The sequence below is a fragment of the Vicia villosa genome, unplaced genomic scaffold (genome assembly GCF_029867415.1).
Source record: "Vicia villosa cultivar HV-30 ecotype Madison, WI unplaced genomic scaffold, Vvil1.0 ctg.002052F_1_1, whole genome shotgun sequence".
Classification (NCBI taxonomy): domain Eukaryota; kingdom Viridiplantae; phylum Streptophyta; class Magnoliopsida; order Fabales; family Fabaceae; genus Vicia; species Vicia villosa.
Window position 1 is genome coordinate 76,342 of NW_026705822.1, and position 72,089 is coordinate 148,430.

At 33.9% G+C, this 72,089-nt stretch overlaps 1 protein-coding gene and 2 long non-coding RNA genes across 3 annotated transcripts; 1 reads left to right on the forward strand and 2 right to left on the reverse strand.

The window, feature by feature from the left end:
- Positions 1-14,334: 14,334 nt before the first annotated feature.
- LOC131637593 (uncharacterized) lies at positions 14,335-25,357 on the forward strand. The gene is made up of 4 exons (XM_058908192.1): positions 14,335-14,947; positions 15,242-15,760; positions 23,957-24,826; positions 24,999-25,357. Exons 1-4 carry the CDS (start codon positions 14,335-14,337, stop codon positions 25,355-25,357), a joined length of 2,361 nt encoding a protein of 786 aa, XP_058764175.1.
- Positions 25,358-29,712: 4,355 nt separating this feature from the next.
- On the reverse strand, positions 29,713-30,342 carry LOC131637590 (uncharacterized). Its single transcript, XR_009294364.1, has 3 exons — positions 30,206-30,342; positions 29,974-30,105; positions 29,713-29,876 (listed from the first exon to the last, which is right to left on the reverse strand). It is a non-coding gene; the product is annotated as an uncharacterized LOC131637590 (long non-coding RNA).
- An 11,971-nt stretch (positions 30,343-42,313) lies between these two features.
- Positions 42,314-43,635, reverse strand: LOC131637589 (uncharacterized). Its single transcript, XR_009294363.1, has 4 exons — positions 43,531-43,635; positions 42,854-43,000; positions 42,622-42,753; positions 42,314-42,528 (listed from the first exon to the last, which is right to left on the reverse strand). It is a non-coding gene; the product is annotated as an uncharacterized LOC131637589 (long non-coding RNA).
- Between the last annotated feature and the right edge of the window lie 28,454 nt (positions 43,636-72,089).

Here is a 72,089-nt window from a genome sequence, read left to right on the forward strand (position 1 = left end):
CAAATGATAATTGAAGAAGAAAGTTCTTGGATACTACGATGTTAGTGTCGTGATTGATAATTGGTTTTGCATTCTTCTCATCAATGTTAAACATACATTGTTTTTTAGCATATCATGTCGCAAGAGGTTACATGTAAGAGGGTCAAGAGGTTACATGGCATCGGAATGGGTTTTCAATTTGCAGTTCACTTCTAAGGTTGATGTTTATAGCTATGGAGTTATGGTGTTGAAAATGATCACTGAAAAGAGTCCAACAACTAGTATACATATCAAAGAAGAGTTGTATCATGAGAAATTGGTAACATGGGTTAGGGAAAAAAAGGAGAAATGTATTAGAAGTTTATTGTTGGGTAGAACAAATTGTTGATCCTAAATTGGGATTAAACTATGATGTTAAGAAAATGGATACTTTAGAAAATGTTGCTTTGGATTGTGTAGAAGATGATAAAGATGTTAGACCCACCATGAGTCAAGTTGTTAAGACATTTCTAAGTCATACGCATAATTATTTATAGTATGTATGCACAATAAATAGTCATATCTTAGTATAGAACATTACTCCACTATTCTACTTCTTATGTTTCTATTGTTCTATATATTTAACTTGATTCAAAAACATATGAATAAGGTTTTTTGAGGCTATGTTTGGGAGTTTGGAGGGAAAGGGAGGGGAGGACTTTGAAAAAAGAGAAGGATTGAGTGGCAAAAATAGAAAGATTTTGATTGGGAGGGTTTTTGAGGATTTGCTTTTATACATAACACTAAAAACCCCCCAAATTGGAGGAATTCAAATTTTGTATTGAATGAGGGTTTTGGAGGGTTTTGCGGGGCTTAGATAAATTTTCCAAATATCTTTTTATGATGTTATAGTATTCTAAAAAGTAAAAATATTTTAATAATAAATACTTTTATTTTATTCTATCTAAAATCATTTTTTCAAAAAAGGTCAAATATTATTCTAGATTTTTTAAAAAATTCATTTTCGGAAGCCCTCCCCTCGAAACTCCCAAACATAGCCTTAAAGAATTAAATTGGCAACAGATAGGAAATAGGAACGAGGAGATGTGTCATCCCAACTTTGGAGGTAAAATTTTAATATTTTAGTGTTTAGAATGTGATCATACTTCACTAAAATTTTTTAGCACAAGTAGCCGGTGCGTATTATATGGAAGTGTTGTAAATTCTGAGATTGTGAGTTCGATTACCATACTCATAATATGTGTAAGTGTGGTAAATTATGAGATAATTAGTAATAGAAGCATAATCATAATTTTTACATTTTTAATTTATACATGTCTAATTTAAACTCAATCAAATGAAATAAATAGTTGCAGCGAAATTCTGAGTAAACAATATAACATCCCTACTTCTCTGAGCATGAGAGTAAAATATAGTGAGACCTAATGACAATTAAGTGTCAAGATGTCATTTAGAATATTTATATATATTAAGAGTTGTTAAGGAGAATTAGTGGGTTAGTTGTAATAAAAAGGAATTGGTTAGAATTGAACTAAATGGCACTTTGGTAAATGTGGCTTAGTTAAAGGGCATTTTAGGTCTAAAGGAGAAACTATATCATAAAAGAGAGTTGTTTGGCATATGAAATCAGAAATTGAAGAGTGAAGGGCTTAGGAGCAAGATATAAAGAAGAAGAAAATTTGATTAAAACCCATTTTTGCAACTAGGGTAAAGCCTTCACTAAACAAGTAATATCTTTTTACTTGTAACTCCAATTGAAGCGGTTCTAGACTTTATGGAAAGCTTATTCCCTTCTTTTTGATATATGATTTCGTGTCCATAGATTCTGTAATGTAGGAGAAAAATGCATTTGAAGTTTGGGAATTGATGCTGAGAATGGTGTGGTGTCGTTTTTTTTACCTCCCCGTTTCACTTGGGAGGACGGCACGCTAAACCCTTCACGCGAAATTTGGAAGGAGAGAAGCGCCCTTGTGGGATGAATTTTGTTTCAGTTCTTCCTACGATAGCACACGGACTTTTTAATTATCCTACGAGGAGGAAGGGGAAAAAGATCTCAAATAAACCCTAGGAGTTTGCTAAGTGTGGGGATTCACCTAGACTAGAAATTCTGGAGTCCGGGAGGTCGGTTATACATAGGGAAGGTTTTAAGCACCCTACATATCCGTAGTACTCTACGGGAACCTTCTTTGTGTCTATGTGTTTGTGTTTGCTATTTAATTGGGAAAGTTTCTCCTTTGTGTTAGGAGAGAGAATTGAATTGAATTGAATGAAAGACAGATGAACTGACTGTTTTTGGTTTTTAATTAGCTCGCTGAGATTCCTTGTGAATCTCATGCCTACATATCCCTAATGGAAGTCAGAGCTTTTTGTAGTTCGGGGAACTAATTAGGGAAATTAATTGTTTCTGGGTTCCTTGCTTGAAGCTCAAGGTTGAAGCTTGAATTAAATCTCTGTTTACAGTAAAGAGACATGAAGTCATCTTTATAGAGAGGTATTTCTACTATTCCACCACAAACATTTAAAGTGACAGAAAAGCTGAGTTAATTTCATTAAGAGAGGGACCTTACTTGGTTGTGTGACAGTATGCCAGTCGCGTGTGTCATACCCCAAAATTTGCCCATCTCATTTCACCTTTTAAAACTCATACCAAAGTTCAAAACTCAAAGGCACACTCTCCTAGACAAGGACCTCCTGAACTAGGATTTTGAATTCTCTAAAGAAAATCAATGAATCAAAGTCTCTAATGGATTTCATATGGCTTATGATGTTTCAAACTATCTCTATGGCAAAGTACAAGCTTCAATTCCAAGGATTGCCCAGTCAATTGCTCAAAAAGTCAACAGTCGACTAGTTTGACCTAAAAGTCAACTATGGTCAAAGTACATTTAAAATTCCTAATTTTTTGTCAATAACCTTATTTTGAAGTATCATTCATCATTTGATCAAGGATTGATCATGATTCATCAAGGAAAGTTCAGAAATCAACAAAAGCTAAAGTTTTTAAATTAGGGTTTTTTGACCTAAAGCCAACTAAACTTTGACCAGCCATAACTTTCACATGGAACATCAGAAATTTCCCATCCAAAGCTCATTTTGTAGGAAATTGAATTCCCTACAACTTTGTCTCTCACAAGCCAAGTCTAAAAATGCTTCAATTGAGAGATATGGAGCAAAAGATTATAGGTCCTTTTTGAAAGTCAACCAAAGGCAGTTTTTTTGTCAAAGCCCATATCATCAAGATAAATTCTTCAAATGGAAAAAAGCTTCCAAAGTGGCTTGTAGAGGATATCTTAAGGTTTCCAAAAAGTCCAAGAACTCCTCCATATCTTAAAAATTGAGGGAGATATGCCTTGTCAAAGTTGAACAATTTTGAGAAGGAAAAATGTGAAACAAAAGGCCTCAAATGGATTTTCTTAGAAAGAGGCCCAACTTTTTAAAGTCCAAACTTGTTTCCCAAGTATCCAAGAGTCCAAAATCCATTTGCCACGAAAATGATTTGATTTAATTAATTTTATGTGAATTTTTATTCATTTAAAAGTCAATAAAATTAAAAAATCAAAGATTTATGAAGGGTATTGTTTTGAACCTAATCCTAATCAAATCCAATCAAATATTATACCTCAATATCAATCAAATTTCGTGCACTTATTAATTGGGAAGAGATTGGATCATTCAAGGCCAAAATTAGAAGCTTTTATAACTAATTTTCAATCAAATTTTCTCAAATTCCAAATCAAGGATTCAATTGGATTTGGTTCAAATTAGTTGACCTAATTCACTCTATTATATATACATGACAAGATCAGACTATAAGAGAGGTTTTTTGGCAGCATCCAAGAACCCTAGCCCGAGCTCCAAAATGCAAGAAAATCTCAAACTCGAATTCTGAATTACAGGCTGATTCAAGGTGTTTTATTGATTCCAATACGTTCATTGAAGATCACTGAAGTTGTTCCAATCTTCATACGCAAGCCAAGCATTCAGAATCGACCCAAATTACCTCACGGTTTTCATTTTTTGAACACCCTTCGATCTCAATGATTCATGCATTCTCATTGAATTTTTATTGCATATTTGTGATTAGTAAGATGTTGTGATTGATTCTGGAGACTTAATCTTGTTTCTATGCCGTTATAAGCAAACCACCATTACTAGGGTTCGAAGATCCAAATTAGGGTTTTGTGTTTGAGGCAAAATTAGGGGAAATCAATGGTATTTTTGAACTCAGGGCACTTGGACGATCACAATAGGGTGTTCGCAAAGAATTTTTGTTTTGTTTTGTATGCTCTTTAATTTCGCAGGTGTGGAAAGTTTATTCTTTTTATAGCGCTTCTGTAAAAGCGCTGTAAAAGCGCGTTCTGCAAAATTCCAAGGAAGAAGACGAGGACGTGTCGTTATCCTATTGGCCCATTCAAAGAATTATTGGCGCGCATTCCTGGTGTGTGGTGTCCACGCGTATAATGATGTACCCCCATCATCATGACCGTCCAATCATGAAGCCAGCAGATCCAACGTCCTGGGAGATGCAGACGCACCATACTTCTTCACTAATGCATCACACTGGATCCAAAACGCTAAGTTTCCTAATTTTTTTTATTTTTATTTATTCAATAACTATTTTCTATTTAATTGTTTTCTTTTTTTTCTTACTTAATAAAACTTCTTATAATTTTTCTTTTTTATAAAACCATAATAATTTGTTTTTGATAATATTTATTTAATCTAAATAATTAAATAATTAATTTAATTTAGTTGTTTAATTATTTAATTAGGTTAATATTTTATTAATTGATTAAATTAATTATTAGGGTTAGATAATTTAATCGAAAACATATTTTTGCCGATTTAATTAATTAGGTTGAAAACCAATAATTAATTAACTTAGGGTTTTTTTATTATATTAACCATTGTTAACTTGTGCCCTAATCAGGGTTGCGAGGTTTGTCATTAGATCACTCATACGCTAATATTTCTCTTCTTCGTGCCAAATTTCCAGGGTTAACCAAGATCCTTCAGCCACGCGCCACACCAGATCAAAAAGCTAAGCTTCTAATTTTTTGGTTTAATCTCATTTTATTTTGCCTTTTGGATTAAAATAGGGTTTGCATCAATAGTCAATGAATCTGTAATACACTAACCCTTATTATTTTTCCTTCGTTAATTTTCAGGGTTAACCAACCGATTAAAGCTCAAACCTTGTGGTAACCCTAAACTTATTCTCATTTAATTATGGTTCTTTCTAACCCAATATTATTACTTGTGGCTAACCCATTTTTCTTTATCACTGTGATTTCCCCCTCCCCATGGTTAATATATTTTTGTAATTGCTTCTGGTTTGTATTGTCTGGCCTTGAAGGCACTTAAACTGTTACGCTTTACATTATAACTGCGTGGTTAGTAATTTAGGGCGTGAAAACCTCGAATTGAATTCAGAAAAATTAATTACAAGATAATTATATGAATTGAATCACGTGATTGTGCACCCACACACCTTTAAAGGTAACCCCGCTTATTGCCTGTTGTCTTGTTATTTGCTGCCTTGTTTATTACAGAATAGTCAAGTCCCTCGGATACGAGGATGCCTCAACAAATGTTGCCCTCAGTTCATTCTCATCACTAAAGTTCATAAGTCCCTTCGATGCTGCCTTCGGTTATATGATCTCGTCCCTCGAGGTTGCCTACGATATGATGTGATAGTCCCTTTCGATTGTTGAGGCGTCCTCTTTGGTTGCCTAAAATGACTGTTCTATCCTTCCCTTAGACTACCTGCCCTCTTTATGGCAGGGACAGTCTTATGGCAAACGATAACTTCGATGACCCTTCAACCTCCAATAAAAGGGCTTCCTACCATCTTATGGTATGGATAGCCCTGAAAGGCTAAAAGAACCTTTTTAATAGGGGTAATTACCTCCTAATTGCTTGCTCTGGTTTAAAATTTTTTCTTAACCTTTTTCAAAAACCTTCAAAAAGGCTACGCTTATTTACAAGCTAAAGTCCTTATTCAAATCTTTTTCTTTATTCACTGCAAACATTTTTCAAACATTTCAAAGTGAGCTAAGCAATTAAGAGCCCATAGAAAACCATGGATGCAAAGGGTGCCTTAAACTTTCCCTTTGTATAAATTACCCCCCGAACTCAAAATTTATTTTAAAGGTTTTTTCTGTTCTTTTAGCCTTTCTGTTAAATTGGATAAAATAAAAGTCGGTGGCGAGTCTTGCTTACCGCGGCATTTTCTTTAAAAGTCAGTTCACCGTATTACAGCGTGTCTCTTGAATGAAAGAAAGATTCTCGACCAAATTAGGGAAAGCTGTACAAGTCTGGGTGTGTGTTCCTCAGAGCATGCCTTTCAAAGTCCTAAATGGGAGAATGTTTGAAATTGAAATTGAAATGTTTGTTTGTTTGCCTTTCATGTCTATTTACTGTTTGAAAAATTTAATTTTTGGCTGGCTTGTATGAGGCCCAAGCTTGAGGCTTTTTGATTTGACTCTTGGAGATGACTCCACTGGAAATTGACTTTGACTAAGGAAATTTGTGTTCTGTACAAAGCCCAGAATTGTGGCTGATTCTAATTGAAGAGTGTTTTATTTATTTGATGGATTGATAGGTTTATTTTAGTGTTTTGTACAAAGCCCAGAATTGTGGCTGACTCTACCTAGGGAGACTCTATTCTGTGCCTTGTATGAAGCCCAAGGTTGTGGCTGACTGTTGAGGAAACTGAGTATGGATGACTCTATTTTGTGTGCCTTGTACAAAGCCCAAGGTTGTGGCTGACTCTCTAGGGAAATATCCTAAAGGTTAGAAATCTTTTGATACATGGAAATGATATTTATCTGCCTTGTACAAAGCCCAAGGTTGTGGCTACTTAGTGGGGAAGGACTCACTGTGGAGACTCTATTATCTGCCTTGTACAAAGCCCAAGGTTGTGGCTGACTCTGGATAGGGCAATACCTATGAGTAGGGTTTTTGACTCTAAAGGGAGTAGCTGCCTTGTACAAAGCCCAAGGTTGTGGCTGACTCTTAAATGGGGAAAGATCTACCAGTGTGGGATCTTTTGACTCAGAGGGGACTTTTGACTCTACTGAGGATTACTCTGTTGTTTTAGAGATTAAAGGTTGACCTTTCTAGGGATTGTGCTTTTGTTGAGCAGGGATTGATGAATGAAAGACCCATGTTTGAAGATTGACTCTATTGGGGAATTTGTTTGAGTAATTTACCTAGACTCTATTGGAGAGTTTTGAAGGTTTGAAAGATAATTTTGGAAGCTAACCCTTTCCAGGGAATTTTGTTAAAAATGAAAGATTGATGTGGAAGCTAACCCTTTCCAGGGAATTTGAATTTGAAGGATTGTTTTTGGAGGCTGGCCCTTTCCAGGGGTTTACTCAGCTGGAGAGTTTATCTTTTGAAAGTTGAATTTTTGGAGGCTGACCCTTTCCAGGGGTTTTGACTTTAAAGGACTGATTTTGGAGGCTGACCCTTTCCAGGGAATTTTTCTAAATGTTTTAGACTTCTTGTTTAAAGCCCAAGATTAAGGCTGACTCTGATTGAGGAAAGACAGATGTGGAACCTAGACTCTACTAAGGAGGAAAATTATTGGAGATTGAGAATAAAGGTGACAGAGACTGCCCATGTCTCTCATTCCAAAAGGTGAACTCAATACTGAGATTGAGGCATTCTTAGCTTGTTGAAGTCTGGTTTGAAGATAGAGGAAACTCACCAGGGTAGGCTAAAAGGTAACTAAAGACCTGTTCCTATGTTTATTAGAAACCTGATGGGTCCTTGTATACAAGCTCAAGAGAAAGCTGGGAATATGATTTTAAGAAGCCTGTGGGTCCTTGAATTGTAAGCCCAAGAGGAGGCTAATCGAGGGTCATTGAGGGTCCTTGTTATAGCACAAGAGAAAACTATGTGGTTTTGAACTTATTTTGGCTCTAAGCAAATGGGTAAGAGGTTTCACCGGGAATAATTCCTCTTGGGTGGATGTGCCCTATTTTTGTTCTAAGCCTTTTTTAAGATGTTTCACCGGGAATAATTCATCTTGAGGTTTGAACTAAAGATCTCTAATTAGGAAAGAGCCTTCACTGGGAAGACATTCTCAATCCTAGGCCATAGTCCTATAATATATATATATATATATATATATATATATATATATAGTTTATTTGTCCTAAGGTTGTACTTAGACGGAGTTCTAAACAGTGTATATACAGTTTATATTTGACAGGAATTTAAATGAAAACTATAAATTGAAAGCTTGTAAAGCCTAACCTGGATGGAGTGGAGGCCTTTGAAAGATGTATGTACAAAGCCTTACCATTAGCTTGGTCATTTATTGATAACAGTTGAATGTTTATTTGTGAACAGTTTTGAAATGTTTTTATTTTGAAAACAGAAGAAGTGAAGATGGACACTAGGCCACATAGGTATCTGAATAGTTTCACCGGGAATAATGCCCTTCAAATACCAGAAGAATGTTTTGAAAACAGATGAGGAGATTTTGTAAAGAAATACAGTTTTTGAAAACAAACTATGAAAAGAAAAAGGTGTTGGGTCTTACACTCTATTAGAGGCCCATAAGATTTTGATTTACTGTTTATGAAAAAAAGTTGAAGAGATTTGAAATGATACAAGGTTTTGTTGTCTGAAAACCTTGATCGTCGGTTTAATCGAAGTTTGAAAACAGTTTGAAAATTGACAAAAGTCAACTTAATCAGGGTAAAGACAAAGTCTATACCTAATTAAGACCTAAATGATTAGGGTTTTATCACAAAATATTTACAAAGTGATTAAGTTATGAAAATCAAGTGAAAAACTATACTTAAAGTATTTTAAAAATACAAAAAAACATACATTACTTTCAGCCTAGTAAAAGTGTATCAAATAATTAATATTTTTGTGATTTTTTGATTATTCATAAAAATGGATATATTAAATGAGAAGTGTGTGAAAAATCGAGTGAAAATGATTTAATTTGATAGGTGAATCAATTGGTTAAAGTTGTGAAGAGATTGAAGAAGAAAAGTGATAAAAAAAATGGTTTTGTCTCAACCAAGGCTTGAACTCACGCCCTCATGACCAACACACAAAACCTAGCCAACTGAGCTGTGTGCTCAGCTTGTATAACATACGCGCGCGTTTGAATATATGTGAATCAAGTGTGAATAAATGGAAAAAAATGACAAAAGGTCTGAGGGGGGAATCGAACCCCAGACCTTATGGCAAGAGAAGCAAGGAGCGCATGTGACCAAGTGAACTAAACGATGTATTCGTTTAGAATATACCTTGCAATAAATATATTTTAAACTTGCCCCTGAATATTTGAAAATGGCGCCACCACCATCTTCATCTTCAACCTCAAGCTCTCAATTTTTGAATTTTATGAACTTGCTCATTTCTCAACCAAACAGGATGATGTAAACATGAATTTCACTCTAAATTTCCTCACGAATCCAGATATGTAACTAACTTAAATTTTTATTAACTACATCTACTGAATTAACTGAAATACGTGAAGAACCCTAGAATTTAAAAACAAAATTAAATGATGATGCTGAAGAATAAATGAATGATGATAGAGGGTTTTTAATCCTCTGATGATGCTGAGTGAACTGGTATTGAGATATATTGCAAAGAGTACTTAAATAAGAGTGTTAGAGTTTGAAAAAATACCTTTGAAAATGGAGGTCGATGGCTATGGTAGAGAGCTTCTGGCTATGTATGAATGCTCACAAAAGCTTCCTGGTGACTCAGTGATGCTAACTGAATGCTTATTGCAACTTGAATGCTTCAGAATTGCCCTACTCGACACCTTCTATTTGAGCTTCAAGTGAACATGGAGGTTGTGATTCTGTGGTTACAGATGTGCTGCAGGCATCTGAATAGCTTCACTACACCCCTAGGAACAGGTTGGTGGTTTGTTTGACACCCTCTGAATTGTTCTACAGACCTCCAACTGCTTGAGCTCCAAAATGAAAGTGAAGATGGTGTTCTTGCACTTCCATAAATGTTCCAGGTGCTTGGATCACTTCTAATGAACCTCCTTGAGATGTTAGAAGGCTTACTTTCAAAAGAAAAGCTCTGGTTTGAAGAATTCGATTCTTCTTGCCAAAGAACTCTTGCAAACTATAAGCATGAGGGAGAGAAAGAGAAAGAAAGAATTAGAGTTGCTTTGGTGTCTTGAATACTGAGGAAGGCACTTGTATTTATAGGCAAAGATCTATGTACAAATTGAAGAGAGTGAGCGTGCTTAGTGAGGTAGTTTTGGTTTCTTGGCCATGAAGAAATTCAAAACTATCCAAAATGCAATGATGGCATTTTCGAGCAATCTCCCTAGCCATTGATCTTTTCTGATCTTAGGGAACATTTCTGATGCAGAGGAGAGTTCTAATTGGGTGGGAAGAGATTCATTTGGTGTTTCACCGCTTGGCCATAAATTTCCCAAATGTAATCATTACATAATCACATGTTCTTGTTTTGGGAATATTCTTCAATCCTTATGCAATGATGAAAATGAATGCATGGTATCTCTACTGATGTGTTATGGGTCATGTAGCATCAATTGGTAGAGACATTTGCACAAATTTGTAAAGTTCAAAAATTGAGCATGACCTATAATTTCTCTTCATGAGCCCAACTTTGAACGAGCATAACTCTTAGCTCAAAATGAATTTGGAAAGCCCTTAACATGTACTTCAATTCACTAGTTTGGAGTTTCTTCAAAATCATTTGGGAAAATTGTGTAAAATGGGCCTAAAGTTTGAAGAAAACTAGGTTAAAAAACACTTAGAAATTTTCTAAGTGTTTATGACCTATAACTTTTAAAGCTCATATCTCTTAAATGATTGATCTCTTGAAAAAAGTTCCAATGTGAGAAGTTGTTTTATTTTGCAAGATCTACAACTTTCATGTTGGAAGTTTTTTAAGTTGTGTTTGTGAAATTTAGAGATCCATGAACTAGGTCAAAATGCACTAGTTTGACTTTTTGTTGACTTTTTGATCCTTGATGGATTTTCTTGATTTTCTTTGGTCAAATGACTTCAATAATCACATATTGATGATATTGATCCTTAAAAGTCATGGTTTGATCCAAAACCCTAAAAGTCAAAGGTGATCTTATACAGTTGACTTTTTCCAGATGAAGTGAAATCTTGGACTTTTGTGATGAATCAAATTCTTCTCCTAAAATGGATGATATGAATGGAACATATTGAGGTAATAGAAGTTCTTGAACCATGTTTTGAATTGTGGAGCCATGTCCTGATTAAAAGTCAACTATCCAGGTGAATTAGGTCAAAAACCCTAATTTGTAGGCTAGATGAAATTGATGACTGTGGATCTTGAATTGAAGTACAATGCCCAATAGATATTGTCATATGGATCATTTGAAGATGATTGAACTCTTAGAGTGATGCCCCTGGAGCTTTTTATGGTTTCCCAAATGTGGGCCCTGATTTTAGTCCTTGATAGGCTCCAAACCCTAGTCTGGTGACCTGAGAAATCCTGAGTCCTGATGACTGATGTCTGATCATCATAGGTGGATAAATGAATCATTTGAGTCCTATGATTGTATTATATATCACTTTCTTTATTGATTGATCCTTTTCCTGAGCTTCGTTATTCTTGAACACCCTCATCTGAGTACTAGGTAAACAAATGACTGCTCTGGGTATTTGTCTTAAGTTGATGAAATATCTGGAGGTGTGACATCTCAGGGGGGTTAAAAATTAGGGTATGACAAATGGTTTAAAGAGGAGTTACGGGATTAATGAACTTAGAGGTGGAATTTTTGTTATGATTGAAGGTGGAGAAAAACACAAGAAAAGGGGGGATTGAATTGTGTTCTTTATCAATTAAAATTCCCTTTCTTTTTATTTAACGTCTTTTCTTTCATTCATTTGATCATCTATTGAATTATGCTTTTGATGTTGCGGAAGCATGAGGAAGTAGAACTGCATAAACAATTAGAGAATCATTTTAACTTCTAAAAGATATTAGAACTTCTGACTTGCTTAGTACAGTTCTGCAGATTAAATCTTAGAAGTTCTAAGTTAAAATGACATGTGCAGAAAGTAAAAGACACGATCATTTTTATCCTGGTTCACCTTCTAATTAAGGTTACCTCCAGTCCACCTTCTTCAGGTGATTTGCCTCTCAACAGAGGTCTTAATCCACTATAACCAAATCATGATTACAACTTCCACGAACCTCCGCCATGACTTGAAGATGTTTTAAGTTGGTAGTATTTTGTGGTAAAACATTCCTGGTGTATGTATGTGGAAATATGCAGGATTATATGTTTGAGCAGTACAACTTTTCAATGGATGTCATGCTTGGTGTCTTGACATTGGTATCTGACAGAAGTAGCTATCACCTTTTAGTTGTGAGGTTTCCTTTTTTATCTCAGGTCTCTTTTAGGAAACTATATAGTGTGCGATGTTTGTTTTGTGCTAAAATATCCCGAATCACAACGTATGTGATCATCCTGATGATGTGGAAATTAGGTTAACATGGGTAACCCTAATTTATGTATGGAAGACCCATGGCCCAAGTCCTTCTGCCAGCTGACTATATATCGACTGCAAATCCTACTTTCAGAGGCAGAGTTTTCAGCATGAAAGATTATTAAACTCTCTGTGTTTCCACCGTGTGTGTTTCTTGTGATCCAAACAATTATCATGTTGATAATTGTTGTGGAGTAGTTTATCTTTGACTGTGTATTGTGAAGAACTGTTGTTCTGTAGCTGTTACTTGTGATCCAAGCAATTTTCCTTGATGATTGCGTTGGAATAGTTTGTGTTTGTGTAATGTCACTCTAAGCTTTTAAGCACGAGTGTGTGGCTCTTGATTGAAGCTTTTAAGCAGATCAAGGTGTGTTTTTGAAGAGTGTCTTCTATCTGTAATTGTTATATTGTTTATGTGTAATCACTGCTGTGATTGAGGGGGAGTGGAATGGAGATATTCCATATCTAGGGAGAACCTAGGTAGAAGGGTCATTGGGTAGTGATTAAGTGAGAAGTTGTAAACGGGGGAGTTTAGCTTTGAATTGATACTACTGATAGTGGACTTCATCCCTGGCTTGGTAGGCCTCAGAGTAGGTTGTTTGAACCGAACTGGGTAAACAATTCCGTGTGTTCTTTATTGTTTTTATGTTGTTATGTTATTATTGTCTGTGTTGCGTAATTGTGGATGTCATAACATCCAGTTTGACATCGAGCGTGTGTTACTAGAATTTTCAATTGGCATCTGAGCAGGCACCCTGCCTATTTACATCTGGGTGAGATCTAGGGACAGCAAAATTCTGGTACTATGAACAAGAATAAAGAAGATACTGCACAATATGTCACATCACTAACGAGTGCTTGTGAATCTGATTATGATTCTAGTGAAGATGAACTGACCTTTGATGAGCTTGCAACCTCCTACAAAGAGCTATATGCCAAAAGCACTGAAGTATGTAAGCAAGTGGAGAAGCAAAATAGGCTCATAAAGGAGTTGGAAACTGAAAAGAAAGAACATCTTGCAACCATAGAGTCACTCAATGATGAGATCAGCATGCTAAACTCCAAGATGGATCAAATGTCAAAATCTGTCAGAATGTTGAATTCTGGAACTGACTCCCTGGAAGAGATACTGCAAATTGGACAGAGATCAGGAGACATGTCTGGAATAGGATTTGTGGGAAGATCAGAATCCATCTTAGGACCCAAAAGTCCAAAACCTGAAGTCCACATGCCAGGTCGGATGTCTAGACCAATGACACAACATCATAAGAACAGAAGGATAAATCATGCTAGGAGGAAATTTAATCAATGGAGATGTCATCACTGTGGAAGATTTGGTCACATAAAACCTTTTTGTTTTAGACTGTATGGTTATCCAAATCAATTACTTCAAAAAAAAACTAAGCAGAACGCCTCAATCAAAAAACAACAATGGGTGCCTAAAGGCATTGCCTTAATGGCTCACACTCCCCTGCGAGAGTCATTAAAAGAAGACTGGTACTTTGATAGCGGCTGCTCAAAACACATGACAGGTACAAGGAATCTGTTAATAGATGTCAATCCTCATTCCTCTAACTATGTCACGTTTGGTGATGGAGAAAAAGGAGAAATCCAAGGGATTGGAACACTAGAATATCCTAAAGGTCCAAATCTGAACAATGTTCTTCTGGTAAAAGGACTAATTGTGAATCTAATTAGCATCAGTCAATTGTGTGACCAAGGCTTCAATGTCAGATTCACCAAGAAGGGATGCATCGTCACAAATGAAGAACATAAGGAAGTCATGAAGGGCTCTAGGTCTAAAGAAAACTACTACTTATGGGAACCTAGTATTTAAAATTGTTCCTCTAAAGATTCCATGACCAAGGAGGAGATCGAGGAAAATCATCAAGAAAGGAGCAAATATTTCCCATATAAGAGATGCTACAAATGTAGCAGGACATATCACTTGAAGTCCACATGTCCTGAAGCTCATGCTCTTACCAGAAGGATGATATATCAACAGAGAAATTCCTTAAAAGCTGAGCCATATCTCCTCGAGCTAAGTGATGAAACTGAGCATCCAAGTTTAAATACAAAGATTTCAGGAAGAAAAATAAATAGTGTAAAAAGGAGAAGACCGTATCAAACTTCTAGAACTTGGTGTGAAAGAAAAGCTGGAAATGGATACGAAGAAGAAGAGATATTCAAAACCTTCTTTGTAAAAATTGAAGGTGAAAAACTAATGATGTTTGAATACAATGTCACTCAGAATGTCATGACATTGCATTATGAGAGGGGTACTGATGTGTCAAAGAAGACCACCCAACTCATCGGAACCAAGCACATGGATACTACATGTTATTCCCCAAGGAACCTTGCAGTTAACAAAGTTTTTACCATGAAGAATGGAACTTCTAAGCTACCAAGTGGAGACATCCTTCCTGAGAATCTAAGCACTCTCCATGTTGAAATCTTGAAGAACAAACTAGGTATTTACTCCTGTGAGGTGTTATAGCAATTACAGTTTCTAGGGAACTACTTTTTGAACAAAGAAAATAACTCAGATTTAATGATTGGTCAAAATTTAAATTCCCCCCTCCAAGTACAACCTTTTCCTCTATTCCTCCATCCCCACTCCGTTGGTCTCTTAAACTTCTTTCATCTCTCATCCGACAAAGAAAACAACCAGACACCTATATCGTCTCCAACATATTCCTCAATGTCTCAACAATCTATCCCTCAATCTTCATAAAAAATATCCACTTTCGTTGCTCGTGAACAAGACGCTCCTAATGCCCCCATTAACCCTACTGAGATTCTTGAGGTCACCCCTTTGCAGATGGTAACTCCTTTCGATCTCGTGGAAAAACGACCCAAAACAATGCATGCACGAAAAACCAATGAGATTGCAAGAAGACCTAGAAATCCCAACTCTGATCAGATTTCTCAATCGTATTTCCCTCCCTCTAGGGAAGAACCAACCAAAGAAGACTCAAGGTCTAATCACATCTCCATTGTCAAAATTGTTACCCAAATCCTAAATGAGAACAATGTTACATCCAGGATCCCTGATCCTGGGAATCCTGTGTTTCCTGAGTCAAATGTCATTGGGCATGTTAGTGACACTGCTGGCACCTATGTCCCAGCAAATAATGATAAGAATGCAAATACTAATGAAGGCATTGATGAAATGAATGAGAATGTGCATGTGAGTGACAATAAAAGAAATGATGGAGTAAAAGTCACTCTTGGTCAGGATGATGTTAGCATTGATCACATTGAAATTCCTGATGGTGCTGAGTGTAACACCCCGTATTTTACATTTATTAATTTAATGGGAGTTTAAATTAATTTCTTGGATTATTGGTATTTTTAATTGGAATTAAGTTGGAAATTGTGTAAAATAAGCTATTGGGCCAAGTTGTGGTTAGTAATGGAGGGGGTGTAATTGATAGGCCCTATTACTAAAGTTATTTTGCTTTATTTTTCATAAAATAAGAAAAAGAAGGAAATTGGAAAATAGAGAAGAAAAACCTAAGAGGAAGAAGGAGAGAGCTCATGGAGAAAAGAGATTTTCGTATTCATGGTGCAGCCCTCACAAAATGGGTCATAACTCTCTGCTCGTAACTCCAAATCAGGTAATTCTCGAAGATTCGGATTCTACACGAAATTTCCTTCGATTTGATATATTAATTCGTGTCAGGGAGGTTCTCGATGAGGGATATAAGCGAGTTTGAAGATGGGAGATTCTTGCTGAATTTGAGGGAAAAGGGCTTACGGGTTTGATGAAGAAGAATGGGAAAAGTCCAGATTCTTGGCTAAGGTAAGGGGGGACTCTTCCGATTAACATCTATTATCGGGTTATGGATAATAGGACTGATATAGATATATTATTTCATGTCAATTGAGTCGTATGATAGAGTTGGGATTTTGGGGATGTTTGTTGATAATTATCTATTTTGATGAATTCCATGAATTTGGTGTTGTATGATGTTCGATGATGCATAATATATGTTATATGTGTGTATGATATATGTTGTGTGGCTGTTTTGTGGCGTTTGATCAACTTGAATCGATTTGGTCGAGGTTGAAGGATTTGGGATTCATGTTCGTATGCTGTCAATTGCGATTGAGATCCCTGATTTTTGTCAGTTCGCGCCGCGAAGGTGGGTGCGCGCCGCGAAGGCGTAACTTTTCTCGTTCCGCGCCGCGAACCTGTGTTTGCGCCGCGAAGGCGTGTTTTCTATTCGTTACGCGCCGCGAACTGTGTGTGGCGCCGCGTGCTGTAGCGATAATTATTTTCTTTGAAAAATGTAAAAATGTGTAACTTTCAAACCGTAAGTCCGTTTTAGACGCCGTTTTGGACGTTGTTCCTTAAAGTGAATGTTCTACCATATGAAATGAATAAAACAATGACAACTTGATTTTATTTTAAAAAGTATCATTTTCTTCAAATGTGGTTTATTCTGGTTTTGCATAGCTGATGAGGTGCAATGGTTGTTGTGTGCATAGTTGAATATGTGCAATGATGTATGTTGTGATAGTGTGGTTACTCCTGTTAATTGTGCAAATGGGTGTTGTTCATGGTAAATATGGCTATCATGTGTTTTGATGAATGATGAGGTAAATACTCTGTCGTTGACGAGTTGCTTTGTTGTACTTGGTACACGATTGTAAGGGATGTTATTGTTGTTGCACTGTATGATGAATGATTTACCTGTTATGATGTTGTGGTTGTAATTGGTATTTGTTATACATATATGGTTGATGTAAAATATGTATCTTATTATGGTTGAGAAATAGCATAACTGTGTATGGCTATTGATTATTGTGGTGGTTGATGATTATGACATTTGGTTGATTTATGTGGGTGATGAGCATGTTATGGTTGATACATGCATTCATAATCATTATGTGGCTGATCCTTGACGATGGTGGATCAGTGGTAGCTAATTCCCATTGTGTGGAATTAGTGAGTGGGTGTTGCCGTATCCTTGACGATGGTGGATCGGTGAGTTGGGTTATCCCAGATTTTGGTACCACATGCATATAGTTGCATTTGCATTAGGTTACTTGTGTTATTATAACATGAATGGAAGATTGTCCAATGTTATAATATGTGATGATTGTGTAATGGTTATGATTTGTTTGGATGAATTATGGTGTTGCCCTTCGTAATGTATTCTATTTGTGTTGTGTGTTGATGAGTACTTCCTGACAATCTGAATATAACGAAATTGGATGAATAATGTGACTATGATGTGTTATTGTTTATGATTCGATAACATTTGTTAATTGTGAATGAGACTCACCCTTACTTTGATGATTTCAGATTGGCGAGTAGCGGCTTTCGGCTCGGTGAGGATTAGCTCATGAGTCAGTTTATTTGGTATAGCGTCGGTGTCATGCTCTGATATTGTAACACTGGGGGAACGTTAGTTTAGAGTTTATGATGATACTCTATTTTGTTGTTATTGGAGTAATTTTGTGAGATATGGCATAGGTGATGTTATGCCTATCTGTTGATTAATGTTCCGCTGTATAGAAACATGATTTTGTTAAATGGATGATTTTCCCCTAAGTGAAGCATGACAATTGATTTATGATAATTTGTTTTAAATTGAATTGTGGCACCCTTGTTTTCATGTTTTACTCTGAATTATTTTATTAATTTCCGCGGGGTTTAGAAGGGTGTTACAATAGTGGTATCAGAGCAGGTCGGTCCGTCCGGCCAATTGTCGAGTCAGTTGAGTTGCACGACGGTTGAATACTGTCGGCATATTATCCCTTGGTACGCGACATGTGAGTGAATCACTGTCGGTACTTTGTTGTTTGTTGTGTAAGTTGGTTTGAAACAAGTGGGGGAGAAGTTTCACTTCTCAGTTATGTTTCAGTTGTAAGATGATTGATTCAGTCGGCTGTTGTTGGCAACAATGCAAGCATTGTTGGAGTTGTTGTTTTCCGAATCGAAGGTGACTTGGAATTAAGACTTGGCTGGTAATTAAGTTGGAGCATCTTGAAGGAGGATGAGTATATGCAATTGATGATTATTTGTAGGAGAGGAAAATTAGAAAGTTGCAATGTATCAGCTCTGCTGGTGTGCTGCGAAGCTGTCAGTTGAGTAGCCTTACGACTCAGAAGAGGTTCAGCTGCAAGTTTGCGAAGAGGATTGATGTAGTAATGTTCCAGAAATTGCGCTTCGGCGATGGGAAGTGTTGCTCAAGTTATAATGATGTTTGGAAGTAAAGAGACATGATAAGGGGCTGTTTGGAATGTGATAGAGTTGAAGAGAATGAGTTTTGGAGAGAGAATTTCGTAAGCAAAACGCAGGAAAATTGCTGAATAGCTGCGGAACTTCGAAAATTCATAACTGAAGTTCTGGACATCCGAATTGAGTTCCGTTTGAAGCGTCGGAAAGCTAACGAGATGAACTTTGTTATAAAAATAGTTGCAGCAGCTGTAAAATATTTAATTGTGACAGGATGACGTTGGAAAGAGGTAGAGTTACGGTTACTCTTGTTCTTATAACTAGACTTGTTTATTGGTACTGCACGGGATGTCAGTGTCAGTGTCAGTGTTGAATGGATCGAAGGAATACTTGGAAGTTTTTTTGAGAAGTAATTTTAAGAATTGAATTTACCAATTGAGGAGTTTTGGATATATTGTATAGAGTGTCGCTGCATGATGTCAGTGTTGCATTTTCGGGCAATGATTGGAAAATTCATATCTTGGGTTCCGAGTGTCGGATTAATGTACCGTTGAGCCTACGAAGAGGTGAAATTATGTTCTAACTTATGGGAGAGTTATAAATACAGTAGATTGATCCTATAAGGAGATATTGTGGAGTCGGTTAAGGAAGCGTGAAACTGGTTGGATAGGAATGCCTACTACCGTGATTGTTTGAAACAAAAATTGAGTGGAACGTGATGTTGATGAATAAGTTGATGAGCTGTTCGGTAATAAATATGGTTTGAGGGCCGATGGATTTTAGGGAGAAGTGAATTAGTAGTAAAGATGGGATAAACTTTAGAACTCTTGGAATCGTATTTGTGATGGCAAAGTAACGATAAGTATAAAAGAAGAATTTTAGAGGATTTCTAACATCTGTTGATGTGAGGAAGACTTTGTTGAAATTCCGAGTGGAATGATATTTGGACGTGAAGGATGCCATGGAATTTGGATTAAAACCACGAGTATGAATGTTGTGCTATTGTGTTGCGTAGGAAGTCTTTAAAATGTCGGTGCTAATGACGAAGGAGTTGGGTCTAATTGGACAATTTAGAGACTTGAGTTAGTATGTGAAGGCACTCCTTATAGTGTTAGATTGAGTATGCTAGAAGATGACTAGTGGTATTCTTAACGAGATTAGAGAAGGTCAGAAAGATGATGTTGAGTTGATCGATATGTTAACTTTGAATTACCAAGGTAAAAGCGGTGAATTCAGAATCGACGGGAATAATGTAATGAGGTTGGATGATTGAATTTGTGTTTCTGATGTTTTGAGCTTCGGAAGAATATTCTAGAAGAAGGACACCGTAGTGGATTATTGAACTACGACGATGTTAATGAGTTTGGATGCAAACTCGGAAAGGACACTGTTATGTAGTAACGACAGTTTATGCTTAAATATGGATGACGACTATCTATTGACAAATTGAGGACTTGATCACCCTTAATCTCTTGTTGATAGTAGACGGAATCTTATAAATGAGATGAACTTGTTTTGTTACCTTAATGGTATAAGATGTAATGAATGCGAAGCCGTGGGAATAATCACTCACTATGTTGTGTGAATTTATGAAGAGGTGGATATGAAAGAGTGCAACATGATGGACAAATGACTTAAGACGGGTAAATCAGAGTCGCACAGCAAAAGTGTGATGTGGAGTAGTGTTATGAGTACTACTCGTGGGAGGTGAGGAATTAATATGTCAGGAGCTTACATAGAGAATATGTGTTGATCTATATGTTGGATTTAGAACCCAGTGGAGGTAAGGATGTCGTGTCGAAGAATTATAACTCTTTTGAATAATTGCCGAGATGATGAATATGTTATTACGGTTGCACGTAGTTAACGAGTATGTATTCGGCGAAATTAAAACGAAGAGTTGATGCTATATGATGTTGTAATAATTTTGCGCTGTTATTGAGGTGGTGTTGTAGATTCCAGATATAATAAGGAATTATACTCTAAGAAGGACGAGGTTGATTTAATTCTTAAAGAAGAGTGGGAATTCAGTTTGAGCTATTATGTAAGCAGTGGTATATCGAGGCTGATGAGTGTGATTATAACTACTTGTGCGTACTCGTTCCGGTGGTGAGAATGTTTTAATAGATGAAGTAAATCAGGAATTTGTTTTTGAGTGCGAGTAAGTATTACTGAGTGGTGAATTGGTACCATGGATGATGAAGAATGATTCTTGGACAAATGAGTAAAGAGAGTCGGAATCGGGAGAAACTCAGAAATCTAATTGGTATAGATGATTGTGAAGAGTAATCAGAGTAGTGCGGAAAAGGCGGAATGTAACATGTTGGATAATTGATGGTGTGACTTAAGAGGAGACAGATAATTGGGATTCAATAGTACGGGAATATGAGTATTGAGTTTCTTGAAGGAAGCGGTTGGTGAAAAGTGTAAGTATTATTTTATCGCTCAGGTGAAAGAGTGTGTCTAAGGTTGGTATATTTGGTAGATGGAATGCATTACTGCATTGTGGATCAAGTGTGATCATACTATGGATTGTGTAATTGTATTACTCAGTTGTTGAGCGTATTGTATAGGTTGTACCTCAATGTTCTATTGTTGTTAACCTTTTGGAGATATAGCGAGTGGTATCCTTTTGGATGGTCAAATGCGACGTAAGAACTGGGATTTGAATGTATGAAACATGTTTCCTGTTGGTTATGTCAGATGGATTTTGAGGATCGACTGATGGAAATGTTACATGGGAACTGGAGAGTCAGATGAAAGGCCCTATCCGGAACTTTTCACTGGAAGTATGTTTTCGAGGACGAAAACTCTTTTAGTAGGGGAGAGTTGTAACACCCCGTATTTTACATTTATTAATTTAATGGGAGTTTAAATTAATTTCTTGGATTATTGGTATTTTTAATTGGAATTAAGTTGGAAATTGTGTAAAATAAGCTATTGGGCCAAGTTGTGGTTAGTAATGGAGGGGGTGTAATTGATAGGCCCTATTACTAAAGTTATTTTGCTTTATTTTTCATAAAATAAGAAAAAGAAGGAAATTGGAAAATAGAGAAGAAAAACCTAAGAGGAAGAAGGAGAGAGCTCATGGAGAAAAGAGATTTTCGTATTCATGGTGCAGCCCTCACAAAATGGGTCATAACTCTCTGCTCGTAACTCCAAATCAGGTAATTCTCGAAGATTCGGATTCTACACGAAATTTCCTTCGATTTGATATATTAATTCGTGTCAGGGAGGTTCTCGATGAGGGATATAAGCGAGTTTGAAGATGGGAGATTCTTGCTGAATTTGAGGGAAAAGGGCTTACGGGTTTGATGAAGAAGAAAGGGAAAAGTCCATATTCTTGGCTAAGGTAAGGGGGGACTCTTCCGATTAACATCTATTATCGGGTTATGGATAATAGGACTGATATAGATATATTATTTCATGTCAATTGAGTCGTATGATAGAGTTGGGATTTTGGGGATGTTTGTTGATAATTATCTATTTTGATGAATTCCATGAATTTGGTGTTGTATGATGTTCGATGATGCATAATATATGTTATATGTGTGTATGATATATGTTGTGTGGCTGTTTTGTGGCGTTTGATCAACTTGAATCGATTTGGTCGAGGTTGAAGGATTTGGGATTCATGTTCGTATGCTGTCAATTGCGATTGAGATCCCTGATTTTTGTCAGTTCGCGCCGCGAAGGTGGGTGCGCGCCGCGAAGGCGTAACTTTTCTCGTTCCGCGCCGCGAACCTGTGTTTGCGCCGCGAAGGCGTGTTTTCTATTCGTTACGCGCCGCGAACTGTGTGTGGCGCCGCGTGCTGTAGCGATAATTATTTTATTTGAAAAATGTAAAAATGTGTAACTTTCAAACCGTAAGTCCGTTTTAGACGCCGTTTTGGACGTTGTTCCTTAAAGTGAATGTTCTACCATATGAAATGAATAAAACAATGACAACTTGATTTTATTTTAAAAAGTATCATTTTCTTCAAATGTGGTTTATTCTGGTTTTGCATAGCTGATGAGGTGCAATGGTTGTTGTGTGCATAGTTGAATATGTGCAATGATGTATGTTGTGATAGTGTGGTTACTCCTGTTAATTGTGCAAATGGGTGTTGTTCATGGTAAATATGGCTATCATGTGTTTTGATGAATGATGAGGTAAATACTCTGTCGTTGACGAGTTGCTTTGTTGTACTTGGTACACGATTGTAAGGGATGTTATTGTTGTTGCACTGTATGATGAATGATTTACCTGTTATGATGTTGTGGTTGTAATTGGTATTTGTTATACATATATGGTTGATGTAAAATATGTATCTTATTATGGTTGAGAAATAGCATAACTGTGTATGGCTATTGATTATTGTGGTGGTTGATGATTATGACATTTGGTTGATTTATGTGGGTGATGAGCATGTTATGGTTGATACATGCATTCATAATCATTATGTGGCTGATCCTTGACGATGGTGGATCAGTGGTAGCTAATTCCCATTGTGTGGAATTAGTGAGTGGGTGTTGCCGTATCCTTGACGATGGTGGATCGGTGAGTTGGGTTATCCCAGATTTTGGTACCACATGCATATAGTTGCATTTGCATTAGGTTACTTGTGTTATTATAACATGAATGGAAGATTGTCCAATGTTATAATATGTGATGATTGTGTAATGGTTATGATTTGTTTGGATGAATTATGGTGTTGCCCTTCGTAATGTATTCTATTTGTGTTGTGTGTTGATGAGTACTTCCTGACAATCTGAATATAACGAAATTGGATGAATAATGTGACTATGATGTGTTATTGTTTATGATTCGATAACATTTGTTAATTGTGAATGAGACTCACCCTTACTTTGATGATTTCAGATTGGCGAGTAGCGGCTTTCGGCTCGGTGAGGATTAGCTCATGAGTCAGTTTATTTGGTATAGCGTCGGTGTCATGCTCTGATATTGTAACACTGGGGGAACGTTAGTTTAGAGTTTATGATGATACTCTATTTTGTTGTTATTGGAGTAATTTTGTGAGATATGGCATAGGTGATGTTATGCCTATCTGTTGATTAATGTTCCGCTGTATAGAAACATGATTTTGTTAAATGGATGATTTTCCCCTAAGTGAAGCATGACAATTGATTTATGATAATTTGTTTTAAATTGAATTGTGGCACCCTTGTTTTCATGTTTTACTCTGAATTATTTTATTAATTTCCGCGGGGTTTAGAAGGGTGTTACACTGAGCACAATGAAGAGACCCCAGCAATGTTTCTGCTAACACGTGTGTAAACCACACTAAAGATGGTCAAACTAAAGAAAAAGAACCAGAGAAGACTCGGACTGACAAAGTAATCAACCTTGATGATCTCTCTGATGATGACCTGGTTGCTTCCATCAATCCAAGCATAGCCAGAAGGCTAATGAGGAGGAAAGGAAAGCAAGCTGTAGGTGAGGACTCTCAGAAGAAGAGGGCAGTGGCTAAGCCCGTTTCTGTCGGACCAAAGAAGCCATGGAGCAAAGTGGTGCCTAAGAAAAGAAAGGCCAGAAGCAGTTCTAAGAATGAGTCAGATTCTAATGTTGCTGCGGATGTCAATGACATTCATCCCAAGAAGAAGGTCTCTACTAGCAAGCTTGCTGCTAGTGTTCCTGAAGTACTTATTGATAACATTTCCTTTCAATATCCCTCCAGTGTACTTAGATGGAAATTTGTCTATCAGAAAAGACTGGCCTTAGAGAGAGAACTTGCTCAGAATGCTCTTGAGTATGAAGAGATTATGAATCTTATTCATGAGGCTGGTCTAATGAAGACTGTGACTCAACTCTCTAAGTGTTATGAAGTCCCGGTGAAGGAGTTCATTGTGAATCTTCATGAAGACTGTGGCAATAAGGAAACTGAGGATTATTTAAAAGTGTTTGTCAGAGGAAAATGTGTTAACTTCTCGCCCACTATGATCAACAAATTTCTGGAAAGGTCAAATGATGTTCAACGAGAGTTGGAAGTGTCTGATAATCAAATGTGCAAAGAGATTACTGCTGGTCAAGTGAAGACCTGGCCTGTCAAAGGGAAGCTGACTGTGAGCAAACTAAGTGTGAAGTATGTTATACTTCACAGGATTGGAGCTGCCAACTGGGTGTCAACTCAACACAAGTTTACAATTTCTGCTCTCCTAGGTAAATTCATCTTTGCTATTGGTACTAAGTCCAAATTTGATTATGGAACTTATATTTTTTAGCAAACCTTAAAGCATGCTGGTAGCTATAGTGTCAAAGGCCCCATTGTCTTCCCTTCCCTTATTTGTGGAATCATCTTAAATCAATTCCCCAATATTTTTGACTGACAAAGATTTTGTGTGCAAAAGAGCAAGCCCTTTACTCTTTCATCATAAGCTCTTTCAAGGAACTCATGTTTATGATGTTAACACAACATCAGCTGGACCATCCAAAGAGAGCACAATTATGAGTAAAGCTGCCATGATTTCTATGCTCCGAGAGACCTGTAAGGAGCTGGAGTCTAGAAAATTGGCTCTTGAAATATTGATCAGCTCCCTTGAAACGAATGAAAGTGCTAAGTCTGCAGATACTGATGTGGAGGAACAGGGTGAAGATGATGGTGGATCAGACAGTGAGATTGAGAAAGAAGCCAGTCCTGATGATGGCACTGATAAAAGTATAGAACACAGTAGCTCTGAGTTTGAAGACTAAAGCAGGTGTGTATGGTGATCTTCCCTAGTGTTGTGTTTTGTTTTTTTTAAGAATGCTTTGACAACATTTCTGGTAAAAAGGGGGAGTAATGATGGTATTGTGTTTTGTTTTTGGACATCTAATTTGTGTATTCGCGATGAAACTTTTAGTTAACTAGTATGTGCTGGTAAGCTGTTTTAAAGCTACAATCTTTATTTGTGTGTTTGTTCTCTGCTGCAAAGAATCTCTGATATCGTGGTAACAAAATGTTTTAACCAAAAATTATCCAAAAGGGGAGATTGAAGATGTTTTAAATTGGTTGTATTTTGTGGTAAAACATTCTTGGTGTATGTATGTGGAATTATGCAGGATTATATGTTTGAGCACGTACAACTTTTCAATGGATGTCATGCTTGGTGTCTTGACATTGGTATCTGACAGAAGTAGCTGTCACCTTTTAGTTGTGAGGTTTCCTTTTTTATCTCAGGTCTCTTTTTAGGAAACTATATATTGTGCGATGTTTGTTTTGTGATAAAATATCCCGAATCACAACGTATGTGATCATCCTGATGATGTGGAAATTAGGTTAACATGGGTGACCCTAATTTATGTCTGGAAGTCCCATGGCCCAAGTCCTTCTGCCAGCTGACTATATATCGACTGCAAATCCTACTTTCAGAGGCAGAGTTTTCAGCATGAAAGATTATTAAACTCTCTGTGTTTCCACCGTGCGTGTTTCTTGTGATCCAAACAATTATCATGTTGATAACTGCTGTGGAGTAGTTTATCTTTGACTGTGTATTGTGAAGAACTGTTGTTCTGTAGCTGTTACTTGTGATCCAAGCAACTATCCTTGATGATTGCGTTGGAATAGTTTGTGTTTGTGTAATGTCACTCTAAGCTTTTAAGCACGAGTGTGTGTCTCTTGAATGAAGCTTTTAAGTAGATCAAGGTGTGTTTTTGAAGAGTGTCTTCTATCTGTAATTGTTATATTGTTTATGTGTAATCACTGCTGTGATTGAGGGGGAGTGGAATGGAGATATTCCATATCTAGGGAGAACCTAGGTAGAAGGGTCATTGGGTAGTGATTAAGTGAGAAGTTGTAAACGGGGGAGTTTAGATTTGAATTGATACTACTGATATAGGACTTCATCCCTGGCTTGGTAGCCCCCAGAGTAGGTTATTTGAACCGAACTAGGTAAACAATTCTGTGTGTTCTTTATTGTTTTTATGTTGTTCTGTTATTACTGTCTGTGTTGCGTAATTGTGGATGTCATAACATCCAGTTTGACATCGAGCGTGTGTTACTAGAATTTTCATGAGTAACAACCTGCATAGTCAACTGCTGTGACTAACCATCTGGATAATGACCCGTTCAGTGATCTCCACGAGATATAACATTCATTGACTCAGGCACCCTGCACAGTCTTCCCGTTGTGACTAACCCTGCACAACAACACGTTGTGACTAACTTCCTGCACAGCTACCTGCTGTGACTAACTGCAATGGACTGATCAGTGATCTCCACGAGATATAACATCCATTGACTCCTAGACTCCTGACCCTCACATGATCTCCAAGAGATTTCCACAATGACTGCAGCCACTGTCTTCTCAAGCATCATACCTTCACTTGGTCGCTTAAGGCATCATTACCAATTTAATTTACATAATGTTTCTTAATAAGCAAATATTCTAATTACCGCCTGAATGACAAGTAATTTGTTTTAGTTGAATGATCATTGAATTCCTCTTGTCTGCATCTTCTGCCCAGTTCCTTGCTTCTTGTTTTTATCTTGGTTTCTTCAGGAATATTGATAACGTCAGTCCTGATTCAGGATTGCTTCTTGCATTGTTCTTCAAATTTCTTCTTAAGCAGATTAAGAACATTGGTTCTTGCTGAGAGTTGCTTCTTTGATTTCTTCCTCTGATCTTCTTCTTAAGCGGATTAAGAGCATCAGTTCTTGTTGAGAGTTACTTCTTTGATATATTCTTCTGATCTTCTTCTTAAGCGAATTAAGAACATCAGTTCTTGTTGAGAGTTGCTTCTTTGATATCTTCCTCTGATCTTCTTCTTAAGCGGATTAAGAACATCAGTTCTTGTTGATAATCCTAAAATGAGATAAGCCTTGTGGAAGGATGATCACCACAAGAATTGTAAAATTTTGATAAAATCAATGTTCATTTAATCCAAAACCAAAGACGAGCTTAACTCACTACTCTCAAAGAGAAGTCTTTTACTAAATTTTAATTTTATTTTATTTTATTAATTGGATATATATATATATATACACACACACACACACACACACACACACATATATATATATATATATATATATATATATATATATATATATATATATATATATATATATATATATATATATATATATGAACTTCTACATATGATTATTTTCTTGTTTATTATATAGAAAAATAGCAAGAAGAAAAAAATATATTAAAATTAAAAGGCAAAGGAGACAAGTATGAAATGCAAACTTATTCATAACGTAAGTTACAAAACATAGGAATGATGGAAGCTTGTGATTGGCTTACAAAAGAAAATAAAAATAAGCATGGTCTGTGCCTTATTAACACAAACTTTATATATTAAATTAAAAAAAAAAGAATAATTTAGATGAGTAGCATGGAAGGGCCCAAGTGTTCATATGCCGAAGTTATGCAAATTACCATTTTGTCCTACAAGTATTTTAATGTTGACCTTGCTTTTATGTTGGTTGTAACCATTTGTATTCAGGTCTCTTTAAAATTTCCTATAACGTGCCATTATTATTCGTCTTCCTAGATCTTGAATTGCTTCACTAGAATCATTAATAATTATATCTTTATCATTTACCCTCTTAGGGAATATCATGATAATTTTTTCCTCTCCTTTTTTATTTTCTTTGACGCCGAACTTTTCATATGATGCAAACGAATTTATTTTACTATGATGTCGAAACATATATATCTTAGTTAATTAATTTATTTTTTGAATTTTACACATAATGTACATCACATTCATTGAGAATTTCAGTTAACTTTTTCTTCTTGATTTGAAATTTTGCGAGAGCTTCAAAATGAATGAAGTTAGCCACTTTAGGGGATTAAGATCCAAATGGGGCTGAAGTAAGAAGACCCTTTAGCATCTTTCCTCCTCCTCATAGTGGTAGAAAGCCTTAGTGGTTTGATCAAAAGGGACATTGATCTTAGTCTTTTCTCAGGGTTTAAAGTTGGCTCATCAAATTTAGAGATCACCCACCTTTAATATGCCAACGGTACCTCAATCTTGGGGATCCCTCGATGGAGAATTTGTGGGAAGTTAGGGAGGTATCCAGGGGGTTCAGGTTAGCTCTGGGCCTCGGGGTTAACTTCCATAAATTTAACCAGATTCCTATTAATTTTGAGCCTTCCTTAATATTAGTAGAGAACATTCTCCATTACAAGATGAAGTCTCTTTCTTTTAAGTACCTAGGGCTACTAGTAGGCGTAAACCCTCGATTGAAGTCTACTAGGAATCTCTAGTTGACCTAATTCGGAAGAGACTTCACTCCTAGAATCATAGGCATTTGAATCTTGGAGGGAGGGTTATTTTCCTAAATTATTCCCTCATTGTTGACCTAATTTGGAAGAGACTACACTCCTAGAATCTCTTGACCATTGTTCGTGTGTCCTCTTTGTAGATTATAGTAATGGTTGATCAATAATGCTAAAACTATTTCCTCATGACGCGTGATTAAAAAAATTTAGTAATGTTAGCCATGATGTCCCATTTAACTAACAATAAAATTATTTTTAAGTGTAAACAAAAATATAATACCTACATACATGTTGAATAGTATATTCTGAGTAATACTCACTTTTATATTGCGACAAAATAGTAGTTATGAAGGCCTAATAGAAAATAATTATTTTTTAAGTAATTAACAATGCTTTAAAGAGATGGTGTGTTATTGAATGTTCATTTGTTATTGTATACTATTTATGAACATGCAGGAAAATACTATTTTAAAGAAGGTCTCTTAAATATAAAATATTTAAATATGCTATGTTAATAACATATATCGTATATTAAATTATAGAAGTATACTATTATTCAATTCAAATTTTCATATACATTAATTACCTCTTATTGTAGTTAATCTAATTTGAAATCTATTTCAGTTTGAGTTTCATATTTATCCGGTGGTAAATTATACACCATCTCATTTTTATTAGACAAAATATATAATTATCTATAATTTTTTCTTTAGGGTTTTCAATGAAATGGAAACTACATAATTGTTTTTACAAATATATGCAAATGAAGATGTAGTTTAATGTTTATATAAAGTTGTTTACACATTGTATAATTATACAAGAACCATCTAAATATTATTCAATGTAAAAGCTTTTCACTCTGGGATGATTCTTCACATTTATTCTTAATTTCTTTAGTCAATCCATTCCATCATATTTGTTCATGCTTCCTCTAGAGGGATATCATGATAAGTTTCTCTCTCTTCTTTTTTTCTTTTCTTTGATGTCGAACCTTTCTCCTGATGTAAAACAATTTATGTTATTGTAATGTTTAAAAACACACACACACCCACATATATTGAATAATTCGATGCTTGAATGTTAAACATAATGTACATTGCATCCACTAGAATTTCCAATTTTCTTTTCCTACTTGCTTTTAGGTTTTGGGCGAGCTTCATAAAGAATAAAGTTAGCCACTTCAGGCTTCGAACGAAATTGCTTGTTTGATGGTAAATGTGTACAAATCTGCATAAAAAGTTATACAAAAGTTAGTTTGTCACAATTCATTACATAAAAAAAATTAATATTAAATTTTTTATTAAAACAATTTGTAGCTATGTCTTACAATATCTATTCGATTATCATTTCGTTTTCTCAATTGAACTGTCCAATTATTTGCTCTTTCAATGACAGAAAATCTTCGATCTGCAAGTGGAGTAATATCTATATCTTTTCCATAAATTGCATGCTTCTTAGGAGGGGCTACAAGCAACTATAGAAAAATTTCCATAATATATATATATCATTTAGATTATTTTTGCGTAATCAAGAAACACGAAATTAATGACATATATAAAATCAAAAAATGAAAATGAGAATTGATTAAGGAAAGCCAATATTTATGTTTGTTTGTTATAACTTTTTAAAAATTAGATTTGAAATAGTTCATATTTTTTGTTAAAGAAATTTAAAAAGAGATTTTTCATTCTATTTTTTTTAAAATAGTTTGTTTTTATTAAAAATCATTTGAAATATTTCATCTATTTGTAATGAATTTTTTAGATGATAAAAGTGAAAGTATGCCTAGATCTCGTTTGCAAGATGTTAAAATAAAAATGATTTTAATATTAATAGTTTAAATATGTTTAAAAAATAATATAAACTATTATTTATTTATTTGAAATTATTATTAAAAATTAATATTTTCTATATATTTATATTTTAATAAATATATATTTCTACATGTATACATAATTAAAGAAAACATAAAACCTAATACAAAGAGACACTTAGGCTATGTTTGGGAGTTTGGAGGGGAAGGGAGGGGAGGGCTTTGGAAAATAGGAGGAATTGGGTGAAAAGCATAAAAAGATTTTGGGTAGGAGGGTTTTGGAGGGTTTGAGTTTATTCATAACACCAAAAACCCCATAAAATGGGGGAACTCAAAAATTGTATTAAAGGAGGGTTTTGGAGGGTTTTGAAGGGTTTACATAAATTTTCCAAATATCTTTTAGGTTGTTATACTATTTTAAAAATTAAAAATTTAGTAATGATAATAACTCTTTTTTCATTCTAAACAAATTTATTTTTTCAAAAAATGTCAAATATTTTCCTACATTTTTTTAAAATTTTGTTTTTGGAAGCCTTTCCCTCCCCTCCCCTCCAAACTCCAAAACATAGCCTTAAAGTGGTGCTTACCTTTTCAATGTTAATTTTGCCTCCGTAACAAAAATGTGGAAGTTCAAAAGAGGCTGAAATTGGTCCCAACACCACGCTTGTTATTTTTCTTCCTCTATTTTTCTTCTATAAAAATAAAACCATCATAAGTGATAATAGATAGTATAACTTTAAGAAAAAAACTTTTATTCAAAATTTATCTTTCCTATAAGGTTTATGAATATAGTTATAAGTTGTTTCTTTATAACAAATGCATATATTAATATATTAAAATAAAGAAAATAATATAAAAGGTACTTAAATTTATTTTAAAAATAATAATAAAACAACAAAAAACTCAATAAAAAAAAAGAATACGCCAAAAATACATTAAAAAAAGCAAATATAAGGAAAAAGAAAGAAAAATGAGCAGAAAAACCGAAAGAATGCCATCAATTCAAAGAAAAAAATCTGATAACCAAAAGAATTAGATGCACAAATAACATATTAAAATTCACAAAAGTTCAACAACTTTGAAAATTTTCAAAATTAAGAGTTAGCGTATTTACTTCACTTGCATCATTCTCTTTAAATACAACCATAGCCAATCGATGCTCTGGATCTTCACCATCTTCTAATTTTCTTAATTCCTCCATATATATCTGATATCACAACAAATAAAATGTTTTTTTAGTTAAAATTTCATTAATTAAAAGTAAAATAAAATATCAAATGTATTGGATCTAAATTTCAGACTAAATACATTAAACAATTGTGCTTATATTTTATATGAAAAGGTATATCAATTGCATACACTTTATAACATGAATTAATAAGGAGATTAACTATAAGAGTAACTTACATTAATTTGCTCTATGACATAATCACTAATTTGATCGGGCAGAGTCTCATAACGGTTGAGTGGTTTCACTATTAGCACTTGTTTTCCATTTCTATAAATATATTCGATAGGTTCTTGCTCCTCCAAACTATGGTCTTTGTGATCCATAATAATATAATGAATAGTATTGAAATATATGAGAAAGTTAGAGAAATAGAGGTGTGTTGTGCATATATATACTCTAAAAAAATGGTATACAGTTGTATTTGCGTAAATAAAAAGGCGCGGAATTTATGGTTTTATTAGACTTTTAGTTTTAATACATTTATTTTCTTTTTGAGATTAAAAATTCAAATTGGTTGTATATACATTGTATAAGTTTTTCTTTTTGTTGTATATACATTGTATAAGTTTTTCTATTAATAGCTTTCTTTTGTCATAATTAAAGTGCAATAAAAGGTTTGTCCTAAAATAATAATATATTTATGTATTTCCTATTTTTTGTTTGTGTATTTCCTATTATTTTTATTAAAATTATTTTTCAAGAAATATGATATATCAATTAATTTGTTCCTATCCCTTGTTCCTTTGGTCATTATTGTATATGATAAACTTAGGAATTTATTTATTTTAAAAAAAGAATAATCTTGTTTCGCATATTAAATTGAATAATATTAATTCATGTACCATTTTTTATTTTCCAATATATATTAATATGTATAAATTAAATTAATATATATTATTACATCTAATAATAATTTATTAATAATTTTTCCTCAAGTTTTAGAAATATTATATTAATTTATTATATGTCTAAATTAAAATATAACACTAAACTCATTCAATCATGTTATATCATTATGCATATGGACCAACTGACACTATGCATGTGGTACCAATAAACTGTGAACTTAATCCACCCGACCGATCTAAACATCACCGAGATACGACCCTATCGACACAAATTCCACACGATGGGAATTATGTCCACCACTAATCCATACGTCACCGGGATTCAGTTATTAAATGATGTATGAATGAATGCACACACATATGACATACTTACACATCACCGCTCCGATGAAATACATCGTCTCACAAGCTCACCATTATCACCACCAACGAGTATGCCCATGTTCTGCAATCATTCAATCATATCACTCATTTATTAATTAAACATAGCAAATCACAATTCATTCATCACCATGACATTACATTGTCTTATCCGCAATTCACATAGTTACACAATGTTTCATTTCACCAAAGCAATTAAATCGAGTTTTAGAAATAACGTCGTCCACTGCCCATACTTCTATTTTATATTATAAAACATTTAATTAGCTTTGCAATACCCAAAACAGCACATAAAAAGAGTACACGGATCAAAAGATACGCAATTTCGAAGTTTGGAAAATTTCTGCACATCAGGGTTCGCTCAGCGGCCCACCAGCGACTCGTGACAGAAGCGAACTACGTTGGGACCTCCGCTTAGCGGGCCAGGTCCGCTTAGCGGGCTCAAACAATTTCTGGAAAACAAACACCATCCGCTTAGCGGACGTGCAATTATGAAGAATTTTTATCTCTACAACAGACCTGCGATCTCACCCAGTCTCCATCCAAAATGCATTCCAAACATCACATAAAGGTATAAAAACATCGCAGACATTATCACACATCATCAAACACCATGAAAACACATTTTTCCATTCATAATTTCATGCAATATCATCAATTCCCCCAAACTATTTCATTCCCAAACCTAACAATCCCAATCCCAATCCCAATACAACCAATTGAATCAAATAATATACTAATCAGTCCTATTACCTATAATCACATAATAGATACTAAAAGAAAGAGTTCCCCCTTACTTTCGATCGGAGTTCTTGAAGGTTCTCTTCTTCCTCTTCTTCTTCTTCTCTTCTTTGTTGTTTCACGTGTTCCTCTTTTTCTCCCAATTGGCTCTTTCCTTATTTTATGAAAAATAAAATAAAATAAACACAACTTAGTAAAAGGCCTAACCAAATAGCACCCCTCTTTTACTAACATCACACCTTAAGCCCAATAGCTCTTATTCCATAATTTTCCAGTTAAATCCAAATTAAAATACCAAAATTCCAAATAATTAATTTAAATCCAAATTAAATTAATAAACAGAAATTATGGGGTGTTACATATACCACATATCTCTTTTTCTAATTGATGAAGCTCTAGAGGTAGGGAAGTATCTCTCTAGAAATATTTTCTTCAAATCATTCAAGGTTGTGACAAAATTTGGTTCAAGAGAGTATATGTATAACCGATCTTTGGCAGCGCCCTGTAGTGAGAATGGAAAGGCTCTGAGCTTAATGTGATCTCCAATTGCTCTTTCTGGTCTCAATGGTGTAGAACAAACAACCAGAAATTCTTTCAGATGCTTATGTGGATTCTATCCTACAAGACCAATAAACCTTGGCAACAAGTGTATTAAACTAGATTTCAATTCAAAAAGAACAACAACATCAGCATATTCAAAACATAAACCATTATAATTAACATCAGGAGCAGCAAGCTGCCTTAGTGTTCTTTGATCATCTATGTAATCAAAAGCATGTTCAGAATCAGAATCAATTAAGCAATGCAGCAACAAGTGCGAAAATGCCAGCAATGTCCTTATTAGGCAGAAACAAATCGCAAGAAGCAATAAGATTAAACTACATTCATAAAAATACAAAATCACAAAATTTAATGTCATTAGGTGGATAAGAATTTTGGAAATATTTTTGGAATTTTTCGAGACTATGAAAAGAATAAAATATTCATAAAAATATAAAAAAGATGAATTTGGGAATTTGAGGGATTTTGAATTAGACACTGTTAGTTCTCTGGTTTTAGAGTTGGCTTAATTTTTGTAACACAAATAATAGGATCAGTATGTATAATTGTATAAGAACAACAGGTACAACAAAGAGTCCCAGTGAAATGATAGAACATGTTATGTTGGAGAAATTCAGCATCTAAAATAACATGTCACATTGGATGTTACGACATCATGCCTGAGCTGAAGAGAAGAGTTTAATTAAATATATGTGATTTAATTACTATAGAAGATTGCAGAATATTCAGGGATATTGTGCAAATCAAATAAAGGGGTGATATATTATATGACAGGTCTGAAGAATCAATATGAAGATTTGAAGAATCATTCAGAAGAATCAAATCAGAATATTTGAAGATTATATAGTTTCTAATTATAGAGATATTCTCGGAAACTATCAGATTGAAGACCTTGATTATAACAGAAGATACAACAAATATGTTGTGATTGAAGGTCCAAATCCAAATAGGTATAGGTTATAAATAGAAGACTTTGTAACCTAGAAAAATAAGATAACCACCGAGTAGAAAAGATGTAATTTTTAGGGTTTGTCAAGGTAAACCTCCTGGCCTGTGGGAAGGTTACCTATATAATCCTCGAAGCCTGTAGGCAAGAGGAGTATTGTTCTTGGAGGAAGATTTGAAGTATATCCAGGTTCGTGGTCATAGTCATGGTTCTTGGCTAGGGATTGTCATGGAAGTATGTCTTCCAAACTTTTTATCTTTGGGATTATAATGAGTTGGATATTGAGTCATTGTTACAGCTCTTGGGATTGGAGAACTGTACAACATCATTGCGATGATTGGAAGTGGGATAGGGATATTCCATATCTAGGGAGGACCTAGGTAGAAGGGTCATTAGGTAGGGATTAAGTGAGGAGTTGTAAGCTTGGGAGTAGTTTAGCTCCGAATTAATACGGCTGATAGTGAAATTCATTCCTTGCTTGGTATTCCCCCAGAGTAGGTGTGATTTCACCGAACTGGGTCAACAATTTCTAGTATGTCTCGACATCTTTCACGACATCTGGATTTGTTATGCCTAAATTTCAATTGGTATCAGAGCAGGCATCCTGTTCTATATATGGATGAGATCCTAGGAAGATACTTTCTGGTTCGGCAAGGAAGTTTTGTGATGAAAATATGTGTTGATCGTCGATGTGTACTTGGTCCCTAGAAGTGGAGGATGGACTGTGTTGAACATCGAGGGCTACAGTATATCTTGGTAAGGGTTTGATTTATTTTCAAACTCAAGGTTGTTCTGCCAGTACGTGGGGTTTAGTGAGTAGGTACAAAGCTCTGTGCCTAGAAGATGATGAGGAATTGTTTTGGAAATTCCGCTACATGGTATCTCTTTCAAACTTGGTTCTTTTCAGCATTAGGGTTTGATCTCCTCATAAACTACACTCATGATGGGGTATGAACAATGGTGGATCAGTTAAAGGAGCCAACAATACTTGAGTTCTAGGTCTCAAGTCCACTCATAAAGGCACTTTAACATGACTGACTAGTTGCTTCTATAAGTAGCATGAAGAAGGATTGAAACCATACAGGGTGGTCTCAACAAGAGTCTTCATAATTATTGACTCCTTTCACGAAGTAACTCTGAATCTGGCTAGTTGGAATGTAACTGGAATGTTTGTATTAGGGCTATTCAAAGGATGATATAATATTCACAGCACCGAGTTCAAATGTATGGAAGGAACTAATGTTCTATGACATGTTAGAACGTTCCTTCAGCGAGTTTGCAGCTACTGGTTGAAGAACATATGTTTTGGGTGCTAAACAAAAATTTGTGATTACTTTTGTTTGGAACCTACTCCTGACTTGGAAGAAGAGACATCTGATTTGTGCAAGTTTATTAGGACACGATCAATCATTGTCTACCTCTGTGTTAGTTTATTTCTGGCCAAGGTACATGGATGTACAATAGTCGAGCTCTTAAGAAGAATTAATAAAGGCATCTGCACTGAAGCCCTTATGAAGAAGGAGCTCATATCTGAAGAACTCTTTGGATCAAAGAAACCAGGTGGATGGAATATTCATCTCTGAAATCAAAAGATATGGATGTTCCAATGGCTTCGTGAAGAAGGTACTTATTGTTTGGATTCACTTATGTGGTGTCCTCGCAAAATGAATTGATTGTAGTGCAAGGAATTTTGTGGATCCTTGTGCTTTAAAGAGGTAGACGTAGTCTGAATAGTCTACTCGGTAAGTGTAAAGACCAAGTTAATGCCAAGTTAGTTAAAATCTGCTTCAGATATCTGTTAAGGGAATCTCTTCTACAGGTGCAGGATAATGGCATACAAACATCTCATAGTCAGACAGGAGGTCTATACAGTGTGCATATGAGATATGGTCTCTGAAGGGTTAACCAACCATCAATTGTTGATTTTCTTGGATCCCCTACAAGAGTGGTAGGTTGCTATGAAAGTCATCTCCATAACCATAGCAAAATTGTGAAAGAAAGCTTAAGATCAGAACTGATGATTGAACATCATTTCAGTCTATTGCTTCCCAACTAAGGAAGGTTATTCAATTGAGGATGGGATCAAGGGTCAAGTAACTGACCATATAAGGAACGACTTTTGTGACTATGTGTCATGTTGAGGAACTCACTTGCTTCAAGTGATGCATAACAATGTCATTGGCTTTTGGAGGCATTCTTATCAGCGGACTATACCTCTAAAATAAGGGAATCATATCATCTGTTGAGTGTAGGAAGATGAGCACGCATCTGATGAACGACCATGACCTAGTAAGGGTACAAATCTGAAGTGTGTGCAAGTCTGCTTTTTGAACTATGTTATCAGGAAATGATTGAGAGGTTATTTTTCTCACATACTGCAATAGTGAGATTTCTGTTAAAGCTTCCGAAAGGACTTTCGTGCATAATGAGTCCTTGAAGCAGTAATTCAAGAACCTGAGATGGGTTGTTGAAAGAAATGTCCCAAATGATGTTGTGACATCATTGTTGATAATAGTCTGTGTAAAAGAATTGGGACCATGAATCTTAATATTCAAACATCATGTTCAGAAGTAACGGTTCTATATAAGGTTTAGAATGAGAAGATTCTTTTGTCAGTAATATGCTCGGGCAATGCATATCTACTACGTTGAAGATGTCATTAGTGTCAGCAAGCACTAGTGAGTTTAAAGAACTGAAGGTTGTTTTGATCAACATGTCAGATCAAGGTAGTTCTTCTGTTGCGGTCCAAAAGGTCTGAATCTTAGAAAGCTGGTTGAGGTTGATTTCAGTCTATACTACATTATTTATTGTTCATCCAAAAGAGTTATTTTAATATGTGGATCTCCAAAGATAAGTTCTTGTGTTATGACTAGTTGGAAGTAGTACCCTGAAACTAGAAATTGTCCAGTCTGGAGCTGTCTCTAGTGAAGCTATTTGTTCAAGTGCTTAAGGTCAGCATGAGCCTTGTTTGTCCTTGATAGGGGAAGTCAGTGGAACACTTGAAGTGGTTAAAGCTTACCAGAAGGAGAAGGACTTTGCAATCCACTCCAAGAAGGTATCAGACACAAATTCAAGAGATAAGATTACTGTTGGAATAAGTAGTCTGAAGACACCAGGATCATGCTTCTGAGTATATGAAAAGGGTTGAGAAACGTCATCAGCCAAATCACAAAAGAAGTGTTTGAAGTTGAATACAATGTCTGGTAGGATGTCACTGAGCCTAAAAAAGGAATATTCTAGACTGTACAGCCAGCTTCGTAAAAATAAAGTCTAGAAGGTGCTTTTTTCCATGCATGTGCATGTCTTGGGACTGATTTAATCAGAAGAAATAGTCCAAGCATCATAAAAGCATTCAAAGTGATTTTTGGATGGTGCACATAGTTTTGGTGGTATTCTCTCCTCGAATAACACCATCTTTGACCAAAAAGTGTCACATTCAAGGAATCGTTATCTCACAAGCAGGGGACCAGCTATTTATAGGAAGCTATCAGGGTTCACTCACATATTGTGTGTGGTTTTGCTATTTTCATATGGGGTTGATTCAGATGTGCATAATCAATACATGGGTCTGGGTTTGTGAAGGCTTCCTTTGTAAATTTTTGGCCAAAAAGGGGGAGATATTTGAGAGGTTTGGCACTTAGAAGTTTAGTCAGAAAACTGTAGTAACTAGAAATAGTTCAAGCATATCGAATTATAGGCTGAGCTGACTCTAGTATTGAATTTTGTGACTTGTGACCTGAGTTATGAACACAGTTGTGACTTGTGTTATGAGTTACCCTGGGCAGCATGAGGATACTACTTATGTTTCCTCTTATGCTCTAGGTCGACTAGGGACTGCTGATCAAAGAAGGCTTAGCAGATCCTCTTATGCCACCATTGGTCTTCTGTGAGAAGAATTGGTTCCTGGGTTGAGGGGGGCGTGAAATACATCTTCATTCTCATATGCACCAGATTACTAGTGTTAAGGTATGCGCTGCGATGGAACGAATTCTGAAAGCTAAAGAAAGAAATCAATCTGAAGATTTTATTCTTGATCTACTAGGATTGAAGATACTAAACAAGATGTCCCGACATCTTAGCTAAAGACTTACTTCATTCAATTGCTGAGATATACTGCTCTAGTAGATAGTTATTTTTCCCTGTGTTGTTGTAACCTGTAATTTATTTGTCTTAGCCAAAAATTTTCCAAAGGGGGAGATTGTTAGTTCTTTATTTTTAGGGTTGTAAAACAAATAAAAGGACCTGTGTATGTATAAATATATAAGAACAACATGTACAACAAAGAGTCGCACTAAAATGATAGAACATGTTATGTTAGAGTAATTCAACATCTAGAATAACATGTCACATGGGATGTTATGAAATCATGCCTGAGCTGAAGAAAAGAGTTCTAATTAAATCTATGTGATTTAATTATTACAGAAGAATGAAGAATATTCAGGGATATTGTGCAAATCAAATAAAGGCGTGATATATTATATGAGAGGTCTGAAGAATAAATATGAAGATTTGAAGAATCATTCAAAAGAATCAAATCAGAATATTTGAAGATTGTATAGTTTCTAATTATAGAGATATTCTCGGAAACCATCAGATTGAAGACCTTGATTGTAGCAGAAGATACTGCAATATTGTAACAACAAATATGCTGTGATTGAAGGCCCAAATCCAGTTGGGTATAGGTTATAAAGAGAAGACTTTGTGACCCAGAAAAATAAGACATCTACCGAGTAAAAAAGATGTAATCTTTAGGGTTTGTCAAGGTAAACCTCCCGGCCTGTGGGAAGGTTACCTATGTAATCCTCGAAGCCTGCAGGCATGAGGAGTATTGTTCTTGGAGGAAGATTTGATGTAAATCCAGGTTCGTGGTCATAGTCAAGGTTCTTAGTTAGGGATTGTCATGGAAGTATGTCTTCCAAACTGTTTTATCTTTGGGATTAGAATGAGTTGGATATTAAGTCGTTGCTACAGCTCCTGGGACTGGAAAACTGTACTACATCATTGCAATGATTGGAATTGGGATGGGGATATTCCATATCTAGGGAGGATCTAGGTAGAAGGGTCATTGGGTAGGAATTTAGTGTCTTGTAACTTTATTTGCTAACAAAAAACAAAATTTAATTCACTTGCCATGTCACTTGCCTAGTTATTATGATGGAAGCTTGTGATTGGCTTACAAAAGAAAATAAAAATAAGCATGGTTTGTGCCTTATTAACACAAACTTTATATTTTAAATTAAAAAAAAAAGAAGAATAATTTAGATGGGTAGCATGGAAGGGCCCAAGTGTTCATATGCCGAAGTTATGCAAATTACCATTTTGTCCTACAAGTATTTTGATGTTGACCTTGCTTTTATGTTGGTTGTAACCATTTGATTCAGGTCTACTTAAACTTTCCAATAACGTGCCATTATTATTCGTCCTCCTAGATCTTGAATTGCTTCACTAGAATCATTAATAATTATATCTTTATTCGTCCTCCTTTTTTATTTTCTTTGACGCCGAACCTTTCATATGATGCAAACGAATTTAATTTACTATGATGTCGAAACAAATATATATTCGTTAATTAATTTATTGTTTGAATTTTACACATAATGTACATCACATTCATTGAGAATTTCAGTTAACTTTTTCTTCTTGATTTGAAATTTTGCGAGAGCTTCAAAATGAATGAAGTTAGCCACTTTAGGGGATTAAGATCCAAATGGGGCTGAAGTAAGAAGACCCTTAAGCATCTTTCCTCTTCCTCATATTGGTAGAAGGCCTTAGTGGTTTGATCAAAAGGGACATTGATCTTAGTCTTTTCTCAGGGTTTAAAGTTGGCTCATCAAATTTAGAGATCGCCCACCTTTAATATGCCGACGGTACCTCAATCTTGGGGATCCCTCGATGGAGAATTTGTGGGAAGTTAGGGAGGTATCCAGGGGGTTCAGGTTAGCTCTGGGCCTCGGGGTTAACTTCCATAAATTTAACCAGATTGCTATTAATTTTGAGCCTTCCTTCTTAATATTAGTAGAGAACATTCTCCATTACAAGATGAAGTCTCTTCCTTTTAAGTACCTAGGGCTACTAGTAGGCGTAAACCCTCGATTGAAGTCTACTAGGAATCTCTAGTTGACCTAATTCGGAAGAGACTTCACTCCTAGAATCATAGGCATTTGAATCATGGAGGGAGGGTTATCTCCTAAATTATTCCCTCATTGTTCACCTAATTTGGAAGATACTACACTCCTAGAATCTCTTGACCATTGTTCGTGTGTCCTCTTTGTAGATTATAGTAATGGTTGATCAGTAATGCTAAAACTCTTTCCTCATGACGCGTGATTAAAAAAATTTAGTAATGTTAGCCATGATGTCCCATTTAACTAAAAATAAAACTATTTTTAAGTCTAAACAAAAATATAATACCTACATACATGTTGAATAGTATATTCTGAGTAATACTCAGTTTTATATTGTGACAAAATAGTAGTTATGCAGGCCTAATAGAAAATAATTATTTTTTAAGTAATTAACAACGCTTTAAAGAGATGGCGTGTTATTGAATGTTCATTTGTTATTGTATACTATTTATGAACATGCAGGAAAATACTATTTTAATGAAGGTCGGTTAAATATAAAATATTTAAATATGCTATGTTAATAACATATATCTTATATTAAATTATAGAAGTATACTATTATTCAATTTAAATTTTCATATACATTAATTACCTCTTATTGTAGTTAATCTAGTTTGAAATCTATTTCAGTTTGAGTTTCATATTTATCAGGTGGTAAATTATACACCATCTCATTTTTATTAGACAAAATATATAATTATCTATAATTTTGTTTTTAGGGTTTTCAATGAAATGGAAACTACATAAATGTGTTTACAAATATATACAAATGAAGATGTAGTTTAATGTTTATATAAAGTTGTTTATACATTGTATAATTATACAAGAACCATCTAAATATTATTCAATGTAAAAGCTTTTCACTCTGGGATGATTCTTCACATTTATTTTTAATATCTTTAGTCAATCCATTCCATCATATTTGTTCCTGCTTCCTCTGGAGGGATATCAAGATAAGTTTCTCTCTCTTCTTTTTTTCTTTTCTTTGATGCCGAACCTTTCTCCTGATGTAAAACAATTTATGTTATTATAATGTTGAAAAACACACACACATATATATTGAATAATTCGATGCTTGAATGTTAAACATAATGTACATTGCATCCACTGGAATTTTCAGTTTTCTTTTCCTCCTTGCTTTTAGGTTTTGGGCGAGCTTCATAAAGAATAAAGTTAGCCACTTCAGGCTTCGAACGAAATTGCTTGTTTGATGGTAAATGTGTACAAATCTGCATAAAAAGTTCTACAAAAGTTAGTTTGTCACAATTCATTGCATAAAAAAAATTAATTTTAAATTTTTTATTAAAACAATTTGTAGCTATGTCTTACAATATCTATTCGATTATCATTTCGTTTTCTCAATTGAACTGTCCAATTATTTGCTCTTTCAATGACAGAAAATCTTCGATCTGCAAGTGGAGTAATATCTATATCTTTTCCATAATTTGCATGCTTCTTAGGAGGGGCTGCAAGCAACTATAGAAAAGTTTCCATAATATATATCATTTAGATTATTTTTGCGTAATCAAGAAACACGAAATTAATGACATATATAAAATCAAAAAATAAAAATGGAAATTGATTAAGGAAAGCCAATATTTAAGTTTGTTTGTTATAACTTTTTAAAAAATTAGATTTGAAATAGTTAATATTTTTTGTTAAAGAAATTTAAAAAAGAGATTTTTCATTCTATTTTTTTAAAATAGTTTGTTTTTAATAAAAATCATTTGAAATGTTTCATCTATTTGTAATGAATTTTTTAGATGATAAAAGTGAAAGTATGCTTAGATCTCGTTTGCAAGATGTTAAAATAAAAATGATTTTAATATTAATAGTTTAAATATGTTTAAAAAATAATATAAAATATTATTTATTTATTTGAAATTGTTATTAAAAATTAATATTTTCTATATATTTATATTTTAATAAATATATATTTCTACATGTATACATAATTAAAGAAAAAATAAAACCTAATACAAAGAGACACTTAAAGTGGTGCTTACCTTTTCAATGTTAATTTCGCCTCCGTAACAAAAATGTGGAAGTTCAAAAGAGGCCGAAATCGGTCCCAACACCACGCTTGTTATTTTTCTTCCTCTGTTTTTCTTCTTTAAAAATAAAACCATCATAAGTGATAATAGATAGTATAACTTTAAGAAAAAAAATGTATTCAAAATTTATCTTTCCTATAAGATTTATGAATATAGTTATAAGTTGTTTCTTTATAACAAATGCATATATTAATATATTAAAATAAATAAAATAATATAAAAGATACTTAAATTTATTTTAAAAATAATAATAAAACAACAAAAAACTCAATAAAAAAATAATACGCCAAAAATACATAAAAAAAGCAAATACAAGGAAAAAGAAAGAAAAATGAGCAGTACCATCAATTCAAATAAAAAAAAATCTGATAACCAAAAGAATTAAATGCACACATAACATATTAAAATTCACAAAAGTTCAACAACTTTGAAAATTTTCAAAATTAAGAGTTAGCGTATTTACTTCACTTGCATCATTCTCTTTAAATACAACCATAGCCAACCGATGCTCTGGATCTTCACCATCTTCTAATTTTCTTAATTCCTCCATATATATCTGATATCACAACAAATAAAATGTTTTTTTAGTTAAAATTTCATTAATTAAAAGTAAAATAAAATATCAAATGTATTGGATCTAAATTTCAGACTAAATACATTAAACAATTGTGCTTATATTTTATATGAAAAGGTATATCAATTGCATACACTTTATAACATGAATTAATAAGGAGATTAACTATAAGAGTAACTTACATTAATTTGCTCTATGACATAATCACTAATTTGATCGGGCAGAGTCTCATAACGGTTGAGTGGTTTCACTATTAGCACTTGTTTTCCATCTCTATAAATATATTCGATAAGTTCTTGCTCCTCCAAACTATGGTCTTTGTGATCCATAATAATATAATGAATAGTATTGAAATATATGAGAAAGTTAGAGAAATAGAGGTGTGTTGTGCATATATATACTCTAAAAAAATGGTATACAGTTGTATTTGCGTAAATAAAAAGGCGCGGAATTTATGGTTTTATTAGACTTTTAGTTTTAATACATTTATTTTCTTTTTGAGATTAAAAATTCAAATTGGTTGTATATACATTGTATAAGTTTTTCTTTTTGGTTGTATATACATTGTATAAGTTTTTCTATTAATAGCTTTCTTTTGTCATAATTAAAGTGCAATAAAAGGTTTGTCCTAAAATAATAATATATTTATGTATTTCCTATTTTTTGTTTGTGTATTTCCTATTATTTTTATTAAAATTATTTTTCAAGAAATATGATATATTAATTAATTTGTTCCTATCCCTTGTTCCTTTGGTCATTATTGTATATGATAAACTTAGGAATTTATTTATTTTAAAAAAAGAATAATCTTGTTTCGCATATTAAATTGAATAATATTAATTCATGTACCTTTTTTTATTTTCCAATATATATTAATATGTCTAAATTAAATTAATATATATTATTACATCTAATAATAATTTATTAATAATTTTTCCTCAAGTTTTAGAAATATTATATTAATTTATTTATTTTTGACTTTTTAAAACTAGTTCTTACATATTTATCTATTACTAGTGAATAAAAAACTTGTTCATTTCATGTGCTCTATTGTATAAAAGCTTAGTTTCGAAGCTATCTTTTTTATCTATTTCAACAGTGAGTTTGTAAAATTCATTATTATGTTTGAAATTTTGTAATGAGTCCTAGTTTTTTAAAATGTATTTTTAAAACATGTATTTGATATATTTTATTTGTGTATGAGGTGATTAAATTTTTTTATATAGTCATTTTACAGAATAACATCCAAATCTCATATAAAACAATTGTAAAATAATCACTGTACAACTTTAATAATAATAATAATAATAATAATAATAATAATAATAATAATAATAATAATAATAATAATAATAATAATAATAATAATAATCATAATCATAATATATATTTTTTATAATAATAATCTTTATCTTTTCTACTATAGACAATTGTCAAAAAATAGATAGCATTTCGAAAACTTAATATACAAGTATTATAAATTTGATGAACAAAGTTTTATTTAATTTGACAAGTATATTTCTCAATATAAAATATAGTGGATGCTTAATTGTTTAATAAATACGAATGTGACATGACAACTTGTGATTAATTGTATAAATAGATTAAAATAAAAATATGTTAAAACCTATTAGACAAAGTTCAAGCTTTTAGATTTCAAATTTTTTATAATTATTATTATTATTTAGATTACACCAGCGTTTATAGTTATTATTATTATTATTATATTATTATTATTATTATTATTATTATTATTATTATTATTATTATTATTATTATTTTATTAAATTATAATTAAAATTATTATTTAGATTACACCAAATGTTCATTTTATAAAGTTCTTAATGGAATTTAATGTTTTTTTATAGTCAAACTCTTACCAACGATACTTTGTGTGAATAAAAATAAACTAAAATATAAATATTTTTTCTTTACCACATTTATTATCAATTATCATTATTAAAGATAAATATTAATAAATTCATTTTTAAATTTTCAATGAAAGTTTCAAAAAAATTTGTCAAAATAATTTTTGTTTGTTTGTATATGTGTCCATGGAGTATCAACTATGTCATAAGGATTTGATTTTATAGTATTTTTAAAAGTTTAAATTCTTTAGATAATACTCCCTTCGATATTATTTATAAAAGAAAGCTTACTTTTAAAATTAATTCAACAATTATTAATTCAAAAATGGATGTATCTGGTTTAATAATAGATCAGATACATCAATTGTTTAATAAAAATTTTAAAATATTATCTTTTATAAATAGGACTGGATAAAATAGTTAAAAATATCATTATTATTATTATTATTATTATTATTATTATTATTATTATTATTATTATTATTATTATTATTATTATTATTATTATTATTACATAAGTTTCCTTTTATTTATAATAAGAGGAAGAATGTACCATTCATATATACAATTGTATATTAGATTTTATTTTACAATTGTTTAGTTTGATATTTGAATTTCATTTATTGTGATTAAGAATGGGTATGTCCGTTCTACAAAAATCCAAAAAAAAAAAAAGGACGGTTTGGGGCAAACATAGTTGAGGACCCTTGATTTGGGTAAACAATTTTTAGTCTCTTTTTTAAAAGTTACTTGCGGATCGACTAGCAATCCTAGGATATAGTGCCAAAGTTTTGTTGTATTTTTGTGTGTTAAGTTGATGAAACTTGAATTCTAAGAACACTGAAGAAATAAGGGAAAAGAAAGACTCAAAGATAAAAAAAGAAAGCATAAAGACGGTAAACTTTACAATAAAAGTAAAATGCTTAAAATTTATGGAACACACATTGTAAAAGCAACACTCTTTTCTCTCTATGATTTGTATACTTTGAGTTTCTTTAAGGAATGTAAAAGTTGCGGACCTCTAAAATTAAAATAATAATCTGCTTATATAGAGATCCTAAAAATAACCACTTGGAGGCTTTGATCGACCAGGCTTCAAACAATCAGAGACAACACAATTTTTTAAGTCATTTTTTAAGATTGTGTACTCCTAGTGGAATCGAATAAGTTGACAATCACTCCAATCTTCTACAAGTTGATGGGGATAGGCCTCAACTAAAAGCTTCAACCCACGTCATCGATAATCTTTCACTTTTTATAGAGACCATTAGTGAGTTATATCTTTAAGGATCATAGTCCTAAAAAATCTGGTCGAAAAATCCAAGGTAAAAAATTGCCCTCCATAAATGCCATTTTCGATTGAGAAAATTTCGACACAGAAAAATAGTGTTTTTTGATTGACTGATTTTCGACATTGTAGATGCCTTTTTGCTGACGTCATCGTCATGATTACCACTTTATCATATAGCCACTTCCCGAGGACTCTTCCATCACTCCTCATCATTATATCTAACTCCTAGGGTTATGGGATTTAAACTGCTACCACTAACTCTTTCCACCAAATTGAAAATGAAGCATTATGGCTTCATTGTTTTCATTCGCCATATGCCACTCATTTAAGTAACTTAGGAGGTTATAATTTGACCACACTTAGTTTCTTCAACCTTTTCACGAACTCTTTCTCTTCAACGTTTTGTTCTTTTTCTTCTTCACCGTTTCCTCAAAAAACTAGAGAACAAAAAACCCATTATTTCTGTGGAAAATCATGGCAACTCTCTTTCCACGCGAACACATACATTAACCCTTTGGATTTTACTTTCTTAGAAGAGGATAAGTCTAAAGTCTTGAAAAATGTTCCTCAACCAACAAGCAATGAGGCACACATTGCTATTTGGAAAACACCAGGTGCTGATTCCTTTTCTCATTGCTAACAAACTGTTGGCATTTCATGCGCCATACCCAACTCCAAAATCGTCAAAGAAAGTACTTAGAAGTTCTTCCTTTGCCACGCTTTCGCTGCGTCTTGGTGTTCGAAAAATGCCCTCTCGACTTGAGGTTTTTGGATCCCACTGCAAGATTTTTTTGCCCAATCCCTACCCCTAAGAACAAAGACTGTCTAAATTGGCTCGACAAAGTCCAAATCAAATGCTAAGCTTTATGGGAAGAGTTAGGCATCTTCGACACAATCCAACTGTCGAGGAATAGGCATAAGCTTTGGGAAGGTTCGACTAATACCTTTCAACTTCCATGTGGGATGATCACTGATCTGCTGTTGCACACGGGTAAAAAATGAGTAATTTAAAATGTAGTTTACGGTAACGACAACTCAAGTATCATATCTCATGGACTCTTGGATTATTATTAACCAATTGAAGCGATTATGGGGTTTTTTTTTAACAAAGCAGAGAAAATAAGTGATTATCAAATAAGCTAAAACGGCTAATCTACTGATTCTGGTTCTGACTTATCATTGATTATTATAAATTCAATCTCCTAATCTATTCCTATTTGACTGCAAAACTCACTGGCAAGCGCAACGGGTTTTATGTGATGTAAGCTCTTATTATCATAATTAAGAAAACAGATTTAAGCCCTCGTAGATTAAGCAAACGCGAATTAATCAAACATAATAACGAATTAAGCAACCGCTGACATGATTATAGTTAAGGATCATACAATAATCGAATTAAATTAATATTCTCTATGAAAATCGAATTAATAAAACAAGAATCACATAATATAGTTGAACAGAATAGAAACATGAGTAAATTATTATAACCTTAAAGCATGGTGGAATCCGTAATCAACCAATTTCGCCTTAGAGATTAGTTCTCCATGTAAAAATCGTACAAAGCAAAAGTTTTCTCGTGAATAGTCTAAAGCTACAATACCTCGGCTGATTGCCTTTTAACAAAATAAGGATTGCACTTCTAATTAAAACTAGGTCGAAAAACATAAACCAGGCCAAAAAATGACCCAAAGCAAATTATTTTCTAAAGTCTGAAACTTCAACGAATTATGTGAGACTCCTGCATTCTGAATCAGCTTTTGGCTTCAACATGAAAGTTGTATCTCTTTCTCAGCTTTCCAAAGCATATCACAATGCGCAAAATGACATCTCATAGTTCCAATTATGATTTTCACAGTCAAAGCTGCTTATGCTGAAAATAAAATGGGAAAATAAATTAAGGGAAAAAATAAACTTAAATCTAAAAATAAAATAGTAAATTTAATAAAACAAACTAGAAAATGCCTAATTATAATAGTAGAAGAATGTGCATAAAAAATACACTGATCAAATTCCCCCACACTTGAAATTTTGCACTCCGAGCAAAATATTATCAAGACTCATGAAAATCAATAGCATTCAAATACTTATTCTAGGCTACAAACTCTTTTTCAGTTAAGATTGCATTGATAAGTACTAATCTTGCAGACTAAGGATATCGTAAGAACACAAATTCACATTTATGCAGTCATAAGCCTCCCTCCTATACAAACCAATTCGAATCATGTTATTATGCCTAGGACTAACTTACTCATCATCCTCTTTATTCTCTTTCATTCTAGCGCAATCACATTAAGCCTGTTATCTATTCATACACATGGTAAATAGGCCTGTTAGTGACTATGGTTCATATCTTGTCAAAATTATTTTAAAAAAAAACCATTTTAGCAACATTTTTGAAGATTTATCAATTGCTAGGCTAAGTGACTAGGTGAGGGTCACCTAATTTAGAAGGCATGTTCCTATTCATATTTCTTATTCATATTAAGCACGCGATCATTCACTTATTTGCACCAACTTAATTACTTAGTGTGTGATTTCTAGATGGTGTTGACTGCTAGATAAACTACTTAAGAGCTATTAAATGATGAGAACTCGAGGCTATGTCATACCAAGTATTCAAATCGATTTCCATATTCGGGAGACTTAAGGTGTTAAAACGATATCGATCTTATAAACTATTCCCAAGTCTCCACAATATAACCTCAAATTAATATATACCCAAAAACTTTCAAAAGATGCACTGTGTTTCTAATTCTAAATTTTTTTCTTAATGATAACAAAACAAAAACAAAGAAAACTCAAAGAAAACAAAACAAAGAAATGATTCCCTCCCCCAGACTTAGAACTTGCATTGTCCTAATTGAAAAGGCATAAATATTTAAGTAAGAGGGAGAGAAAGAAAAGAACACACCTGAGAAGTCAATGAGGGTAGGTGATTGTATACACAATCGTTTCTAATGAGGGCTCTTTTACAGTCTCTCCTTCCAAAGTGGGGATCTCATGGGGCAGCTTTGGGTAGTGTCCATTAACCTTGAAATTTGTTTTAGTGCATTCGCCTTTTATTTCAGGATCAAAGATTAATCTCTGATAAGTAAAAGTGTCGAATGCGCATGTGAAAGTGATTTCATTCCTCACAATATCAAGGATTAATGGTTGAAGTGGCTGCCTCACTGCTTTTGTTTCATCTAAAAGTAAAGCTTGTGCATACACATGGAAGGGATGATATCAAGAATTTCATCCAAGGTCCCTCCAATTCTCTTTTTATGTTACTGCAATGATTTCTCTTCCTGCTCAAATTCAGTCTTCGATGAATAATTTAAATCTTCAGAAAGTAATTCAGGCTCTAAAGAAGGTGGTTGTCCAATGGATGGCATGTTCGGGGCAGCCGGGCTGTTAAGAGCTTCAACTGCATACACAACTTCATTTACACTATCACCCTGCAAGGTAACATCAATCTCAACATAAACATCACAAAGGTTAGTGTTAGTACAATCATCATATGAGTAAACATCATCAAAACCAGATAAAGATAGAAAATCAGCTGAAAACAAATCAGAATAAGCATCATCAGCCAACTAAGAAAGAAATTCAATGTGAAAAGCATAATGTTCTTCCACGGGATGTTTCATAGCATTAAAGATGTTAAAATTAGTAGTGATATTACCAAATTCCATGCACATTATTCTATCATCAACATCAATTTTTTTCGTTTTTTTCATAAACGGTCTTCCTAAAATGATGAGGGCCCTTCTTAACTTTGTTTCTCCTGCCATGTCCAAAATATAAAAATCTGCAGGAAAAATAAAGTCATTAACTTGAACAAGAACATCTTCCACTGCTCCGGCGAAGCGGGCATTGCTTCTGTTCGATAGTTGAATGATTAAACATATATGCTACAAAGGACCAAAATCAAGGTTATTATAAATAGGAGTAGGCATAATATTAATTCCTGCTTCTAAATCAAGCATGAAATTTTTGAATTTACTATCCCCAATAGTTATAGGGAATAGAAAAAGTTCCTGGATCCTTGCATTTTTGTGGTATGGTCTGATTGAGTGCCGGAACAACAACCTTTTCAGATGAAGGTTTGAGTTTAATAAAAGTTGAAACATTTCGTCCCAAGTTGACTCTCTCGTGTTCCTTCAATCTCCTTTTGTGTGTGCATACATCTTTCAGAAACTTTGCGTACTTTAGAACCTGCTTAATCACATCAAGAAGCGAAATGTTTACCGCAACCTTTCTGAATACATCCAAAATCTCTCTCTTTCTCTCTCTCTCTCTCTCTCTCTCTCTCTCTCTCTTTGTATCCCTCATCAATCTTCTTAGGTTTAGCTATTCTTTGTGGAAAGGGGATTTGTGGTATACACTCATTCTCTTTTTCTTTTTCAATATCAACCAAAACAGAAGGTTCAGTTGTTACCTCAATAATTTTTTTTTTAATTTTTTTTCAGGGGCTGGTTCTGCAATTTCTCTGGATCTCAAGAAAATTTCACTCACATTAAGATTAGGGACATTACGATTCACCACTATTTTGGCAAACAGTTAGTTTGATCCTTTAACTTGCTGCATGGTATTCATTGAAGTGGCAAGTTGTCCAATTTGTGCTTGCAAATTTTAAATACGAATCTATTTATTGCTGAAAATGGAAACTATTGATCACCATTTGCTTGACAAGGTCCTCTAGTGAAGGTCCAGAAGGTGCAGAGGGGGTTACTTGGGAGGGTTCCCATACCAAAGATATGGATGGTATATGTATTGGTTGTTTCTATGAGGATTATAAATGTTTGTTGCGTATACTTAAGGAAAATCAGTAATTACACCCTTTTGAAATTAAGTGACATGTTCTCAATCAAGGATTTAGTAACAACTGGAGTCATAGTAATAAGTGTTCCACCACTAGCAGCATCCAAAATATTTCTACGCATTGGTAACAATCCCTCATAAAAATACTGAATAAGCAAATGCTCAGTAATCTGGTGTTGAGGCCAGCTGGATACTAATTGTTTGAACCTCTCCCAATACTCAGAGAATGATTAATTTTCTTGTCTAATACTATAACACCCTTCTAAACCCTGCGGCAATTAAATAAATAATCAGAGTAACATGAAACAAGGGTGCCACAATTCAATTTAAAACAAAAAATAACGTACTTCATTGTCATGCATTCACTAAGGAACACTCATCAATAGTTCACAACATCTCATGTCAACACAGCGGAAAATTAATCAAACGGATAGGCACAACATCTTTGATACCATATCCCATAAAATAACTCAAAAACAAACAATTAAAGTTATAAACTTATAAACTCAAAAACTTGCATTCCCCAGTGTTACAATATCAGAGCATGACACTTGACGCTATACTAAACACACTGACTTATGAGCTAATCCTCACCAAGTCGAAAGCCGATATCCTCAATCTGAAAATGACAACATGTAAGGGTGAGTCTCATTCACAATTAATAAATATTATGCATTCATCAGCAACGTAACATCATAACATACCATTCACCCAAATTGCATTATATTCATATTTTCATATAATCATCAAGCAACCATACCAACAATTACATCACCAAAATATAACACTGAAACTCATTCAATCATGTTATATCATTATGCATATGGACCAACTGACACTATGCATGTGGTACCAATAAACTGTGAACTTAATCCACCCGACCGATCTAAACATTACCGAGATACGGCCCTACCGACACAAATTTCACACGATGGGAATTATGTCCACCACTAATCCATACGTCACCGGGATTCAGTTATTAAATGATGTATGATTAAATGCACACACATATGACATACTTACACATCACCGATCCGATGAAATACATCGTCTCACAAACTCACCATTATCACCACCAACGAGTATGCCCATGTTCCAAAATCATTTAATCATATCACTCATTCATTAATTAAACGTAGCAAATCACAATTCATTCATCACCACAACATTACATTGTCTTATCCGCAATTCACATAGTTGCACAATGTTTCATTCCGCCAAAGCAATTAAATCGAGTTTTAGAAAGAAAGTAGGCCACTGCCCATACTTCTATTTTATATTATAAAACATTTAATTAGCTTTGCAATGCCTAAAACGACACATAAAAAGAGTACACGGATCAAAAGATACGCAATTTCGAAGTTTGGAAAATTTCTGCAAAGCAGGGTCCGCTCAGCGGCCCACCAGCGACTCGTGACATAAGCGAACTATGTTGTGACCTCCGCTTAGCGGGCCAGGTCCGCTTAGCAGACTCAAAATTTTTTTGGAAATCAAACAGCATCCGCTTAGAGGACTAGCTCCGCTTAGCGGACGTGCGATTATGCAGAATTTTTATCTCTGCAACAGACCTGCGATCTCACCTATTCTCCACCCAAAATTCATTCCAAATATCACATAAAGGTATAAAAACATCGCAGACATTATCACACATCATCAAACACCATGAAAACATATTTTTTCCATTCATAATTTCATGCAATATCATCAATTCCCCCAAACTATTTCATTCCCTAACCTAACAATCTCAATCCCAATACAACCAATTGATTCAAATAATATCCTAATCAGTCCTATTACCTATCATCACATAATAGATACTAAAAGGAAGAGTCCCCCCTTACCTTCGATCGGAGTTCTTGAAGGTTCTCTTCTTCCTCTTCTTCTTCTTCTCTTCTCTGCTCTTTCACGTATTCCTCTTTTTCTCCCAATTGGCTCTTTTCTTATTTTATGAAAAATAAAATAAAATAAACATAACTTAGTAAAAGGCCTAACCAAATAGCACCCCTCTTTTACTAACATCACACCTTAAGCCCAATAGCTCTTATTCCATAATTTTCCAGTTAAATCCAAATAAAAATACCAAAATTCCAAATAATTAATTTAAATCCAAATTAAATTAATAAACAGAAATTATGGGGTGTTACAACTCTCCCCCACTAAAAGGGTTTTCGTCCTTGAAAACATACCTCAAGTGAAGAGTTCAGGATAGGAGTCCTTCATCTGACTCTCCAGTTCCTATGTAACATTCCCACCTGCTGCTACTCCCCAAGATACCCACACCAAAGCTATCTCTTTGCCACGCAACTGCTTCAACTTTCGGTCTTCAATCCTCACAGGCAACGCCTCAACTGTCAAATTATCCCTCACTTGCACATTATCCACTTTGATCCCATGAGACGGATTCGCAATGTATTTCCGCGATTGAGACACGTGAAATACATCATGCAAATTTGCAAGTGTCGGTGGTAATGCAATACGATAAGCCACTTCCCCTACTCTTTTCGTAATCTGAAACGGACCAATAGAACGCGGCGTCAACTTCCTTGACTTCAACGCGCGACTAATACCATTCATCGGAGTCACCCTCAGAAAACACATGATCTCCTTCTTGAAACTCAAGTGTTCTCCGCCTCTTGTCATGATAGCTTTTCTAACGACTCTGAGAAGCTTTCATCTTCTCCTGAATCATCTTAATCTTTTCTGTCGTCTCTTGAACAATCTCTAGTCCAATTACCGCACTCTCACCGGATTCATACCAACATAAGGGCGTGCTACACCTTCTACCATACAACGCTTCAAACGGAGCCATACCAATGCTCGAATGAAAACTATTATTGTAGGTAAATTCGATCAACGACAGATAACTATCCCAAGCCCCACCTTTTTCCAACACACAAGCACGCAACAAATCTTCCAACGATTGGATCGTCCTCTCTGTTTGACCATGAGCGTGCGGATGATAAGCAGAAATCAATCTCAACTTATTACCCAATGTTTTCTGCAAACCTTCTCAGAATCTCGACGTAAACCTTGGATCTCTATCTGACACAATACTCGAAGGAATACCATGTAAACTCACTATCTTCTCAATATACAACTGAGCTAACCTCTCCATAGGATAATCCATTCTCATCGGTATAAAGTGAGCAGATTTCGTCAAATTATCCATGATAAACCAAATAGCTTCACAATTCTTAACTGTCCTCGGCAACCCAGAAACAAAATCCATCGATATGCTGTCCCACTTCCATTCCGGAATAAACATCGGCTGCATAAATCCATACGACTTTTGATGTTTAATTTTCGACTTCTGGCAAGTCAAACAAGAATAAACAGATTCAGCAATATCTTTCTTCATTCCAAGCCACCAAAATAACTTCTTCAAATCATGATACATCTTGGTAGCACCAGGATAAATACTTAATCCGCTACGATGTCCTTCCTCAAGAATACCCTTCATCAGCTCAGGAACAACAGGAACACAAACGCGATCACCAAACCTTATTATACCATTCTCGTCGATTATGAATTCACCTCCTTTACCTTGATTAATTAATGTCAACTTATCAACTAACTCCACATCGGCTTTCTGACCTTCTCTAATGTCATCAAGAATACCACTCGTCAGCTTCGGCATACCCAACTTAACACTATTAGAAGTACCTTCGCATACCAAACTTAAATATCTGAATTGCTCAATTAAATCCAGCTCTCGCACCATTAGCATAGACATATGTAAAGACTTACTACTTAATGCATCAGCAACGACAATAGCTTTACCCAGATGGTAACTCAGCCCAAAATCATAATCCTTAAGAAACTCTAACCATCCTCTCTTCCTCATATTAAGCTCCTTCTGATCAAAGAGATACTTCAGGCTCTTGTGATCACTGAATACTTCAAACCTCGAACCATATAAATAATGTCTCCATAATTTCAATACAAAGACCACCGCCGCCAATTCCAAATCATGAGTCGGGTAATTCCTCTCATGTACTTTGAGTTGTCGCGACGCATACGCCACAACCTGTTAATTCTGCATTAATACACCACCTAAACCCATTAATGACGCATCACAATAAACCACAAAAGATTCCGCCAGACTCGGCAAAATCAAGATCGGAGCACTATTCAACCTCTTCTTCAACTCTTGGAATCCTTATTCACACTTAGAATCCCAAATAAATTTTTGCCCCTTCCTAGTCAACTTGGTTAATGGTAACACTAACTTCGAAAATCCTTCGATAAACTTTCTATAGTAACCTACAAGATCCAGGAAACTACGAATCTCGGAAACTGACTTCGGAGCTTCCCACTGAGATACCGCTTCTACCTTCGTCGGATATACGGAAATACCATTCTTGGAAATCACATGACCAAGAAAACTCACTTCGCTCAACCAAAATTCACACTTCGACAACTTCACATAAAACTTCTTTTCTTTCCACAATCCCAACATAATTCTAAGATGATCCGCATGCTCTTCCTTGCTCTTAGAATATATCAGAATATCATCTATAAACACCACAACAAACTTGTCGAGATAAGGATGAAAGATCCTATTCATATACTCCATAAAGACACCAGGCGCATTAGTAACCCCAAATGGCATCACGGTATACTTGTAATGACCATACCTCGTTCTGAACGCAGTCTTCTGAATATCGTCTACTTTCACACGAATATGATGATACCCAAACCTCAAATCAATTTTGATAAATACACATGCTCCAACCAGCAGATCCATCAAATCGTCAATCCTCGGAAACGGATATCGATTCTTGATAGTAACCTTATTCAGCTGTCTATAATCCACGCATAGTCTCATCAAACCTTCTTTCTTCTTTTCCAACAAGACGAGCGCACCCCATGGCGAAACACTAGGATGAATAAATTCCTTCTCAAGCAACTCTTCTAATTGACTATTCAATTCAGCCAACTCGGATGCCGACATGCGATAAGGCACCATCGACATAGGACTCATCCCAGGAATTAATTCAATCGCAAATTCCACTTCCCTCTCAAGTGGCAACTCTCTAACCTCTTCTGGAAAAACTTCTGGAAAGTCTCGTACTACCGGTAATTCATTACTCACCGCTTTCCCTTTCACCTCCATGGATGCAAATAACATGAACATTGCAGCCCCATATTTAACCGCTTCGTTTACCTGCTTAGTAGTCATCGACAAATCCTCAACACTGTTCTCTTCAGGAAAGATAACCGTCTTCGTAAAGCAATTAATATGAAACCGGTTGAATTCCAACCAGTTTCCCAGAATAACATCAAGTTGTTCAAGCGGAAGGCACACTAAGTCCATCCCAAACTTTCTACCAAAAATATCAACTGGACAATTCAAACAAGCAGAAGAAGAAGTTACTGAACCCGACGCAGTAGTATCAATAACCATACTTTCATTAATATTAGATATTTCGAATCTCAATCTTTTAGCACAATCCAACGAAATAAACGAATGTGTTGCTCCAGTATCAATAATTGCAATTAAAGGTGTGTCATGGATAAAACACATACCTTTAATCAATCGATCCTCCGGAGTAGTCTCTGACCCTGACAAAGCAAAGACCTTCCCACCAGACTGATTCTTCTTCGGTTTATTGCACTGTGGCCTAATATGGCCTTCTTTGCCGTAATTGTAGCAAGTCACGATCTTCATCCTACAGTCAGAAGCAATATGACCAGCCTTACCACACTTGAAGCATTTCTTTTCCCCACTCTTACACTCATTCCTTCTATGCCCAGTCTCACCATAGTTGTAGCACCTAACGGGAGCACCAGAATCCCCCCACTAGGCCTCTTCCAATCACCAGCTTTAGGATTTCCTCTACCATATGGCTTACCTCAAACCATAGGCTTCTTACCTTTCTTGTCAACCAACTCGTGAGAGTGAGATGACTTCAGCTTAATGTTATCCTATTCGAAGATCCTGCTACAGTCCACCAAATCGACAAATCGCCAAATCCTCTGATACCCGATACCTTGCTTGATCTCGTCACGAAGACCATTCTCAAATTTAATACACTTTGAGAATTCACTAGCTTCATCATTGTTGTAGTGATACCTTTTTCCTTTTAATTCAATTAATCAAAATAATAATAATACTCTCAATAATACTATTATTCCAATTGATCTATTGGGCTTACTATACATACCCCCATATTGCTATTCACTACTCAACAATCCAACTTAATCCATTTAAATGAAATATTCCAATAAATAAATAATATTATTCTTAATATTATTCTTCCGACTATCTGACTAAAATCCGAATTTAACTTAATAAATCCAAATACGCCTCTTAAAATAATACCGATACTCCAAATTCGAGTAAATCCAATATTTAAATCCTTTAATAATTTAATTAACCAATTTAATTAAATTCAGGGTGTTACACAATACGCCTATCTCCAATTAAGGATCACGTCTTCTACGCCTATTTCTATTCAAGGATCAACGTCTCTTACCATGTGAACCCACAGTTTCACCGCTTCTACCATAAAACCGACCATGCTATGGATGTATGTACAAATACCAATAATATATGCAATTAAGATTATCTCTTCAATCTTAACTTACCGCATACCACAATAATCCAACTCTATAAATTATCCACCAATTGTACACATCATTCACAACATATATATAAAGGCCAATAATCAATTACGATTCACAAAATTCAAACAGTGTTATTCCCATTAGTCACCAATTCTCAACATATATATACACACATACATGTCATTTTACACAATCAAATAATGATTAAATCACCTACTGCCAACAAAACCATTTTTATTGAAAAGAATATCACACTAGCTTTCTAAAGATTCAAACGGTACTCAAAACAGATTCACGGTTTGAAAGTTATGAATTTGTAAAGTTTCAACGAGAGCAAAATTACTGACATCATAAACTGACAATTTTAAACATGTCAGAATTACGCAAATCAAATAAAGTATGACTCTTAATAACTCAAAACAACTCTGACAACTTTATTGGTAACTCTAACAGCTTTATTGACAATTCTATCGGCAATTGTAGGGGTGGACATCGGTTCGGTTCGGGCCCAAAACCTTAAACCGGACCAACCCACGGGTGGGATACATGAACCCACTTCCGACCATTTTAACCTTCGGTTCAATCGGGTTCGATTTTTATCGGGTTCGGTTAACTAGGTCAGTTTTTTTTTGGTTAAGTCTGTAATTGGGCCTAATCGAATTTTAAGCCCAAATTTAAAATAAATGTTTGCTTTTTTTTTACAAATTTGACCCATTTAAAAAAAATTCAGTTTTTACTCTAACGATAATATAATCAAATTTTACATTTTCTTTAAAAATTCATGAATAAAAAATTAATTATTTATATAAAAAATATGAAATATTGACTCATTTAATTCTTTTTAAATTGGGCTAATTTGAACCCATTTTACCATTTGTTCTTATCAAGTTTTTCTTACATAATACTAAATCAACTAATTAAACAATTAAATAACATTTTAAGTAAAAAAAAAAAATTATATACACTCAGATAGCATAAATTAGAAATTGAAAAAAACATTAAAATTCCACCATAACAAACACATAGTGTCATAGTGAAATTTTAAATTGCCTCTGCCTCTAATTCCTTCCAACAATCTTAAATTGCATCTAATTTCTTCCTGAGACAACAAATATTACAATAAGTTAATATGTGATTGAAATAAATTAATTTTACAATTTTACAAGTAAAAGTAACATGTATTTTTATATAACACATAAAGCCACACAATTGTGTAAGCTAATTTCTATACAGCACATAAAGCCACACAATTGTATAAGCTAATTTTGGCATGAACAAGCCTTTGTTTATAGAGATGCAGTAAATACACAAAAAATTTGACATGAATAGGCCTTTGTTGATATATAGTTGAATACTTAATAACAAAATCATCACAGGTATAATTAAGAAATATTTGACAGATCATCACAGCAAATTATCACAGTCCTAATCAACAAGCATTTGATATCCATCCTTAAAAAAAACCATTTTAGCAACATTAATCCCCTTGGTACCAAGATAGATAAACTAACTATGAAAGAATGGTTTAATGAGATTATAAGTTGAAGGCTGTAACTTATAAGTTGGAGACTATAACATAACTTACACTTCTTCTACAATGGTTTAATGAGAACAGACTTCCATAAAGTCATAACCTACTGCAACAAAAAAATTGAGAAATTTAGCATGTTACTCTGCTCTAAATTAATATATTTCACCAAGTCATTTAATACTAAATCTCAAACATACTTTAATATATTTTCACCACATCATTTGATACTAACAGTTCAACATACTTTCATCTCAAACATATTTCACCAAATCATTCAATACTAATTCTAACAGTTCAACATACATCACTAAATAAAAAGAAATACAATTGCTAATCATATAAAAGAATGTTCAGTAATATACCCCTTTGCTAGAGCAGTAACAGCCCAAGTAACAACTCATGCAACTCTGGCGCAGATGTTAAATTGTTACTCCTCCTCCTTCAAACTCTGATGTGATTTTCACCTAAAAATTTATTAAGAAGATTATGGTAGCACCACTTCCACCAAAACCTGAAACATAACAAGCATATACACATAAGGTCTTAGAATTTCTTCACACACAATTACAACTGTAATTCCAAGTTCAAGCCCCTCAAACACAAATATAACATACAAAATACACAATCAAACAAGATAGATTGTCTAAATACAAGAGCTTTTGATAAATCCGTCTAAACACAAAACATAGTCATAAATTGAAGTTTCAAATTATCTTGATTCAAAATAGTTACCTTTTTGCTTTAACCCATTCTGATGCAGTCTTGAATCAAGATCTGAACCTAAAATATGTAAACAATAAACATGATAAACAACACTAAATCATTTTAAAAAACCCAACCTTAATCACAAACCATAAATTTCGTTAAATCAATAACAACGAATCTTAATCATTATCTTATTTGAGATGATTGCAAAGGAGGCAGCGAAGATGGTGATGGAAGACATTGTATCATAGCACAATAGCACATAACTGTTAACAAGTAAAAGAAAATACAATTGTTTCAGTTTCGGTTTTAAAAGCAAGAGAGGAAAAAATGAAAAATGAAGTTGAGATTGAAGATTATAGAGTCAGAAGAAGAGAAAGAAGGTTATCTTACAGAAGGAAGAATTGGCGGCCGCTGGGAGGAGTAGATTAGGGTTTGTAATATTTGAAGGATCAATATATAGAGTTTCAGATTTGGGCCAAGGAATGGATTAGGGTTGCATTAAGATCAGACTGGGCTGGGAATATGTTGGGCCTAGCCATTACTAACGATTATCTTCGGTCGGATTCGGTTACCGACGGTCCCAAAACCAATCTCCGAATCCGACCGTGTTCATCCGCCTCAACCCTTTTCCTCCTTCCGCCAATACCCGCTAACCAAATAAACCCGATCCGCTTCAAGAATCCTCCCTCGGATCGGACGGATTCCGTCGGGTGGTTGATTTTTGTCCACCCCTAGGCAATTGTAACAACTTTATTGACAATTCCAACAACTCTATTGACAACTTTATTGGAATTGAAAATAACTTAAATTATCTGATTAACTCAAATATTTTACTCTTAAATATTACACTATTATTTATTATTATTATTATTATTAATAACATATTATATAATATTGGTAAGCTTAATCAAATCTCTTAATTTAAAACATAAGTGCCAGACTTACAAATACCATAGAAATATGATTCTATCAAATTGTTATAATGTATTTGGTTTCTAAAACATGGATGATGAAGTATATACATAAGAATGACAAATTCTATTACCGAAACTGGTTCCTGAATTGAAATTGGAGTACTAGTTAGCTATACTTTTTATATACTTTATATGAGACTACACAGTATATAAAGTGACACTACAGTACATAGAATGATGTTAGGATGCTCACATTGTTAAAAGTTCCATTTGGTTTCAAAGAATAGCGATACAGTACCTATATCACCTTACTATACCCATCAATAACACATAATAACAGACAGCGGCTACAGTACCGGTCGGTTATAAAACAAAGGCGATACAATAACGTTTATATATACCCATAATATAGAACCAATAGACATCTATATGGATCAAACACTACGTTAGGTAGAATATTAAATTGGGTTATCAATTTATCCATCAATTTCGCCAATATACCAATTACTAACATCAAAACATATTTCTAACATCAATTTTATGGATTCTCAACAAAACCTAACATGTCAAAAACCTAAAAATTGAAGAACAAAAATCTCGAAATCATGTTAATCTACCCATTGACCCAATCATACTAATCCATAATAATAAGGATTCTCCCCCTTACCTCTTGTTAATTTCTTGAAACCCTAGCTCTTGCTCCTCTCCTTTCTCCTCTTTCTCTTCTATTGAAAATGACCAAATGAAATGATATCTCTAACTCTCATCAAACCCTTACTAACTTATTTTCTTAATGGGCTTAATAAAATAAGACCCCCAATTTACTTCTACTTCTAAATATTAGGCCCAATAGATATAATCTTCTAATAATTCAATTAGCCCAATAAACCCAATAAACATAAATATACACAAAATTAATTAATTCAATTAATTATTATATCACATAACAATTAAATAATTAATTAACACACCAAATAAAATAAAATAATAAAATAAAATAAATACTTATAAAATCGGGATGTTACACACTACGTGTCCATTGGTGTAACGACCGTTTTTATTTCCGTATTTTATTTAATTATGTGTTATGTTAATTATTCGTTAGATTATGTGTTAATTATTTGCTTATTTGATTTTGTGTTAATTATTGAGTATTATTAGTAAATAGCATAAGTTGGTAAGTGTTATGAGTTATTGGACCTAAGTCGGTATTAGTAATTGAGAGGTGCTAACTAGAGCCCATTAGTAATTTGATTTTTAGTGAGGGTTTAACAAAACAAGAGAATTGAGGGGATTAGAGAATTAGAAGCTCATTTGGTGAAATTGGGAAAAGAAGAGAAGAGTGAAGAGAAGAGGAGAAAGAGAGATTGAAGATAGAGTTAGCTTCAATCCAAAATCCAAGGTAAGGGCGAGATTCTTTCATGATAAAGGGTTGTATGATGATGTTTAGGGTGGGGTTTTGATTGTATGTTTCTATCCATGAATATTTGTTGTAGAATCTTAGGGTTTATGTTGAAATTGAATTTTGATTAATTGTGTAATTGATGAAATTGACATGTGTATTTGAATAGAAGTATGATACTGATATTGGACCTGAAAATGTATGATTTAAAATGATGTTTGGATATGTAAGAGTGGGTTTTTTAGGGTTTTGGGGAGTAGGATTTGTAGCAGCAGAAATTCTGGTTTTTGGCTCTACAACAGCAAAGTAACCGGTTACCTGGATTGAAGTAACGGGTTACCTCGTGAAAAAATATGCATTTTGGCCTTTGAAACGTCAAGTAACCGTTACCTGTTTTGAAGTAACCGGTTACCTGGGACTTTTTCTGAAAAATAAGCTACTGGAACTGAAGTAACCGGTTACCAGATTTGAAGTAAGCGATTACCACTGTGTTGACTGTAACACCCTTCTAAACCCCCCGCGGAAAATATAATAAAGATCAGAGTAATTATACAACAAGGATGTTACAATTAATAAAATAAATAAAAATCCAAGTCGTTTGTCATACTTTATTAGGAATAATCCAAAAATATCAAAACACATGTCCAGCACAGCGGAAACTCATTCAACAGTGTTATAAAACATCTTCAACAAAATCAACGGTACATAATCCAATAATGGCAAAACAGTGTATCATAGGTAACTCTAAGACTATCGATCCCAGTGTTACAAATCAGAGCATGACCGACACGATCCAACATAATCGGATAAACTCTACGAGTCAATCCTCACTGATCGCTTAAGCCGCTACTTCAATCTGAAATCATCAAAGTAAGGGTGAGACTACATCATAATTAAATAGCATTATAAATCATCAGATATAGAATTTCATAAGCAATTATCCACCCTACTTAGCATATTCAGATTTATCAATTCATACCAATCACAAGCACAAGTCAAAAGTATGCACCAATAACACCACACAATCATAACACCGGATTTCATCCTGACATGTCACAATATATACAAAGACCATGCAGACTCTTATGCATGTGGTACCAAAATTCGTGAATCACATTCACAGGACTTCTCTCTGCGATACTGCCCTTCAAGTCGCTCACACCCCACATGGGCACACGACTAACCTCATCGCTCACACCCCACATGGGCACAGGATGACTGCTTACTAATCTCCGCACAATGGGAATTAGCCACCAACGATCCACTCATCAACGGGATCCAACACAAATAATTTATGAATGAATGCACACATATGACATACTTACAACATCACCGATCCGATGAACAACATCGTCTCACATAACTCAACATAATTATCACCAACAAGTATGTACATGTATCATGCATCATTCAAAACAAATCAATCATCATCATTCATCAAAACACATGATAACAACATTTACCATGAATAACATCCATCTGCATCATCATTCATCAAAACACATGATAACCATATTTACCACAAATAACATCCATTTGCATAACAAGCAGAAGCAATCACATTATAACAACACACATCATTGCACATATTCAATTATGCAAACAACAAATCATTGCATATCGTCAACTATGCAAAACAAGAATAACCACATTTGAGGAAAACGATAATTTTCAAAATAAAATCAAGTTATTGTTGTTTTCTTTATTTCATATGGTAAAGCATTCAATTTAAGGAACAACGTCCAAAACAGCGTCTAAAACGGACTTACGGTTTGAAAATTAGAAGCTTTTAAAGTTAGAGTAGTTTTCAAAACGTGCTGCTGGAATTTGTACTGGAACCCGGTTCCTCCCACATGGGAACCGGTTCCTGGACCCAAAAATGCTATTTTTAACGTTTTAAAACAGTGGAACCCGGTTCCTCCCACATGGGAACCGGTTCCCACGAACCCAGTAGCTGAAAAACATTATTTTTAAGACTTTTATGCATCCCAAACACATACCAATTTATACCATTACGAAATTGATCACCAATAACATCAAAATACTCCAAATACATGATTCTAATGCACAAACAACATACCACAACACCATGTAACAATACTACATCATCAATTGCAGTCAATTCATCAAATCATACATGTCAGTGTTGGAATTTCACAAAACATAACATCCCGAATAAGGATTCTAATTCCTTTATTCAATCCTATCATCATCAAAATCATAATACCATATAATTAGAGTAATCACCCCTTACCTTAGCCAAATTCTTCATTTTGGTCATCTTCCTCTTTGGTTCCTCTTTACGTTCCTCAGCTCTTCTCTCCAACTTCTCATTTTTCACGTTCTGACTCTTTTTCCTTATTTCCCTTATTTTATGAAAACATAAAATAGTTAGTAATAGGCTTACTCACTTAGCACCCCCATACTACTAACCTCACCATCCGACCCAATGACCCTTAATCCATAATTCTACAATAATTCAACCAAATACCAAAATAATTCTAATTAATAATTTAATTTCCAATTAAATTAAAATTAGAAAATATGGGGTGTTACATTGACAACACTTTTGCAAAACTTTGAAAATTCGTATCTTTTGACCCGGGTGTCCGTTTAACGCACCGTTTGAACCTCCATAAAGCTGAAATTAATTCCTATATAATGAAATTGAGTTGAATAATGTTTGAAAACCTTTTCTTGAGTTGTATCATTTGATGTTGTGATTGTTTTTGTGAAGTGAAGTATTGTATGATGATGCAACATAGCGACGTAATTGCGAAGTGATGTATTACCATGATTGGTGATGATTTTGTTGTTGTCGTTGGATTTCAACATTTAATTGGTGATGTTTGGTTGTTGATGAGATGTGTTATATATGTTATTTTATGTGGATGTCACATTCATTGAGTCACATCCATTGCATAAAGAGACGAGGCCTTAATGGCAAAAGCAACGAGGCCTTAATGGCAAAAAGCGACGATGTGCCCGAGTAGCTATTTTTGAGACGATGGGAGTTTTACTCCAAATGGTACCACATGCATTTGCATAAATCGAGTCACATTTGTATTGCATTTGAAGTTGCTTTAAATGTGTGGTCATTGTGACGTGGTCATGAGATATTATTGTGATGTATTGAAATTATACCCGTGGATTGGATATGTTGTCGTAATTAATTAATAACATTGTTGCCATTTGGAAGTTGTTTTGTGATGGAATTGTTGTGAGATGCTATGTGTTGAGAAGTGGTGAGCTATGTATGATCTTTTCCTTGCTTTGAATATTATCATACGTTCCTTTATACTATTTGATATCTCACCCCTTCTATTTGAATATTACCCTTTGTTAGTAACGTGCAGGTTGGGACGTCGAGTAGCCGTTTACTTTATAGCTCGAGTCGGTGTATCTGTGCTCTGATACGTAACACTCGGGGGATGTTTGCTTGTTGTGATTATGTTGTTTTATCTTGCTGGATTTTGTTGTCGTACTCTTTATTTTGAGACATGTTGGATAGTTGTTGCCATATTGGCAAAGATGTTATGATTTGGATTTATGTTGTTATTTGAATTCCATTGCGATATTATGAAGTATTTGATTTGAAAGTTTAATGAAGCGTGATTCCTCCGTTATATATGTTATGTATCTATGATTATGAGCACGATTTGATGTGTTGTTTAAGTTGTTAAATGTGATGCCTCAATTACGATATTTGTTTTGAGATTTTGCACTCTGATTTCCTATTAATTGCGGGGTAGATTTTGGGGTGTTACAATTGGCATGAGTGCCCAAAGAACCTTCGTGAACTTCTTGCATTAACATGCTTGCTTCATGTCTATCCACGCATTTGAGCAATACCATGTCAAAATTCCTTTTATAAAGCACATTTCCATTAAGGAAGAAATTACTAGATAATCTCCTCATAGTCCTTTTGTCTTTTCTAGAAGCCCCAGTTGGGTATTATTGACTTTCAAGGAAATGTTTGATGTCATAAAACCATGGCGTGTTGTTTGTGACTTCTTCAACTGCAAATACATGAGCAGGTATATCAAGGCGCATGATTCCGATTCGAAGTACCTCATTGTGGAATTTCACATGATACATTGAAGACAAGGCATCCTCCATTTGATTCTCCTTACGAGATATGAGATGGAATTCAACGTTGTTGAAGAAAGCTAGCAACCTTCTTGCATAGTCTCTGTAAGGAATCAAACTAGGGTGACTAGTTTCACATTCTCCCTTTACCTGATTAACAACTAAGACTGAATCTCCATATACAACGAGGATTTTGATTATGAGATCAATGGCCTCCCCTAATCCTATAATACAAGCCTCATATTCTGCCATATTATTTGTGCAGTCAAACATCAACCTTGCAGTGAAAGGAATGTGAGCATCTTGAGGTGTAATAATAACTTCCCCAATCCCACGTCCATAAGAATTAACAGCTCCATCAAATATCAAACCCCAACTGGATCCAGGCTCTGGCCTTTTTTTAGGAAAATATCTTCATAGTCTTTAACTTTTAAGAACATGACATCTTCATTTGGGAAGTCATACCTTATAGATTGATTGTCATCGATTGGCTAGTGAGCCAATTGGTCTGCCAGAAGACTTCCCCTGATAGATTTTTGGGTACGATATTCAATATCATAATTGGATAGTAGCATCTTCCAATGAGAGATCCTCCAATTAAAGAAGTCTTTTCAAAGATATATTTGATTGGGTCCATTTTGGTTATGTGGAATTTCGTATGAGTCAACATGTACTGCCTTAGTCGGCGAGCAGCCCATACGAGAGCGTAGAAAGTTTTCTCGAGCAATGAGTATCTTTTTCACAGTATGTAAACTTTTTGTTCAAGTAATAAATGACATACTCATTTCGAGCAAATTCGTATTACTGACCCAGGACACAACCCATAGAATCTTCAAGTAAAATCAAATACATAATCAACGGTTTTCCTTCTACTAAGGGATCACAATTGGAGGTTCTAGCATATATTCTTTGATGCTATCAAATAATTCCTGGCAATCTTCTATCCATTTACAACCTTGGTTTTTGTGGAGAAGTTTGAAAATCAGCCCACAAGTTGCATTCATATGGGTAATAAACATAGAAATGTAATTCAGTTGTCCAAGAAATCCCCCCAATTGTTTTTCTATCCCGGGCACAGGAATTTATTGAATTGCTTTGACTTTATCAGGGTCAACCTTGATATCTCTTTGATTAACGATGAAGCCTAAGAGTTTTCTTGAGCGGACACCAAAAGTGCATTTGTTGGGATTCAGGCAGAGTTTGTATTTCCTCATACACTGAAATAACTTCCATAAATATTCCACATATTTTTCTTAGTTGTTGACTTTGCAATCATATCATCCACATAGGCCTCAAACTCTTTATGCATAATATAATTAAAGAAGGTAGTCATGACCCGTTGATACGTTGCCCCAACATTCTTCAGACAGAAAGGCATCAGTCGATATCAGAATATACTCCATTGTGTAATAAACATTGTTTTCTCCATATCTTCAGGCGCCATCATGATCTGGTTGTAGCCGGAGAATTCTTCCATAAATGAGAAAACATTAAACTTAGACGTGCTGTCAACCAACATATCAATATGTGGCAACAAAAAATCATCCTTGGCACTAACTTTGTTTAAGTTTCTGTAATCGACGCACATTCTAACTTTATACCATCCTTCTTGGGAATGGGCACTATGTTGGCCAACCACTGACAATATTCTGATGTGACAAGGAAACCTGCATTAATCTGTTGCTGGACTTCGTCCTTAATCTTATCTTCCATTTCAGGGTGAGTTCTTCTCAACTTCCATTTGGCTGGTAGACATTCTGGTTTCAAAGGCAATTTGTGCTCTACAGTACTGGTGTCTAACCCTAACATATCTTGGTAACTTCAAGCAAAGACATCCACATATTCTTTGAGCATCTATACCATTTTCTCTTTGACCCTTGCATCAAGTAGTTCTCTAACCCGTACTTATCTTTTATCTTCTTCAGTACCCAAGTTGATTATTTTCAAAGGCTCTTTAAGCGGTTGGATAATGTTCTCTTCATGCTCAAGTATATGGGAGATTTCATCAGGTATTTCTTCCTCACTTTTCTCTTCATCTACATACACGGGGTATTCAAAGTTATTTCAGTGTTTTTAATGGGTTTATCAAGGGTCAATCTGCACATTATTTATGCTTTGTTTTAGAAACAGATAAAAATGCAAGAGTAGTGACCGGTTTTTGAAAACAATTATTATTTTTTTATTTTTTTGGTTTTTTAGGTGTTACCATTTTTACGAAAAAGAATGAAAATAAAAAAATTGGGAAGAAAAATCACGTTTTATTATTAATATCTGAAACAAAACCCAACACAAGTTCACTTTTTCCTTGGGCAGAGCAAAATGAATTATTTTAGAAAACCCGACACAACACTCTTTCGCCTTGAGCAGAGTGAAAGGATTTTTAAAAAGACAGAAATATTACTGAGACACGTGAACAATAGACGAAATGTTGACAATAGTCCATTTCGAGCTAGCCTCTTCATGATTTACAAACCATGGTAGTTTCGGATATAAAATTCCTTCATTAATAGCAGCGATGTCTAAAAAATATAACCTAAAAACCAAAGGAAAATAAATAAAATTAATTAATAAAATATTAACATTCTCAAACCCAACCCAGATCACCATATTGTCCTCGTTGTTGATATCTAGAAATTTAAGTATAATAATATTTTGTTTTCTGGTAAGAGTAAAATGATTTTTTTACTGTAAGTTAACTAAAACCATTGCCTAAAGGTGAGGGACTAAAAATGAAACTGCAATATATATAGGGACCAAAAACTTATTTAATTCTAAAATGAAATAATGCAATAGGTTAAATAGTAGTCCAAGTTAATGATTATGAGTGACTAATTAATCATTTTATATATATATATATATATATATATATATATATATATATATATATATATATATATATATATATATATAACTTACTCCAAGTCTAGACCATTGATTCTTCTGAATCTAATGGTTAAAAATAATAAGTAATAGTTTTTTCTCTCCACATTTAATACATTTAATTACTTATTACTTTTAACCACTAGATTGAAAAGAATCAATGGTCTAGAAATGGTCTAGAAAGTAATATATATAATGGAAATCGTTGTTAATTTTATATTGTTATGTTTGTGTTTTTTTATTATTCGCCGAATATTATATAAGACAAATTTGATCAATAACTTAGGTGTATATTTTGTATTATTTTTTTCAATACTTACTCTTTTTCAAAATAAATTCTATTTAATTATATAATATTATATATCTTTTTAAATGTCATTTTGATATATTACTTTCTAAATTACTTTTACAAATATATATATATATATATACAAATATATATATATATATATATATATATATATATATATATATATATATATATATATATATATATATATATATATATATATATATATATATATATATATATATATATTAAAATAGTCTTCTAGGTAAAATACTTCAACAATTTTATCATATATGACATTAGAATTTGAGAAAATCTAAGAAAAATCTTTCTACACCTTCAAAAAAATCATCCTCTATTTGTTCTTCAATTGGTTCTTCACATTTACCTTCTCCCACAGAATCCCCTTGAGTATTATTTTCTCTAATTTCGTTAGGTAACCATTCAATCATCTTCATCTCAGAGTCATTATGAAATATGTCAGAAAAAGTTTCTCTACTTGTATTTATTTCCTGCGATGTTGAACCTGTCACCTGCAACCAAACAATTCATGCCATTGTAATATTGAAACACATAGATCTTCATTAAAAAAATTGTTTGAATATTAAACATATTAATTTACATCGAATTCACTAGCAAATTCGGTTAACTTTCTCTTGTTGCTTTGATGTTTTCGACGAACTTCATAAAGAATGAAATTAACTACTTCAGGCTTTGAACGAAATTGTTTGTTGGAGGCTAAATGTGTAGAAAACTGCATAAAAAATACGTAAGAAGTTAATATGTCACAACTCATAACAAAAATTAAATAAATATAAATTCATATAAATATTTGTCTCAAAAATATTCTTATATTAAAATCTTACAATGTCATATGTCCGATTATCATCTCGTTTTCTCAATTCAATTATCCAATTATTTGCTCTTTCTATGATGGAAAATCTTCGATCTTCCAGTGGAATAACATCCACTTCTTTTCCCTTTTTCCTATTTTGCTTAGGAGAAGATGCAAGCAACTGTGACAATAAACGCCGAATATGTAAAAGATAAAACTTAAGTTGTTTTGTATTTTTCTAAAATTATAATAAGAATTATTATTTTATTTATGATATTATTTTAATAAAAACATTTTCTTTCATATATATACAATATTAAAAACAAAACAAAAATCACATTCTCAAACAATTAAAGACTTAAAATAATGCTTACCCTTTCAATTTCAATTTCGTTGTCGAAACAAAAATGTGGTAGCTCAAAAGAGACCAAAATTGATCCAAGTACCACACTTTTAGTTATTCTTCCTCTTTTTTTCTCCTCCTACATGAACACCATAAAATACAATATAATTATAGGAGAAAAGGAAGAAAAAATTTTACCGAAAAATGCATCCTTAATATAGATTTAAAGATATAATAATTTTTTAATAAAATATTATATATATTAAATTTAAGAAAAGGCAAAAGAAAAAAAGAGAAAAAAAATGCTAGTTAACACAATCAATTAAAAATAGATTCTTCAATTAAAGAGACTAGATAATCCCTTAGAGAAATATCAAAACTAAGAGTTAGGATACTTACTTCCCGTGCAACGCC

What these genes read in the sequence shown, in the direction of transcription:
- LOC131637593 (XM_058908192.1), top strand. Translation starts at nt 14,335, where the DNA reads ATGACCAAGGAGGAGATCGAGGAAAATCATCAAGAAAGGAGCAAATAT. An exon ending in AATTCCTGATGGTGCTGAGT is followed by an intron (nt 15,761 to 23,956) that starts GTAACACCCCGT and finishes ACCACACTAAAG; the next exon opens with ATGGTCAAACTAAAGAAAAA. An exon ending in TACAATTTCTGCTCTCCTAG is followed by an intron (nt 24,827 to 24,998) that starts GTAAATTCATCT and finishes TGACTGACAAAG; the next exon opens with ATTTTGTGTGCAAAAGAGCA.